The 72,089-nt window shown below is 19.4% G+C and overlaps 9 protein-coding genes and 3 pseudogenes across 9 annotated transcripts, besides 3 other annotated features; 7 read left to right on the top strand and 5 right to left on the bottom strand.

Moving 5' to 3' along the window:
- The window catches only part of PmUG01_14014300, a 1,243-nt pseudogene extending 765 nt beyond the window's left edge, over positions 1-478 (top strand).
- Positions 1-478: part of a sequence feature (PIR protein, pseudogene) that runs on past the window's edge.
- Positions 479-3,278: 2,800 nt separating this feature from the next.
- PmUG01_14014200 (uncharacterized protein) lies at positions 3,279-3,635 on the bottom strand (the record flags this gene model as incomplete). Its single annotated transcript, XM_029007691.1, has 1 exon — positions 3,279-3,635. One exon carries the CDS (start codon positions 3,633-3,635, stop codon positions 3,279-3,281), a length of 357 nt encoding a protein of 118 aa, XP_028864054.1.
- Positions 3,636-7,868: 4,233 nt separating this feature from the next.
- PmUG01_14014100 lies at positions 7,869-8,839 on the bottom strand (annotated as a pseudogene).
- Positions 7,869-8,839: a sequence feature (STP1 protein, pseudogene).
- A 2,506-nt stretch (positions 8,840-11,345) lies between these two features.
- Positions 11,346-12,487, bottom strand: PmUG01_14014000 (Plasmodium exported protein, unknown function; the record flags this gene model as incomplete). The annotated part of the gene is made up of 2 exons (XM_029007690.1): positions 11,346-12,260; positions 12,398-12,487. The coding sequence occupies 2 exons, from the start codon at positions 12,485-12,487 to the stop codon at positions 11,346-11,348; spliced, it is 1,005 nt and encodes a 334-aa protein (XP_028864053.1).
- Positions 12,488-22,319: 9,832 nt separating this feature from the next.
- PmUG01_14013900 (BEM46-like protein, putative) lies at positions 22,320-24,395 on the top strand (the record flags this gene model as incomplete). Its single annotated transcript, XM_029007687.1, has 9 exons — positions 22,320-22,347; positions 22,540-22,594; positions 22,675-22,742; positions 22,943-23,021; positions 23,177-23,287; positions 23,448-23,499; positions 23,648-23,824; positions 24,007-24,048; positions 24,228-24,395. 9 exons carry the CDS (start codon positions 22,320-22,322, stop codon positions 24,393-24,395), a joined length of 780 nt encoding a protein of 259 aa, XP_028864052.1.
- Positions 24,396-34,385: 9,990 nt separating this feature from the next.
- Positions 34,386-35,362, top strand: PmUG01_14013800 (Plasmodium exported protein, unknown function; the record flags this gene model as incomplete). The annotated part of the gene is made up of 2 exons (XM_029007686.1): positions 34,386-34,472; positions 34,607-35,362. 2 exons carry the CDS (start codon positions 34,386-34,388, stop codon positions 35,360-35,362), a joined length of 843 nt encoding a protein of 280 aa, XP_028864051.1.
- A 1,997-nt stretch (positions 35,363-37,359) lies between these two features.
- On the top strand, positions 37,360-38,319 carry PmUG01_14013700 (fam-l protein; the record flags this gene model as incomplete). The annotated part of the gene is made up of 2 exons (XM_029007685.1): positions 37,360-37,446; positions 37,579-38,319. The coding sequence occupies 2 exons, from the start codon at positions 37,360-37,362 to the stop codon at positions 38,317-38,319; spliced, it is 828 nt and encodes a 275-aa protein (XP_028864050.1).
- A 3,854-nt stretch (positions 38,320-42,173) lies between these two features.
- PmUG01_14013650 lies at positions 42,174-43,058 on the top strand (annotated as a pseudogene).
- Positions 42,174-43,058: a sequence feature (Plasmodium exported protein, unknown function, pseudogene).
- A 4,396-nt stretch (positions 43,059-47,454) lies between these two features.
- On the bottom strand, positions 47,455-48,371 carry PmUG01_14013600 (Plasmodium exported protein, unknown function; the record flags this gene model as incomplete). The annotated part of the gene is made up of 2 exons (XM_029007684.1): positions 47,455-48,150; positions 48,285-48,371. 2 exons carry the CDS (start codon positions 48,369-48,371, stop codon positions 47,455-47,457), a joined length of 783 nt encoding a protein of 260 aa, XP_028864049.1.
- Positions 48,372-52,391: 4,020 nt separating this feature from the next.
- PmUG01_14013500 (STP1 protein) lies at positions 52,392-54,980 on the bottom strand (the record flags this gene model as incomplete). Its single annotated transcript, XM_029007683.1, has 4 exons — positions 52,392-53,546; positions 53,639-53,724; positions 53,813-54,830; positions 54,960-54,980. 4 exons carry the CDS (start codon positions 54,978-54,980, stop codon positions 52,392-52,394), a joined length of 2,280 nt encoding a protein of 759 aa, XP_028864048.1.
- Positions 54,981-61,162: 6,182 nt separating this feature from the next.
- PmUG01_14013400 (fam-m protein) lies at positions 61,163-62,043 on the top strand (the record flags this gene model as incomplete). The annotated part of the gene is made up of 2 exons (XM_029007682.1): positions 61,163-61,249; positions 61,381-62,043. 2 exons carry the CDS (start codon positions 61,163-61,165, stop codon positions 62,041-62,043), a joined length of 750 nt encoding a protein of 249 aa, XP_028864047.1.
- A 2,450-nt stretch (positions 62,044-64,493) lies between these two features.
- On the top strand, positions 64,494-65,484 carry PmUG01_14013300 (fam-l protein; the record flags this gene model as incomplete). The annotated part of the gene is made up of 2 exons (XM_029007681.1): positions 64,494-64,580; positions 64,708-65,484. 2 exons carry the CDS (start codon positions 64,494-64,496, stop codon positions 65,482-65,484), a joined length of 864 nt encoding a protein of 287 aa, XP_028864046.1.
- Between the last annotated feature and the right edge of the window lie 6,605 nt (positions 65,485-72,089).

Below are 72,089 nucleotides of genomic sequence, written 5' to 3'. Positions count from 1 at the left end.
GATCTCTTGAATGAATTAAAAAATGGGCATGCTATACCAAGTGGATATTGGGAAGAGCTAATTAAAGACTTAACTATTGACAGAGATGTTATAATGAAAAGTGAAGATTTAATAAATTATTTGCGTACAAAATTATTGGAAGATCCTTTTTACAAAGCAATAACATTTGGATTTGTTGTTGTAGGTGTACTTTTCACTGTATTTTTATTTTATAAAGTAAATAAAAATTTCATTTCAGAATATATATATGTTACACATTTTTATATAATTAATCTTCATTAGAATAAAAAAATTACGAAATTAAAATCTTTTGTTTCTTATACTTTTATTTTTATGTTAGATTACTTACGGTAGAAAAAATAAAAATAAGGATAATTTTTTGGATCCAGATGGGAACCTGGGCAGATTATATCAAGAAAAACACAGAAAAACAAATTGGGATGATAATAAAATTCGTTTATCTTATTATGCTGTGTGAAATAATATGTTCTATTTTCACATGAGTTATAAAATGTTTTGGGGAAGCAGTATTGAGTTACATATAAATCATTTTCTGGAAGTAATACAATTTAGTAAAAGAAAAAATTGAATATGTTAGTAGCATAGAAATTGAAATTGTTTATTTGAACATTACAACCTTATTTATATTAATATATTTGTTTTGCTATATTTATGTACCTATATTAAAAAAATAGAACATTCTTAATTGATATAATAGTGAAATATATTTTTATTTTTGACGATTAATTCTTATTTTAATGTATCGTAAAATATAAATATATGATAGTTATATATTTTAATTTTCTCCATTAATATAGTGATTAGGGTTTAGCATAATGTACTTATAAACGCACATACTCGAAATGGTAAAAATTACAATACCTTATAAATTTTTGAATAACATATTTATATATGTTTATTTATTAATTTTAAAATTGTGTATCATTAAAGATTATTTTTAATGCATAATAATCTTATAAAGGAAATTTAAAAAAGTGTATAAAGATTTATCATAAACGAGAAAATTATTAAAATGATACATTAATTACATATTAAAAAAATATTAACATATCTTTTTTTTTAAGCTGCAATAAGGAATATAAATTATATTGATGAGATGAGAAAAGGATAAAGATTTCAATTTTGAATTTTTTGGGATAAAAGATAAATGCACATGGTTATAACATTTTTTATTATTATTTAATTGAAGTACGTTAGAATCTTTTCATTCAAACTCTTTATTTTGAATAATGAAGAATAAATAAATAAATATGTAATATTTATTATTTTAAGGTATATTGATGATCCAGTATTAAATTAATTAAACAGTAAAAAATTGAAAAAAAAAAATTTTTAAATGTAAAGATCTAAGTGAATTGAGAACCATATATTAGAACGATTGAAATAGAAATTTATTAATTCAGAATGAAAAGTAAAATGAATATGAAAATAACATATTTTTATATGATTAGCTTTAAATTCAAAATTAATTTTTTTGGTATTTTTGCTTATTATATAGGGTTACACTTTTATACATAATTAATAAATAAAAAGAGGTTATTTTATGCAAGTTGAATACATAATAATATCTTTGAAAAAAAAGAAAAAGAAAAGTAATAAACGTAGAAATAGAAAAAGGATTACTTATTAATTAGGCGTATGAAACAATTAAAATCATGAGTATTTTTCGTTCAACATGTATGAAGCATAATAATAAATATTAGACAAAGTTCTTTTTTTTCCTAATGTAACATTTTTAAATGTTTATATTGTTCACCCTATTCGCTTTGAATTGTTTGTACCTTCCGTAGAAATGATTTTAAAATAAAATTATTCACATGATTCATACATTCAAATGGTACACAATATGTCATTCAACTTTTAATTCAATGTAAAATTATATATTTTCTGTCTATATATTTATTCATTTATAGTTTAGTATATTGTTTAATCTTTATATATATACAGTACGTCAGATACATGTTTTAGATAACAATGTGGAAGATCAGTTGACATAATAGAATTATATTATGAAACGTACATTTTTAGTTTTATTATTAGATTACGAGTATTATTCATTAGTAAGTTTTTTATCTTGCTTAGTTTGTGTGTCCAAAGCAAATTAACCATTAGTTATAAGTTGTAATGGAAAAGTTACATTTTCATTTATACATATTTATTAATTTAATTGGATTGTTGTTTACATAAGTATTTAGTTAACATTTAATATTTTCTTGGCCTTTTTTTTTTATAGTAATTATTGTTATGTGGAAAACTGAGGTATAATTTTTTCATGAATATTCATTTTGAGAACTACATAACATTACCAATAATAGAAAGAATAATATGATACGTGAAATGTACATATATAACTGTATTAATTTTATTCCGCATTAATATTGTATATTTTTGTAAATTATATAGAAAAAAATGAATTTAGACAAAAATACTTAACAAAATAAATAAAATATAAAAAAACATCTGAGTAGAATAATATAAAACGCAAAAAAGACAATACTTTGTGTTCATATAAATATATGTACTTAATAAACGAAGTGTATGTAATGTTTTTTTTTTAAAATATAAAAGAAGTAATCCTAAGTTTTATTCTTTTTTCCGAAATCAAATTAAATCTTTTGAAAAAATTAAATTATTCAAATGTACACTATTTCTATATTAATCTTTATATCTAACTAAAACACTTTATTGTATATTTTGATGTTTTTCTCAACAAAATTATTCTAATTAACATATAAAATACATGTATACAAGGTCAGTACGTAAAGTAACATAATGAGGATAATTATAAAACCTAATAAAGTTTAATCTTTAAAAATTAACATATATATATTGAAATACAAATAATAGAATAAACATAAATACCATAAAAAACGGAACAATATAATTTGTAATAATAAAACTTTTAACAAATAACTAAAATAATCGTATTTAAACGATTTTTTTTAGATGTATAAATAAAAAAAAAATAAAATAAAAAAATGTATTTTTCTTATAGAAGTAATGAAATAATTATTATATATATAAACGTAAAATATATAGATGAACTATTTAAAATATGTAGTATACGAGTAACAGTTGGCGCATTTTTTTAGATAAAAACTGAAAAGAATATAATTTATGTATAAAATATATTATGGAAACATTATGTACTCAATGCAAAAATTTTCATAGGAATGATTATAAGTGTATTCAGTTCAAAGTTTTAAAAGAATCATTCTTTAGTATAAATCTAAGGTCATTTCAGAAATTTTTTTATATTAATATGAATTGTTATATCTTAACTTATTTGACTTATTATCTTTTATTGTTACATAAGGATATAAAGATAATAACGATAAAATGTAAAATGTAAACATTAAAATAATAGCTGGATACAAAGGTTTGGAGATAAGTTTAGCTGGAACATAATTTTTTGCCAAGAATGTATTAATAGACTTACGCGTATTTTTAGCGTATTCCTTAGATGTATCTTCTATGTTTATGTTCATATCATGTAAAACATCTGGTAGTGTTCGTATCTGTTTGTCACTATTTGTACCTAATTTCTTTAAAAAACTGCAATTTGAGGATGATTCATCTTCTTCAGTTGACACATATTCTTCCTTTTGATGCATTTTTTTTAAATTATCAAGATCTGTTTTATAATAATTATAATCGTCCAATAATATGTATTGCTACTGAAATTAGCATTTGAATCCTACTTTTGAAGGCGATTCAAAGCCTTCAAAATATGTTAAAGTTGGTCCGTATAATAATCTCCTTATTGTTACAACTTATGTATTACCTAAGTAGATTTTCTTAATAGATAATTTTCATAAGGTATTTTTCTAAAAATTATGGTAAATATTTAAGAAAATATAAAGGTTTCCACATAAATAAAATATTAGTTTTAAAATAAAAATGTAATATTACACAAGTATAACAATTATTGTATATAATAATTATGCAAACTCATAGGAATACTGGCATATCCATATTAGAAGGGTAAATGAAAAAATTTTAATGATGAAGAAAAATTTATTTATTTGTTCCATCATGTTAACTTTATTTTGAAGTAACAAATCTTTTGCGATAATAATAATATTAGAATTATTATTTTTTAGGAATGATTCTATAGAAGATATGAAATAATTTGTTTGTTTTGTTACCCATTTAAAATTTGAAACCATTTAGCTATCATTAGTTATTGATAATTGTGGCATGTATTATAATTTAAAAAGTGAAAGAATAAATTAAGTAAAAATATTTTAGTCAAATTTCTATGTAATTATATTATTAATTAATTTGTCATAAATAGATTAAGACTTTAAAAGACAGATAATTATTATATAATAATTACAACTAGAGATTCTATAAATAATTTACTTCAAAAAAATTATTTATTATGTGCACATATCATTGAAGAGAATCCCTAAATTATTTATTTATGCCTAATAAAATTTAGTAAAATTACATAACAAATATACATAAAATAACCTTTCAAAAATTATAATTCTAAATTTCTTTATTACGATTAAAATAATGAAAAATATATGGAAAGAGTCTAAATTATTGCACGATAAAATTTGTATTAAAGAATTTGAAATAAAAATAATTAGAACAACATTAAACTTATTTAGTAACATTAATAATAATTTAATAGGAATTAATACGCATGAGGTATATAAAATGTTAACATAATTATATATTTCAAGTACAAAATTTTAATAGATCCTTAATAATAAAATATATATTATACGAAGTTTTATTATTATATTACATAATAAATTATAGTTTTGTATTTTTAGGTAACACACAATTCTACTAATGTCCCCTCGCAATTTATTGGCTTTGGTATTAATAAAATAATTTTAATAATGCAATATATGAAATAATATTAAAAATAAATCGCTGAATATTAATTTTATTTTTTTAATTCTGGAGATAAAAACAAGAAAATATAATAAAAAAAAAAAAAAAATAATAATAATTTTATAAATATTAAAGATGTTGTGAAGTTTTATATAAGCTTAATTAAATTAAGCTTTTACAATTCTCCAAAATGAAAATTTTAGCTATATTAAATTCTTTAATAAAAAAATACTTTCAAGTATACAGAGAAATGGTTTCATTAATATAAAGCTATGAAAACAAGATTATTCTTAACTAAAAAATTCATCGTCTTTACATATAATAATGAAATGGTAAATAAAATTATGTGCATAATTTTTACAACATATTATTAAATTGTTATTATTTTTTATATTTCCTTAAATTTACAATGATATAGCTTATTTAAACAAATATATAAACATATTACAGGTTTATCAAATATTTCTGCTGTGCAATATATATATAATGAAAATATTAATGTTTGTTCTTTACAGTTAATATATTTATATTGAACCATATATTACTATTAATTACTATTTTTAGTTACCTTCATTTATAAATATATACATATTCAAGTTTGCAAAAAAAATATTATTTTTCAAAAACAATAAAATTTTTTAGTATGTAAAAACATTTTTTGTAAGATTTTACAACAGAAAATTATTAACCATTTAAAATATATTTATAATATTAACTATAACTGTGTATAATATTTATTGGGTGTTTTTACATTCCAATAATTTAAAAAGAGAACCTTTCCTTAAATTTTAATTTACAGTTTCTTGATCTAGCTCTTGTGTTATAAATAGTTAATGATGATGAAACGTAGTTTAAGAAAAAAAAGTTGTTCATGAATTTTATATATAAATTATGAATTAATGTGTTAAATCTAAAAAAAATTAATTTAAATTGATGATAATTTTTAACCGTAATGCGTTTTGAACATAATTATAAATAAGAAATTAATAAATATTAGAACAAACATAGATATGATAAACATTTATTTAGAGGGCAACTTTAAAAAAAGAAAGAAAAATACATGTATTTTTATATACAAGAAAATTATTAATAATTTATATTATATATAGCATTACTTATAGAATGCTGAGGTAAATATATACACAAAGATTCATTCATAATATTTTATTTGATGTAATACGAATGCAATGAAAAGTTACTATATGAACAAATATCTAATAACAGAAAGTTTGGTATTTCTTGACCAATGTTTTTGAGTACATTTCTAATCAATTATATTAATTATCATATATAGGAAATATAAATAAACTTCGTAATATATGAACGAGCTATGTTTATGAGGAATATATTATAGAAATAATAAAATCTCTATTATAGATTATAGTAATTTGTAAAATATATATATATATATATAAAAAAAAAGGTATATTGTACTAAATAGAAGAAACTAATGCTAAGGGAAAGTTAAAATAATAATAATAATATTGTGCTATAGTTTTCCATTATGAATGTTATATGTTAATTTGTTCTAAAAATCTTTTTATAAAAATCTCAGAGAAATTACATTTTGGTTTTATCTAATTTTTCGTTTAATGAAAATATGTAATTTAAAGAAGTTTAAATTATTTTTTCTTTCTTCGAACATAATTATATTTTATAAAATAAAATAAACCTATGCAAACATAAAAAAGTTAGTAACTTATTCTGAATATTTTGAAACTTTTTTGTCGAAAAAAAATAAGAAATTTTCATATATCCGTAACATATTCTTTATTCTTGAATGTTTTATCAATTTTCATATTATAGAAACATAATGAATAATATAATATAGATGAATAAATGTTCAATAGTTTTATTGTTTTTTATGAGTAAAAAGGTTATTATGTATATATATTTATAAATATTTAATTATCCATGTTAAAGCTATAATCATTTTTATAATGATCCTTTACAAATAAATTAATAACTGTAATTATATTTTCCAAATACACAGGAATATTTTAATCATTCATTTTAGATGTCACAAATAGATATTGGGAACAGCATATAATTGATATTATGCTACATAAGGAAGATATACAGAGAAGACATAACTGTATCAATCTATATAAATTTTTACAAATGTAAACTATATAAAGTTTGGAATTTAATGTTATTCATTAAATATATTCTAACTTTGGATAATAAAATTATATGTGATACGCATATTATTATTGTACATCTTATTAATGAAATAAAAATATATTATCAAAGAATGTAATGATTATTTTTTTCCATGGTACATTAAAAATGTGCATATTATTAAATGTACTAAAAAAAAATTCCTCTTATGATAAAATATAACATTATATAGTTATAAAATTTCCTCGATAAATTGCATAAAGGAAATTTAGGCAAATTAAATATTTAAGAAAAACAGAAAATAATTAGCATATAATATTATATAATTAAAGGAATGCTTGTGATAGTATAATAATGTTCTCTCTAATATTATTATTATAGGAATCTGGTTTTCAGTATTATATATTAACATAACATATATATATATAAGAAATTAATATACTTTTTAGTATAATGAGCTATAAATTTAACATATCTTATAGTTTTACTGAAAAATTAGTTATGGTTTCAAGCAAAAAATGTTGCTTAAAACTTCCAAAATTGACATTCTGATGATTAATAGGTAAAAATCAATTATAATTAATATGAATATATTAAAAACTCCCTATTTTTATAGAAAAAATGATTAACATAAATTTTTTATAGATATCTTTAAAGAAATAAAAAAAATTATATATATTGAGAATATCTTTTAAAAATCTGCACTTTATTCATTACATGTGGCCCTTGGTTTTTTCTTTTGTATTCCCCATTACTTAATTTGCTTCTTCTTTTTTCTTTTATGATATCAGAATATATAAGGAATATTTTTCATAGACAACAGATGTTTTCTCTTAAATATAATCAAAATATATATTAAATGTATGCCTATTAATTTAGAAAATGTCTTTTTTGCTATTTCTATGGGTTTGTCTTTTTTCCTAGCATTAACTATGAAATTTAAGTATGTGTAATCATCTCTTATCCCATCATTTATCTACTTGTTAAAATTGGCTTCCACTATATGATTAATATTTTCCTTTTTTCCACCATTTTTAATAACATGTCCGTTAAAAGCAGTTATGTCTTTTTTTATTCCTGTTTTTCTCCTAAAATATATGTTTGTCTTTTATATATTTAAGGAACTATCAAAATAAAATTCCCAATTTTCTATATTATCTTTTTTTATGATTTCTTCTACTACTTGTGTAAGGGAGCTATACACCGTTTTGTAAATTTTTTTTTAATATTTATGTAATTTTTCATAATATTATTTGTGAGTGAATTCTTGCATATTTATTAATGATGTATCATTTTTATTTTCTTCAGTTTTGTATTAATATAACATATTTTGTAATCCTTTTTACATTATCTTATACCAGCGATAATCTAAATATTGCTTTATAATAATACTTTTTTTGTACATCCACTATTTCCTTATGTCTATTTTTGTTTGTAGAAATTGAACTTTTGGAATTGTGTTTAGCAATACCCTTTTTAATTCTTGAGCTTTCTTTCGGTGGGCTTATTCTTTCTTGTGTTTATATTTTAAATAATGAAACCAGGCTACATTTCTCAATTTTAATGAATTTTTTGTAAGTTATTATCTTCATTTATTCCTTAGAATATTTTGCTTTTCATTTTCATCAGTGCTTTTAATATATTCCATTGTTAGTTTATCTTCTGTTAAATTAGGTTGTTTTTCACATGCCTTTTTTGCGAACACTTGCAGGAAAATTTCTAAAAGATCTCTTTTCTTTAATTCGAATTCTACTTTTTTGTATTTTTTGAGTATCTCCATATGTACTTTTATTATATTTTTGGTCCTATTCTTTTCTCTATGTGGAATGTTATTATATTTTTTCATGTTAAGTTTATTAATTCAGTACTACAGCACATAGTCGAGTGAACTAATATGTTACCTACGATAAATACATATTCATAATTATATATTTGTAGTCGTATTTGTACATATTTTAAATGTTATGTATTAGTATTAAAAATATTAGTATCGCAATTGGTATGGCTTAATTTACTATATAGTTATTTTTATATAAACAAAATTCATTAGTTAGTTTAATATATCTGTCAACTGTACAAAGAATATATTAAGAGATGAAAGTAATACATATATATTTTAATATTATAATAAACTCTATTTAATTTAAACATTACTTTTATAATATAAGAAAATAATTTATTACTAAGAATATGCAATATGAGGATGTTTATATATGTCCCTTCAACATGTTTTCGACAAATAAGAGGGGAATGGTGAGTTTAAATAAATTTTAAAACTAACTAAAAAAGGTAATATTTAAAAAAAAAGAGATTGATCTAAGTTTATATATTCTATATATAAAAAAAAAAAAATATATATATATTTATATTCGATTAAACTAAAAAATCGTTTTTATAACATATAGAAGGTTACAGAACTATTATGAATTAGGATAAGAACACTAACAAGAGAATATGCTATATATATATTTATACAACAACTAGGAAGTAAAATTTTATAATAAGAAAGAGAAATATCAATTTGTAACTTTTTATTATAAAAAGTAAATTGAAAACGTGTGGCTTAAGCACTGGAAAATAAGTTAAAAACATTATATATAAAAGATTATTTTTTTTTTAATAAATTATATAATTAAGAATAAAGTATTAGATGATGTCTGGAGAAATTAGAAATGACCTTGAAAGTTTTTTGAAAAACAAAATATGATACACTTAAATTTTTAAAATACAATTAAGGAGTGAAGAGGTAAAAGTATTTAACTATTAGTGATAAAAAATCTATATATAATATATTATATGTGTATAATAATATGTTGCATATTCTACATAGGCATACATTGATAAATAAAGATAAAATATTTCTTTACATAAGTTGTAAAGTTAATCATATATATATATATATATATATATATATATTACAAATTAAATTTTGCTCATTATGGGTTTTATAAAATTGGTTAATAGTTTTTTAGCTGTACTTGATTTTCATAACAAAATATTAATATGAAATATCATACTTCATTATGAATGAGGTGGAAAATTTCGACCAATTAAATATTCGGATTGTAAAAATATTTAAAATATTTTACCCTTATGAATTTTTTATTTTTTCTTTTGATAATTTACATGTGAATTAGATGAACTGTTTCATTTAAATATATTATTAATATTAACAAATATGTAGGATACCTTTTTAATGTAGAATTATTAATGTAATGTATATCTTGTAATACATTAATTTTTTTTTTTATTTTTTAATGACATATATTTTTTGGGGGGAACGTGATCAATTATTTGCAAAATACAAAAGCAAAATATTAGAAAAATCACAAATAAACAAAGGAGGAAACAATCTTTTGAATTTTTTATAAAGTTTTACAGAGGTAATTGTATGTATCGGACATTATAAAAAGAATATAAACCTCTTTTAAATTCATATTGTGATGCCCTATACATATATAATAGTATAATAATTCTACGTATTATAGAAGAAATTAATTAAAATATAATTATAAAAAATAGATAAATAATAAAATTAATGTAAAATTAATGAACAATATAAAATTGAAAATATGCGATAATTCTAAAAGAATCACAGAAAAATATATGTTTTGTGCACTGGAAAAGAGGCACACTTGTCAGTACTAAACTAGAAAAATAATAGAGAAAGCTTAATTCCATGAAAAGAATTTTTAAAAATTATATAAACTGTATATAAAACAAAAAAGAAAAATCAATGAAATATAACAAGACATGGAGTATCCATGTTTGGAAAGTTCGTATATATTATAAGGCACATGCTACATAGGAACAGAAACAAAAATGTATTTTGCTATAAATAAAAATTAATGATATATAATTTCATTTTATTTGAATAAAATAACAAGTTTTAGTTGATAATTTTATTATAATTATGATTATAATACTACAACTGAAATTTTTTTTTTCAACAAAAAATAGAAAATTTAATTTAACTGTATAATATTATATATTTTAATAAATTAAGAAAAACAAAAAATTGGATACATAATGAATAAAACTATAATTAGTTTTTATTAACATATATATATAAAATCAAACAAATATGCAAATGGTCTAAAAAGATAAAAATTTGTACATATTACACTAAAGTAAAAATCAAAGTAAACAAACTAAAAATTTTATGAAAATGTTTACTTTGTATAAGGAAAGAAAAATTTAATTAAAGATAATTTTTTAAAATTTTAATTTAAAAAAATCAAATATTTTGATTATTCATACTTATCTACGTATTTATCCCTATGGAATTGTAAAATATTAACAATATTCAAGTATATATATATAATTAAATTAATAATTCGTTATTATAATGGTTATAATGATCTCATATGTTCTTTGAAAGTGAATCTCATAGAATCTAATTTTACTAATTTATGTAAAGTATAAAATAACATTAAAAGAGTTATAGCGCAAAGAAAAGCTTGTATATAAAATTTTTGTAGGCATCCCATTATAAAAGGCAAGACAATGTTTATTACAATGGGTGAAAATACCTTATAATGATTTATAAGTTTTATAATTTTTTTTGGGGTACTCATCTTTTTGTTGTTAAAATCTTTAGTTTTATAATCGGATTCTAATGCACGGTACATTGCAAGTTCAATGTTTTTGTCTAAATTCTTTAAAAAATTAAGAAAGCCTGACTTGGATTTTTCATTTTTAAGTGCAATGTGTTCTAACTTTTCTAGTTTTTCTACTTTTTGCTCATATGGTAAATCTGAATCTTTATATACGAAATACTCGTCTTCTTCTAATTTATTTATTTCTGTATTTTTGTCTCTATTTATTTTACCATTATTATTGAACTTCTTAGAAATATTTTTTTTTTGTTCTTTTTTTTTTTTATTATTATCATCTGGTAAATAATCAATTGATACATACGGATCCAAGCTATCATTTGAATCATGCAAATAGTTTTTTGAATTAACAGTGTTAAATATTAATACATCAGATATAGATTCAAAACTATCATAATAATTTTGAGAATTTGCACTAAGTACTAACGTATTATATTTTTTTGCTAAGTTCTTACCATTTTTTGTTGAATCAAATTCTTTTCTAAAAGTATCATCATAAATGTTGTGCCTGTCTATTTCATTTAGTCTTAAATTTTTATTACTCCTTACGTCATACAGTTCGCTGTTTCCCTTTAATAATCTGAAATTTCTCGTATTCAAAGCGCTATTTTGGCGGATTACATTATTCCAAGAATTACCAAAGTTTTTTGACTAAAGATTAAGACAAATGTTTATCATTTAAGCAAATATATTTAGTTCTATTAATATTTATAAATTTTTCATTTTAAAGGGAAAAATATAAAATAATTTAACATTGCTGAAAATTTTATATTTATTTTTTATTATACCTCATGGAGGAACTCCCATGAACATATTAAAAAGGTTAATGTAGATGCATTAGTAACAAGAGACAATAATTTGTTTTTAATTTTCATCATATTGGATTTATTTAAAGTTCTTATATTAATTGTACCGCAATTAATTTTTAAGTAAATTACTCTTTTTCTACAATAATATTAATGTAATTATGTTTTTTCTTTTTTTTCTTTTTATTATTTTACAATTAAACATAATTCAATTTTTATAGGTGAATACCTTAAATTCATATTAAAATGTATAAAAAGGAATAATAAAAAAAAAATATATTTTTTTAAAAGGAAAATATTTTAAAAAATATTTTCTATGTATTATTATTAAAAAATATAACATAAAAAATTGATTCAAATATAATAATTTATATAAATCTACATGTAAGAACGTAATAGACTGTAATTTTAGGTATCTAAATTAATTTCATTTTAAAATAATGTATATATATACATATGTATATATATAAATTTGCATAATATATATGCCTTATATTAATAAATTATTTTGTTAATATGGATATATAGGAGGAGCAAATTTAAATAAAATATTGTGGGTTCGTTTTTGATATAATATAATATATTTAGCGAATTATTTTAATAATATATATATTGTTATTATGACAGTAATGCATGAATGATTTGAGAATAATTTGGAGTTGTATATATATGGCCTTTTTTTATATTTTTCTTTGTGAATATAAGTGAAAATACAAATAAACTTATGTGAGAGTATATAATTTAGAAATTGTTAATATACATAAATATTATATAATATTAGAATATCATATATATTTTTTCCAAAGCCAAAGCATGTAAATAATTAGTAATTTTAAGGAAAAGTGGGTTTAGGTAAACTTCTCTATATGTAGTTGCTTGTATTTTTATTATAATTACGACAATAAGTTAAATTTTATAATTTTAAATAATTTTACATCAAATTCTTATTTTTATATATAGGTTAATGTACATATATATATTAATTAATTATAAAAAATAATATTTTGTTATATAATAAGTCAAACTAAAAATATTAATACTATATGTTAATGTCGTATTAATATAAGTTACTAATAAAATATATATTAATATAAATTGAAGAAAAAAAAAAAATTAAAATTAATTATTAATAAAAAATATATTTATATTTAAAATTCCTATAGAGGAATTTTTTATTCCCAAAAATTTAATTGGTACTTTTAAAAGAGACTTTAATTAATATATTATTTATATTTTATGCTATATAGCAAAAAGATATATAAATATGCAAGTTGATTTCTTTAATATATATATAATACTGTATATTTTTATAGGATTATAAAAGGGAAAGAATTGTTTTGGAATTTTTAAAATTATAGAATTACAATGATATATAAAAGAAATTTTTTTTGTTAATGTTATATGTATTTTTATTTTGACAGAATTTAAAATTGGTTAAATTTTTCTGTTGTTCTTTCTTGCTATTAGTTCCTTCCTAATATTTTTTTAAATAAATATTAGTATTATTTTTGTTATACTTATTGTTTTTTATGTATAAATAAATTGTTAAGCATATTTAAAAAAAAAATTCCAATGTATTTATAAGTAAAAAAAAAATGTTAATCTGTGTTAATTATTTGTGCATATGTTTAGTTATAAATTTGCATATCTTTATAATTATTAATTTATATTTAGTTTTACATTTCGTAATTTTTTTGTTCTCGTGGTAATGAAATATTATATATTTGTTTTAAGAATAACCGGTGATTAAGCAATGGTTAAAATATATTTTGATGCACAATGTAACAAAATTTGTCCTATATATTAATGAATAAAACATTTATAAATATGACTCAATAATATATATGTATATATATATAATACAACTTTTCTGTTTTAAAAGCTAAATGATTTCATGAAATAACATATACAGTATTGTCACGAGGTTCAAATATAGATATAAAGCTGTTTTTTTTTAAAAATAATAAAATTGGTATATATAAATAAATACGTATATATATATATGAACAATTTAGAAAATCTCTTTTTAATGATGCAAATAATTTTATTTATATTTATATATGTAAATGCATTATATGTTTATTAATAAATTGTAGTGAATGATTCAAATTTGTCGTAGCTAACTTTTAAATGGAAAAGTATTTAACACACCATTATCGTGTATCCAATGTAACATCATAAGGTTAGCATGTTCGTAAATAATAAGATTAAAAGCTAAGTTAATATGATAATAATTATAAAAAGTTTAATATTTAATGCATTTAATAGTTTAGTTGTTATTTTTAAAAGTCAATAATAAATATTAAATTAATATATATCCAAAAAAACGCTATATATATAATACAAAACCATTCCGAAAATTACAAAAAAAAAAAAAAATGTGAGCATGCATATATAATAACTAAATTTGATATTAATTTATTTATTTTTTATAAGTAAATAAATCTGTACAAATTACACATATTAGTTTGAATATTAATAATATATTAATGTAAAAATAAAAAAAAGCTTTCGGTGAACACTGAACACATCATGAATTAAAATTTTAATTACGGAATTATTATTTTACTGATTATATAAATTTATATATATTTAAAACAACGAGAATTATTTTTCTTTTTTTTTTTTTTTATTATATTACATTTTAAAAAATTCATATATAACAGAATATATCTTTATTAGCTGCAAACATTTTAGTGCGTAAAATTAAGATTAATTATACATGAAACCGCATATATAATAAGAAAATATATACAGGATAAATATTAAAATGTGCAGTTATAAAATAGATGTTAAAACGTCATATTTATAGTGTTATTAAATATAAATTATATATACTGATTTATCAATGTATTAATGCGCAACAATAGTTGAAGTATATATATTAAAAGAAAAATTCTTGCAGTTTAACAGATGAAGTTAAATGTTTAAAAAGATATATTGATATAATTCCAATGAAAAGAACATTTTTTTTCAATTTAGTAAAGTAACAAAATGTACATGATGTTGATATATGTTAAGAATATATATGAAATTACCTATAAAAGTTTGAGTTAATGCAAATTGTTGTACATAACCATTTTTATGTTGTGAATGCTTGAAACTTAATAAAACTTTTTTGGTTATTTCATTTGCAATGGATAACTTTTTGGAATAAATGGGGGAACTTATAGTTGATATGTATTTACGTGTATATATATATATAGATATAGATATATAGATGTCAAATGTATGGTCGTGTTCTTTGTTCAAAAAGTGAAAAGTACATATAAATTGAATATGAAAAAATATTTAAGTATTAATATATAAAAATATATGGTGAAAAAAGATTAAAAGATTTTTAGGAAAATGCTAAAATCTAGGATAGCTAAATATATGTATTATCGTAAAAAAGGAAATTTAAGAATTATGAGATACTTGTAAAGCGCACTGTTATTACAATTTAATGATCACAGTTATGTAGTAAATTATAAAATTGAGATAATTAAGACTAATGATATGGATTAGTTTTAAAATATATACTTAATGAATAATTATGTATTATTCAATAAAAATTATAAATATATAGTAACTAAAATTCAAGTAACCTGTTAAAATGGAAAAAGGAAAATAATGATATAATTTGTAAAGGGAAAATACATTACGTAAATCAATTATTTAGTTCATAGTTTTATGTGATAATTGTAAAAAATACGCATTACTATATTTTATAAGATTACTAATACAATATAAATAAAATGGCATTGCATATAATGAACATTTTCTTAGAACTTTTAAACAAAATTTACTATTACCATAATTATTTATGAAGTAAATGGGTTATTTATATAATTCTAAATATTAAAATTTCTAATGATAATTAATAGAGGAATGAGAAAGCAGCGAATTAAAATATTCTAAATACACTAATTCTACATTCATTTTTCTTGTACATATATATATCTAAAATTACATGAAAATTACTTTTTTGGAAATTAATGATTTATATGAGTAACTTTTTGGCATGTTGATTTTGCCTGTACTCATTAAGATTATTAGAACTCGTCTAAAAATAAAATTTATATGCCACAACGTGGTTAAATTATACATGTAAGATCATCCCATTAATTGCTTTATTTTGCAAGTTATCTGAGCATGTATAAAAAGCATATGAAAAACAAGAAATTAGATGGAGTTAATAGAAATGACATTTATTGTTTTACTATATAATACAGGAATATGAGGAGAAATATTAATAATAAATATGGAGAAATTACTTCACCTCATTTAATAAAATATAACAGTTTTGTAAAATTAGTTTCATGTTTAAGAAAATAATTTTTAGTATTTCGAATAGTCTTTAAGAAACACAGTAAGTCTAATTTAATCTTTGAATCTACTTAAAGATTTTTCGAATCCTACACTTGATTTTTTCTTCTAAAGTTCGAAAATTTCTCAATAAATTTAAGATTCCTCTTTTTTTATATCATATTTTTCTATTCAAAATATTTATAATTTTTTATTCTAACATGTAATATTTAATAATCATTATCTTATTTCCAAGCGTCAAATTGTATTTCACAAACAGAATATTTTAAATCATCAAATAGTTTGTCAAAACTAACATTACATTTTTATGTGTAAACCGATTTTTCAAAATCAACACCTAATTTGAAAGAATCCGTTATTTTTTCAAAATTGGCATCAAAATTGAACTCATTAAATTGTTTCTCAAAGTTATGGCAATTACTAATGTATCAAAATATTCTTTAGAAATGTGATTTCTCAATAACATATTAGAATATTTCAGAAATACATCATTATGTATTATTATATTTAAACTTTTTCCAAAGTATTATAATCTCATTAGAATAAATATATTATCCTTTTTTTTATACTTACATATATATTTTTGTCTTATATTTTGTTTTGTCGATGAATAATAAGTAATATCTTGCATTTATATGCAAAACTGATTTTTGTTCTCATACCAAAAATTACGAAAAATAGTTGAATTAAAAATAAAATCAAAATAAATAATAAATATTTAAAAAAATATATTTATTTTTATATGAACAAAATTTTAATTTTAAAAGTAAAATATAAAATAAAATGATATAAAAATTTTTAAATTTATTTTCTATTATACATCATAAAATTATGCCCATGGGTATATAAAATTGATCAATGTACAAATATGAATTAAAAGAGAGTATAACGCGCATGTTTTTTATATTCCACTTTGTTTCTTTAACATTGGAAAGTCATTCGTGTACTAATATAATTACAAATAAATAACGTTTTATCATATTCTTTCTTTTACCATTTTATATATTTTTTTAAAACTCAAAATACTAATAGTTCTTTGAAGGAAATTTAAATATATTGTGTAATGAAGTATCGAAAAACAAAAAATAAAATAAAAAAAAGCAAAAAAACAAAGAAAATAAATAAATATGTATTAAAAAATATTTCGTTAGTTCATAATCGTGTGAAAATATTTGCAATTTAAAAGAAAAAGGATTTAATGAATATAAAAAATATATAATTATGTATTAGTAATTCATTTACATTTAAAAAGAAATTATTCCAAGAAGAGGAAAAAAGAAGGCACATTATCACTTATTCTTGTGTTCATTTTTGTAAGGATGAGTATTAAATGCTGTAATAAATGTTGTCTCGTTATTTTATACATATATTAAATTAGGAAATACAATTTTAAGTTATCTATTACATTAAGATTTGTAAAGTTTTTAAAAAATTTTCTACTGTTATATATATATATAATGTTATTTAAAATTATTTAAGTTACTAAAATCGGAAAAAGCCATAAAAGGTTTACAATGAAAATAAATAATTCATTATTGCCACAGTTTTGTACATTATGACTGGACTTTATAAAAATTGCATATTTTTTAATTTAAAAAAATTTGTAAAGTTTAATGAAGTGACATATAAATTATTTAACTTAGGTTAGCTTAATTCTTATATTGTATAATATACATTTATTTTTTAATATTTTTAAAAAAATTTAAAATAATACCTTTATAAAAGTAGTTTCATAAATGTGCTTATGGGTGAATTCAATAATTGCAAAAATATTAGTGTAAAATGAAAAAAAAAGTTAAAACCATAAATTTGTTTATTCGTAATTTTTTTTTTTTTAATAAACATTTTCGTAATCTATATAGAATATATAATTATAAAAATAATTATATATGAAGTTATAAATGAAAAAATATTGATAATTTTAACAGTCTATGTAGTTTTTTTGATGGTTTAACAGGCACAATTATATATTCCATGTAAAATAATGTACATATTAAAGATGAAAAATATTCGCAATAGTATAATAAATAAATAAATAAAATGGCTTGTCCCCATAAAATATTACATTATAAAAAAATTTGCCAAGGTTTATTCAAAATACATAATAAAAATGTCCATTACCTAGGGATATAAATGATACATATTTTGGAAATACTGTAATTTTAATGAAATTTATTGAATTATATAAAGTCAATCTTCATATTTACGTACACAAGTATCATTTCATGAAAATGATGAATTTTATTTATATGTAGTTAACTTTTCAGAAAAAAATTTTTAGTGCTAAAATTATCATTTATTCATAATATATATTTATATATTTATACAAAATTATTGCATATATAAATCAAGTGCGCTATCCAAAATTCCACATAACAAATATTAGTATGCATTAAAACATCACATAAACTATTATGGAATATATGCAGCTTAACATGTTTCTTATATTCACAAGCTTCAAATATAAAAGGGGGATTAATACTAAAATATATAAAAGAAAAAGTTTATTTATATTAATCCATTTTAAATTTTAAATAAACTGGAAATTAATCTATATTGAAAAAAACATGTATATATGAAAAATTTGCATAGAATATCTGTCCATGTACTGTATAAAACTATCTCCGTTATTATTACTGAGACGAATTTTAATTGATATAATTATTGGAGACTAAAATTTTATTTTAAAGGTTTATACAATAAATGAAAATCTATTTTAAAATAACAGATATAAAGGACATGTAATATTTATATTTTCCTAGTATTAAAAATGCGTTTAGCACACATTTATAGTGCTTTTTACCAAAATAATCCTTGTAATATATGAACATGACATACCATTAAAAAAAAAAAATATATAAATAAATATATTAATAGCACTATTAGTTATGTATACATGAATATATAAATGTTATGTACAGCGAAAAAGAAAAAATAAACAAGATAAAATGATTAAAATAATATAAATACAATGAAGATACAACAGTGACTAATATATCAAAGTTTATGTTTTAAATAGCATTATGATGTTTCACAAATTGTCTCTAAAACTATATATCAAAAAATTAGAGTAGATAATATATAATTTCCCTGAAATATTCGTTGTAATGTGGATACTAATTTACACTAAAATAGTTTTATCTTTATTTCATACCATAATTTTCAGTATATAAACTAAATAAAGGAAATATATATATACAATAAAGTTATACTCATAATACCCAAAAATATACATATGAAATATAATAAAAAACTTAAATATAATTATTTTTTTCTTCTACAAATGTTATGTATGTAAGTTTTTTTGTATAATTATATTATAAAATAATAATAAGCTTCACTTTAGAAATGAATAAATATTCGGGATATATCATAAGTACTTTTATGCATAAATAAAAAAATGTGTTCATAATTCTATCCGTAATAATCTGAATACGGAACATTAAGTTGTTTTATTTTTATAGTTTTCATTTTAAAATAATTTATCAATGTTTTTTATATTTTACAAATACTATAAATTTTTTTTAGCTTTTATTTAATGTTTTTTAAAAAGATTCCAGTAACAATTGTGAAACATGGAAAAAATATGCACAAATTGAACATGTGTATTTTCTAGTTATGCGGATATATATATTTTTCCTTTATTTATGTGAAAAAATAAATTACAAAAAGTTGTATATACTCATTTATTATACGATAATTTTATATATTTCGTGTATGAATAAATGAATTGTAATTAATTTAGTTTAATTAGGGTTTGTTTTCCGTTAATAATTAATATGTAATATGTATCAAAATATTTTTGATGTTTTTTTTTTCTATACTTTAGTTTTCTTTAGCTATTTACATGTATATCCTAGTTACTGCATTTAAACAAATAGAAGTAAATAATGAAATAATAATAACTTCAAAAACGCTGTAATCATTGAAATTTTAAGCTTATAGTTAATGATATAGTTACTGAGAATATAATATTGAAAAAATATTATAAGAGATAAAGGCGCAGATTTATTTTTTTTTTTTTAAATACACGTTTATCTTTATAATTTGGACATTTCATAAATAAAATAATATGATACAACAATGACACTTAAGAAATTTTTTTTTTCATCTCTGAAGTATTTTTAAAAAAAAATTTTCTAATCTTTTTTTTTTCTTTTCTTTTACTTATTTTGTATTCGACAATTATATTTTTTTTGAAACCCTAAAAAATAATATTTTGTATTTTAAAATTGATTAATTTAAATGTATAATATATATAAAAATTAAGTTAATATTTTACAAATAAAAAAAAAAAATGCGTTATACATTAGGGATTAATGTATTAGATTATTGATGAAAAGGGGTTAGCATGCTTTAGTATAAATTTTTAATTTTTATTACGCATTGTAACAGATTATTAATTTTCAGTTTTATTGTAGCTTACCTTATATAAAAAGATGCCTTGATATATTATTTTATTGTTATAGTTAATTTTTGATTTAATTCTTTTATATAAAAGTTATATAATATAAATACAATAAAATAAATTTCCAACAGAAAAAGGATACCCATTTGTTTACTTAAAATATTTCGGTAAATGATTATTGAATCAAGAATATTCTCATATTAGTGTATATTATACTGTAGCATTTATGCTTTATTATTTTTTTTTTTTTTAATTTTTTGAAGAATTTATGAATATGTATATTTATTGGGTAATTTTTGAGTATGTATTATATTATTAACATTTGTATAATTAAAACTTTTTTTACTTGTATCATTTACTACTTTTTTTTGCTTCCTTTTTTATTTCTCTTTTTTACTTTATTTTTTTGCTATTTTTTTTATTATTTTTTATTGCATTTTTTTACTATTTTTTTTATTATTTTTTATTTTATTTTTTTACTGCTATTTTTTTACATTATTTTTTTATTTTAGTTTTTTTCTTAAGAAAAGGAAGTGTTTTTATTTAAATAAAAAAAAAAATAATGTAAATGCATTTGTAATATATATATAATTGTAAGTATTTGAGTATGTAAGCTTTACATTTTTTTTGTTATTTTTACTTGTTGTTTTTTTTATTTATAATTATTTTAGGTATATATATGAAATGTTAAAATAAAAAAAAAAAGAATAATTAACTTTTAAAGAAATTAACTTGTGTAAATATTTTTAAGTAAATAAAAAAAGTACAATTTCAATATTTCCAATGTAACAGAGTCTCTTATTCCTACATACATCGTTGATCTGTTATAATGATTAATGTAGTATGTGCAATGACGCCTGTAAAACTTATTTTGTATTTTATAATGGGTGTATTTTTTTTTGGTGTACTCATAAACAGTAAATGAACATTAAAATTAAGAATATATAATAAACCAAAAAAATACAAAAAATGAGTGTTTCATCAAGTATCATCAATATAAATTTCATGCACTATGCACTTTGTTTTTTTAGTTTACGTGTATCTGTATCAGGATGACTTAATCTTTGACAGACAAAGTAAGATGAAAAAAGAAAAAATGAAAGAAATAAATAGTTTTGGGAGAAAGGATTGTACCATAGAAAGAAACTCCAAATCAACTGAACATATAAAAAAAAATTAAAATAAAAAATGTCATTAAGGATGACAATAAATAAGTGTAATGTACGCCAGAAAACTATTTTTTTATTATATTTATTTTTTTTTTATTTTCCTCTCTTAGAATTAGACCCTACCGTGGCACAAAAACCAGGCAATATACCAAATGCATTTTCGTAAAAGTGTTGTTAGAAGTGTTTTTTTTATAATTACCATTTTTCATAAATTTTTTTTTTCGGTTTTCTCTGTTCAGGCAGTAATTACGAAGAAGTTCTTGTGAAAACGGAGGACGGATACACCCATAAATGGTTAAAGAAAAAGAGATATTAAAAAAAAAAAAGAAAGAATGTTATAATCATTTTTTTTATCTTATTTTCTGTTCCATTAGTTGGTATGTAAAGGCTAGAAACCACAAAAATAAACCTGTAATTCTTTATTTTCCGGGGAATGGAGAATGTAAGAATTTAAAATTGTTCTGTTTCGAAGATTTTTTAAGTGTCATTTATGCGTCAATACCGTGTATATATATATATATATATTTATATATGTGAGTGTATGTGAATTTATATAAGTATTTACCATATTGTGCAATTTCCATTTACTTATTACTCAACATGAACCTTTCTATTTTTTGTATAACGAATATTTATTTTTAGACCTGGAAAAATATGTTAGAACATTTGACTATATTACTAATAGGGTTGATGCAAACATATTCTCTTGCCCAAATAGAGGGTACATAAAAGAAATAACAGTAGATAAATGAAATAAAATATTTTTTATGTTATGCTTCAGTTATTTAATGTTATGATGGTGTTCAACAATTTCCAGTTAAGAATGAGCTTCATACATATATATATAAATTTTTTTTTTATTAATGCCCCGGGAAGATGCGGTACGAATGAAGAAACGCCATCAGAAGAATACTTTTATAAAGATGCATATATTTACTTAAACCATTTAAAACAAAGTAAAAGGAATAAGATATTTATCTTCGGAAGGTAATCCTATATTCATAAATAAATGAAATAATTTGAGGAAATAACTGTGCACATGTCTTTGTTTGTTTATATGGTAGTATTATTTGTGACTGAACACTTATTTATGCGTATAACATGGTTTTATCCATATATGTGTTTATTTATTTTTTTTTTCATTTAGTTCAATGGGTGCAGCGGTAGCTCTAGAGACGGCTTCCAAATACCAGAATGACGTAATTTCATTTCAGTTATTGAAATATATTTTTAACTGTGTATTTGGCTTATTTCTTTATGTGTGCTCTTTTCATATGTTATATATATATATATATATATTTATTTATTTATTTAAATCGAACAATAAATTTCTTGATGCTTCCACAGGTATATGGACTGATTTTACAGAATCCCTTTTTAAGTATGAAAAGGATGGCACATGATAAAAAACCCTTCTTATATTTCTTTCTTTTCAATTATGATCTTCTAATTAGAACGAGAATGGACAATGAAAAAACAATCAAAAATTTACACATACCTATTTTATTTAATGTTTCTGAAAAGGTTACTTAATATAAAAGAAAAAATATCAAAATATATGGAAAAGAAAATAATAAAGTGGAATAATATCATGTATTTCATAATATATAATGTAACGGAAATACTGTATTTCGCACCAAAGCGTGACAAGGAAACATACGTATATATATATATATATTTTTTTTTTAACATTTAACCTTTTTTAGGACGAAATGGTTTCTACGGAGCATTCAAAAATTTTGTATGAGGTACTTTTATTATGGTTTTTTTTCTAAGCAGTACATGTTTTTACATATGTTTACGTGATTACATAGAAAAACCGTAAACTTGAGCACGTACATACATATATATACATATATGTATACAAATTTTGAATATTAGCAATTAATTTATGCTGCTTAACTTGCTACGTTTTTTTCTCTTGTAGACATGTCCAAGTAATAATAAGTTCATGTATATAGCTAAGAATGGGATACATGACAATATTTTGATAAATGATAAAGGAGAATATCACCAATCCATGAAAATCTTTATCGAAACTGCTATTGCCCTTAAGGATGTTAATAAAAAAAAGGAAGAAAATAAAAATAGATGATGAGACTCTTGTACAGAAGGTTGTTTAGATTAAATTAGCTATACTGAAAAACAGCTTAGCAGCAGACTCATTTTATAATACATCAAAATTGTATGTAAATTTTGATTGTTTTTATTAAAGATTTGTCCACATTTTTAGCAGGTACTTTCATCATAAGAAATGAGAAAGTGAAAACAAGAATATAAAAAATGTAAAACTATAAATCATAAATGTAAAATTAATAGTTTATTATAAACTGAAATAACTCAGTTGACATAAATAAATACGTTTATATATGCGTAAAATGGGCTTAAACATGAACACGCATATTCATAATATTCATCACACATTATTAAGAATGTACAGAACGGAACACGTATTTTAATTTTAAAATATAGACAATTAACTTACATATGAAAATTTGCATAAAAAGAATTAATTCGTATGCAACTTAAAATAAAAAGAAAAGAGATTGATTACATTATCTTAATTTTCTTGTTTTATGTTTTTATTGTGATTTTAAGTGAATAGCTGGAGAATTTTTTAAAAAAAATTATTATGTATTAATTTTATTTTAAATATATAGTGTAGTTCTTCATTTAATAAAAGTTTAAAAATATTTTTATTTTATTTTTTACATGTTTATTTTAATTAAATATGAACATAACAGATAAACGTTTAAAAAAATTATTATGAAAAATATATATTTTAAGAAAAATTTCATAAAAAATAATTTTAGTTTATTTTTTTATATTTTTCATAGCCTAAGTATAAGGAATTATCAATATATACTACTATTATTTTGCCTTAAAGAATAAATTATCAATGGCACGTGAATTTTGGAATCCAATTTTTTTTTCAATAAAATGAAGAGCTTAAATAACATTGATCAATTTATTTTTTATATTACGTAATTGTTAGTTCTGATTATATTTTATATAGCAATTACTTAAATATCCGTAATAAAGGATAATTGTATGTATTTTTTTGGACAGTATTAAGAGATTATTCTTTTTGTACTTTTTATGGTCTTATAGTAGCTAGTGTCTTGCAACAGATATATTCATATTATTCTTTCTTAAACTATAATTTCCTAATAAAAATGAATAATATGTTTTCATTGAAATTCAATTAACCGTTAAATATTATGTATATAAATTTAACAATAAACACCTTTTTTTCAATAACAGCATTATATATAAGTAATATTTTTTACGTTTCTTGTATGTTATGTTTTTGTACAGCACGTGAATTTATCTTAGTTGTAGCAGGATCCTAAATATACGAAAGAATTTTTGAATTTTATGTTTGTTACTACTATTATAATTTTTTCTTATTTGTAATCCCCAATTTAATAATATTAAGGTAAGAGAAAATGCATATTATATGTATAAGTTCATAAAAATGATATGATTCTTTTGTAAATGTCTTATGCTTTAATATATTTTAATTAAAATGTTAAACGACATTTTGCATAAAATGATTAATAATATAACGTTAAATTAAATGGATTTTAGAGCTAATTCTATTTACATTTTTTGAATTACTAAATTATAATTTATTTTAATACTCTTATATATATTAAAGTTGAACACCAAAATTATGAATGACATTTGAATTATTAATCACCTGGTAGGAACATTTGAAAATGTACCTCTTATCTTAAGAAATAGTCTAAAGATTTTATGTTTTTTCCAAAGATACCCTTACAGGTAAACAAATTAAGGATAATTTTTGGAGTAATATACATTAAGGATTGACCATCTTGTTCATAACAATTTTAATATATTTTTTAATTTTTCTTCTTGTTAATATTAAAAGTTATAACATGTTATGGAATTGTATTTGCTAAGGTACATGATATACATATGTATATAAGAGTTTTATCATAAAGCTCTTATTATTTGTTGGATACGGTAAATATTTGTTAGAATAATTTTAATTTTTAGTTGGAAAATGTGTGGGAGTATGATAAATTGTGCATTACAATGTCTTACCAGGAAATCAAATATTATACAAATTTTTTATTTTCTTATTACACTAGTGTAGTTGTTGATTTAATTATAATTTATGAAAATTACTTAAATGTTTAGGATAAAATATATTGAAAAGGAAAAAGTATATGTGTTTTAATTTTTAATAGAATTAAATAAAGATATTACTGAACAAATGTTATTGTGAAGATTTTGCATCTATAAAAGTATTACTCTAAATCTTTTTTCCTTTTTTTTTTTTTTTTTTTTCATATTTTTTATTCTGTAGATATTCATATGTATATTCTAAAAGAAAGAAAAAATGATGTTAAATTTACAAAATTTCATTTAGAAATAATATAATAAATAAAATTTAATTAAAAATTTAATTTTCAAAATTAAAGATACAAAAAACAAGAAAAATATAATTGTTTATTTATCTTTTAAATATACATTTGTTCATATATGAGGTACAATATTATTACTATTACTTCTTAAATACATTATATAATATAAAAAAGTGCGAATGTTTACATAGAATGTAGTACAAGTGCTATGAATAATTTAAAACAGAAAGTTGTAAATGATGCTGTTTCCTTCATTTATTATTACTATTAGAACAATGTTGATATAATTAATGTTTTAATAGAATAATCAGTTTTTCCAAAATATGGCGTTTATAAAATTAAAATTCTTAATAAAAAAAAATCACTGAAATTAGTTATTTTCTTAATATATAGAAGAATGCGCTTTTTATATTCTTGAAGTCTTATATCCTATATAAATTCAAGACGTCTATATATTATGAATTAATAAATTATTTTTTCTTAATTTATTTTTAAGAGAGTAATAAGAAAATTATTAAAGTTACTTTCGTACATTAAATAAATAATATAAATATTTTAAATATTTCAAAATATATTTATATAATATTGTACCTATTAATGTTTTTTATAAACAGCGTTATGATAAAAAATATTAGATTATATATTTAATGTTATTATTCATTATATCTGTTGTAAAACGCATAATACATATATACATACTATGACATTTTTATGAGATAATAGTAAATAAAAAAATTATTAAAAATTATGTATACGTTAAAAATGTTAGAAGGAATTATTTATATATACATAATTAATTAACACTTTGATGATACTTTAGCATGGTATTATTACCTGTTTTATGTTATATAATAAGAAGATACTTAAATATAGATAGAAAATAGGTTTACTAAAATACATTAGGATAGTTATATCAAGATTGGGGACCAATTAAAAAAAAATAACTAAGCACTATAAGTAATAAAGAAAATATTTAAAATTATATATAACGTTTTTACAATACGAAATTAAAAATTTATTAAATTTTTTTCGACGATAATTAATATATTTTTATTCAAAATAATACTTGAAAAAATATAAATATATTTCTTATTTGTTAAAAACTTCTCTTATATAAAGGATTAATAATGAATAATTTATACTATCATCTTTTATATATATCAAACATATAATTATATGCTTATATATGTTTATATATGAACATGTATATAAGTATCTGGTGTTAAAGAAAATTTTGTTTTTATATAATTACATAGTTATTTATGTATAATATTTAAAATGGTATTTTTAAATCATTTTTCTTATGTTATATTTATATTTATTAAATGTATAATAATTTCGTGGATACAGCGATTTACATTTTTAAGGTTAATAAATTTGAGAAAAGATGGGATGATAGATATCTAAAAATTTCAGGGGAATAACATATATATTTAGAAATCAATTATAAATTACTTCATAATAATTATATTTATGAATTTATGAGTATCTGTGTACTTTCTTCTATATAGGAAGAATATTTTTAAATTAGTAAAATATTTTAATTTATAGAAAACTCTAAAATTTGTGATTTAGATATTTGAAGTCGCTATATTTTTTATTTTTTTCTTTCTGTGAATAGAAATACTTATATTAGAAGGATTAAAGTTTCTTAATAATGTATAATGAACAGAATATCCCATAGTGATATTTTGTTACAGTACTATAGAAAAGGCGCCAGAATAATATAGTACTCTATTTGTCTATAATGTTATTTTTCTTATTAAATGCTGTATTATCCATTATACTTGTAATGGCGATATATATTATCTTATGAAATAATGAAAAATATAAAAATATGATGTCAATGACTTGTTAAAATGAATAACAAGTAACGTATATCTTTCTATAAAGAAGTATTTAATATGAAAGAATATCTGTAATCAATTTAGTAATATACTCAATAAGTGTACATATAATTTGTAAAATATTTTAGGTGAATATATGTAAAAGTAGTCTTGCTGATATAAATAAGTAAAAATATGTATTCGTTTTTATGAATTTGATAGTTTCAAGGTTTTTGTTTTTTAATTGCATTATTTAATCTTAGTTAATATAAGAAAATATAATATACGTATTTGTGTATATAAGTAGGTTTCTATGAATTATACATTTTTGTACTTTAATATGTATATATAATAGAATAATGCATATAATGTTACAGGACACGTATGATATATATATGAACTAAAAATTGTTGTCTTCTACTTTGTGTCTTGTTTTAATATAGAATGATTTCTTGTTAATATAATTAAAGAGAAGTTATTATTACGTTTATATTAACAATAAAATTGCTTTATTGCATATTTTGTATTGGGATATATGAATATTATTTTGCAATGATATTTGTATATACATATATTTATTTTTTTATTTACATTAAAACTATCTTAATATTTATTTTATAAAATATGTTTTGTTAGAAATACGTAGCAAATGATATTTAATGAAAAAATATACTTAAAAATGTTTTATATTTAATCTTACCATGTAAGGGTTAAATTATGTATACATAAAAAAATAATATTTTTTTTAATAATAATCTAATTATTGTTCTTTGCTCACTTGAGGATCTAAAAAGTTAGAGTTAAATTAAAAGATAAAATCAATTATTATAATATTACTGTTCCCAATTGTAATTCTAATTAGATTCTGCTTAAAATATTTATATATAAATTATATTGAAAATTTATAATTAAATAGAGAATACGTGATTGCTATATTTTATACGTTGAATAATAAAATTAATAAGAAAAATATAATTGGATATCTATAGATCATTTGTAAAAAAATTTTTGAGTAAAGTTTAAGTTTCTTTTTTATGCAAAGAAGGATATTAATATAAAGTAAATATTAAATTGTATTAAGGATAAGAATTAAAAAACAGAAATGAATAATATACAAGGCAAATATATTTCGATCAAATGTTAAATAAACATTTATTTAGAATATGAACTTGAGGACTTTGAGGGGTAAACAAAAAGTAAAAGATAATGGAAATTATATAATAAATAATCATAAATAATAAAATCATTAAGTCTTAAGTAGTATAAATGTAATTTTGTCTTTGAGAAAACTGAAAATTTTGGAAGGAATAAATATGAAATATATTCTATATATTGGTGTTATATTTATTTATAAAACACTATGCATTCGTTGAATGAATAATTTTCTAGAGTTTTTATTTTTATAAATATATGATAAGGAATAAAATGATGTTATTTTTTTAATATAAACCTAGATATATCTAAAGATGTATGTAAGTGTTATTCAAGTTATGCAAAAAAACCTCCAAAAAAAAAAAGAAAATGTAATATAATGAAAAATATTTTTTTCTTATTTGATTTTTTACCACTTTTGGCAATATAAATATTAAAAACCACACTTTTAGGATTTTTACAGAAATAAATTTGAAATAATGTATTTTTATTATAGTTGTGTATTCTTGAAACGGAATTATGCTCCAATTTTTATATTATACATTAGCCTTGTAAGTTTTTTAACGGAATATTATATGAAATACATTACATATTTTTTTCAAAAATTAGGGGATAATTGTCCTATTTCATCCCTTTAATTATATATGTTAAATTTAAAAATTTAATGAAAACTCGTAAAATATAATTTTTTCTAATGTTCTACTTTACGAATATTTCCCCTAGTGATAATATGTAGGTATAATGATTAATATAGTTTTACATGTAAATTAGAAAATTTAGAAGGAGCAATGCAAGATTTCTCATTTTATTTCACTTTGTTTTGCAGAAATAAATACGATGAAAATTAGTAAACAATTACTTAATAACGTGTTAGTGAACGTTTAATGCAGATGAAAGATTTATTACTATAAATTTTGTTTATATGTTAAGGAAGTGACGTAAGGGCAATATCAATTTTTGTTTTCTTTTTATTAAAATTTTTGAATTATATCTTTTAATATATACGATGCATTGTTGTACAAATTTAGGACAACAATTACGTATATAATTACATTGTCTGTACTTTTTATTCTATAATTTATAGTTGAAAAAATATTTTTTTTTTTAAAACAAAAATGAATATATATTTTCTAAATAATGAATTTTTATTTTAATTTATTTAGGCTGCTTCCAATAATAAATAAGAATCCTTGGAAAATATTATATGTGCAGTGCATTAATTTTGAGATCTGATGGATCATAGAACAAAGTAGAATATAAAAATTAAATATATTATAAATATTTATAAGGAAACGCATTATCTTTACCAGAAAGTGAGAGGATGGTGAAGAATGTAATGAATAACATAATTTATTTGGAAAACTGAAGCTATAAGAACAAAGAACTATAGTATGATAATATATAGTATTGAAGATTATAGCAATGTTTTATATCTATAAGGAAATTATTAGAACGAACTTTCGTAAATAACATAAAAATAAATTGTGACACATTAAAAACTGTACGTTTGAAAAATATAGAAGTTTATTATGGAAAATATAGAAAATATATTTTACAATAATGTATATTTCTAAAGATGAATCATAATCAAAATGAATTAGGATTATATCACCCGTTGAAGCATAAAAGTGAAATAAGTTTTTGACGTTTGAAAGATTAAAATGGGAAAATTAAAAATATTTTTACATAGAAAAAGATAATTTTTTTGTGTTGTATTATTTAATATTATTTCATTCTAATTAGCAATAACATATATATTTGAGTTTTCTGCATTTTTTGGAACGATACAATATATAATGGGTTTATGTATTGTGTTCACATTTATAAAAATCTATAATTATCTTCTAACCTAAGTAATATTTAAGAAATCCTAAAAATGGGCGAGATTAATAATATGCTAAATCATAGTGCGCTTTAGAAAATTATTTCTACAAATAGTTTAGTTTAATTAGAGGAGCTCTTAGAATAATTAATTATTATATATATTTAATAGAAAAAAAGCGTGTATGTTCCTATTATGTACATAAATTATTCATATCATATATATGGTATTTAATATAACAATATATGCTTAATAATTAATTTATTACAATTTTTTTGGAATATCATATGTGAATATAGTTTTTAGAATTTTTCAACTTAAAGCTGTATAACTTTAATTAGAAATGTAAATATATATATAGTTCTTTTTAGGGTTCATTTTATTGTTTATTTTTTTGTTGCGAGATATTGTGAGTGATGAATTATGTGCATGATAACAGGTTAATACTTATTATGTTATTGTATTTCTTTTACATTTAATTATAAAACAATATATTGAATAGGTATTTATTACTACTCAAAATAATAATTTTATAATATACGAAAGTTAAAAAAAGACCATAAATCCTTTTTTATTTTTTATATAATCAATAGTTTAAAGTTATATATATGTCACACATTAAGAGCATGTGAACAAACGAATATTATGTCTTTATAACTCGATTTGCATCTATTTGAGTATTATATAATGTTTTGTTGAAATTGTATTACATGTGTTGAATTTTTAGAAATAAATGCATATTAAATACATTATTAATACAATTAAAATATGGTATAATAAACATACATATAAAAATATTGCTCTAGTTCGTACGGAGATGAAACTATATAAAAATATATGAATAAAAAATGGATCATTTGTGTAAAATGTAATTTTATATTAGGCTTTAATAAATATATGATAATGAAGAATTACATTAATCGTTAGTGCACATTATGATATATGTGTTTGCTTCAATATAAAATGTATTCAATACATTTGAATAGTTCATTAAATAATAAATAAATTTCATTTAATTTTTGGAAATTTTTAATAAAATTTGTATGTTAAATACTTAATATAGTACAATTAGAGAAATCATAATAATGTGACAAATATTATATTTATAAATAAGAAATGTATTATATACATACATTAATTTCCTGATATTTTAACTTTTAATATTTCATTGACATAACACATTTTATTTTTGTAATGTAGTACAACAATTAACAAGTTGCTAACAAGTAAATGTATAATTTTTAGTATAAGTTCATTTTTATTGTATTTATTAAAAGAAGAGAAATATATTATTTTTATAATTTCAATTTGTGTTTGATACAGTAAGACGAAGATTTAGAAAAAATATAAACAAGATATTAAAAAATTTTCATATATAATACATAATTGTAGTTTTAGGTTTTTAAAAGATATAGTAAATAATATAAACAGTTAATAAATATGTTTGCTAATTTAAAAAATAATAAAATTGATAATAATGGATAAAGTATTAGTATCGGTTCACATAAATAATTAAATTAATAATTTAATGGGGGGATAATTCTATTTGTATCATTGGAAAATTTTATAAATTAAAAGAACATAATATAATGATTAGACAGAATTTTTAATAAAACAAAATTTCAGTAAATTCCTAAATACATTTTTTTTTTCCCTTAGTATTTAATGTTATAATACTGTACATAATTATATTCTTTACTGTAAAAAGTGCACACGTGTCTATAAATTAATTTTAGTTTGTATTTCCGAATATTTGTAAGATATATCATATATATTAGAATTATTTTAATTTTTAGTAATAATGTATGTGAGAGATCGTTAATTGTGATTAATAAGTATACCAAAATTAAATTAAATGATACCTGTATTAGTGATAGTATTTGAGAAGATATGTAATTGTTGGTTTAAATTTTCTTTATAAATATTATTCAAATATATATCATATTATAAGTTTATAACAAAAAATATGAGTTCTTTTTCATGATGGAGTTAAATAAATACAATACTCAATCAAGATTATTATGGAAATAGCACATTATATTCATTTATTACACTTGCTTATATTCCCATTTTTTCTAAATATATAGGTTTAATAAAAAAAAGGAAAAAGTAATGAATTTAAAAATATGTCATTTACAAATAATAATATAAATTAAAATTAAATAAATATAATAATTTTCAAAAATTAATGCACAAAGATAAAAAATAATTTATTATATTACATTAAAATATATATATATATTCATAAATTAGGTAGTATATAATAAATTTAATTTTTTAATTATATTATATGTTATAAAATAATGCATGTGTTATAATTACTAAAACACGGAATTTTACATAAAACATATATTTTCTGAATTTATTAATATTTTGTTTGTTTCAATGTTGTAAATATTAATATTTTTTTTAAGAATAATATTTATATTTCCCTAAATATAATATATTTAAGATTAGAATAATTAGTAACAAAAATTAAAAATAGTAATTATTCTAGAAATATCTATAATGATGACATATACCTATATTTTATACATTGTATGTTGTAAATAAATTAAATATTTCCTATTAATTAAAAATAATAAAAAAAATTTATTTAATCACTCTATTATATAATTAAATTATACGTTGTGTACATATATAAATGAATTGAAATTGTGTTATATTACTTAAAGTTAATTTATTATATATAATATTAATTATGAAATTTTAAAGAATCCTTTTTTAGGTATTTTTTTTTTTTTTTTACTATGTATTAAATTATTCTATATATGTTAATTTTTTGAGAAGTATTAAAAAAAATAAAAGAGGCATTTTGTTATTGTAGGAAGTATAGAATGTGACGTTATTTTTTATTTTATTTTATATATTACAATATTAGTGGCTATAAGATGGAACAAAAAATTAGGTTTATCTTTTTTATCAAAACTTTTAAGTATGTCCTTTTATTTTGGATGTGTCATTTTTACAGTGCCATGGTATGATAAAACTTCTTGAGAGCATTCATATTAATCACATTTTTATCATTTATTTTTATTACTTATTTTTTTTAGAATGGGAATAATTATCTATTCATATATGAAATATTTACTTTTTTTTTTTTTTTTTTTAGAGCAGATTTGACAAATTTTTGAATAATAAATATGGTTTTTGCAGAAAATTAGATACACGAAGTTATAGATTACTAGGAATTTATGTAAAGGATATTTATCCGTATGTTGGATATTTAGAATTAAAGATGCCATATAGCAAAAAAAGAAAGAGCGAAAAATCGCTTATAATTGATAATGAAAAATGGATCGAAGAAAAAAAAGAAAAATTATATAGAAGTTTATTATATAAGGAAAAATTGATTAAGCAACTTATGAAAAATAAAAACACCATGTTTCATAAGTCATATAATCATTATGAAAAAAAAATAATGAATGGACTCGGTGATAAAGATTTTTTTAAAAAAATGTTGTTGATTAATGATAAGGATTACAAAAAATTAAAACGTAAAAAATACGGTTTGCGACTTTGCTTACTTTTATTATTGTTTATATTGGTATTAGTTTTACCTATAGTAGATTTATCATTTGGGAAATTTCAAAATGCTGGCACTTTATTAGGTATATTATGTGGTTTATTAGGATCTAATACCCCAAAACCCCAAGGGGGTGGTGAATCTAGGGGATTTTTTACCAATTTAATGTCCTCTGCATGTAATGAACATAAATTTATAGGATATAAAATATTTGGTGTTCTCATATATTGTTTACCTATCATAATATTAGGTATTATAATTATACAAGGAATTTTTTATTATTATAAAAATGTTATAAAACAAAAAAAAATTAAATTCTTAGAAGAGTTCAATGAATGGTAAGGAATATGTTTATTTGTGTAAAGAAGCATTTAATGTTATGTACTACCTGTAATATCTTTAATGAAACATTAAATATATGAATAATTGCATATATTTTAAATATAAACATGCATATATGTAGTCATATATATACATAAATGCAAAAAAAAAGGATTCTTTTTTTTTTGTAAATTTGTATGTTTGGAAGTTTTTTCATTTGTAATTTAATGTATTTCTTGAATTGTATTATATATTATGGTTTAATATATGTATTTCTATATTTATGTAAATTTCAACGAAAAATATATATTTGTACGTTAAGATTAATATATAATGGAATAGTTAATGTTATTTTATTGAATTCATTTACTAATTTAAATGTTAAGTATAAATATTGCTGAATTACTTTTTTTATTATTTTCTAGTATAAAATTATTATTTTTTATGGTTATAAATAAAATGAATTATTATTCTTAAATTAACAATTAATGTGATTTATTTTTTGTATAATGAAAGGAAACTACTATATGCATTGTACATATATATATATATATTTTTTTTTTTTTTGAATTATATAATAGTATTCGAAATATCATTTTTTTTTCTCCTATGTTAATTTCTTAATTTATTCGCAGAAAAAATAATATTTTTTTAGAAGAAAAATAAAATAATATTTTATTTAGTATTTTTACAGTAATTTTTTGGGCATATAATGATTTTATAATTGTCATTATGTGGTTTACACCACAAATAGAGCAGAAATATTCGAAGAGATCATTTTTTTTGCTATATATGTTATTAAAAAAAATAATTTTTATTTATTTGTATTTTTTTTTTAATACGTATATGTAAATTATCTTTTTAACAAAATAAGTTTGTAAGAGTCTAAACAAAAACTAATATATTTTCTCTAAAATGGATAATACAAAAATTACTGAATATTATATTTTTGTAAATCATATTGTTATACTTTCTTATTTCTAATTTAGATTAAATAACCTTTATATTAATTTTGTAAGTAAATTTATATTATTTTGAATTTTTAAAATTATGGTAATTATATGAAATATTCAAATACTTATTTCACTGTGTCCTTTTGTTTTATTTTTCTAATATATTAATATTTCTTCAAATATACATATGTGGATAAGGAATAAAAATATTAGGTGGATTAATTCAAAAGATATCCATTTAGAAATAATGGTGCAATTTAAATTTTATTAGGGATTAAATTTTTTAAAAATATTACTAAAATATAAAAAATAAATCGTTATTTACATTTAATGTATATATAATTTTTCGTAAAATGAGTAGTACCTTATAAATTGAACTTTCTAAATATATTGTAAAAATTAACCTCAAGTACCTTTTTATGTGGCAAATAATAAATGTGTTATATTACACAAAACCAAAAAAGTTTTACAATCTATTAGCTACTTCATTAATTATTACAATTATTGTATTTTTTATATTAGCTAATATTTTATAAATTAAATATATGATTTTTTCGAAGTGTAATATCATAGATATTAGATTTAATAATAGGAAAACATCTTTAAAATTAGGAATTCCTATCCAAATATATAACATATGGCAATAGATCTATGTTATATACGCCTTATACTGTAAATTAAGTGAGTATTTAAAAATATTAATATATCATAAATTTTTTTTTTACAATGAAAATTTTCTACAAATAAAAGTAGTAATTACTATACTATATTGAATAATTAACTTATACCTTTTGAATATTTATGAATAAATTAAAATTATAGAATTTTATTAAAAGCTATTTCTCTGTTCATAACGTAAATATTAAAAATTTATTATATATTTATAAAGGAAATTAATTTTTGCACTTACTGTGAAATGCATTTTACATATATAAATATTACTATCTTTCTATGATGAAATAATAAACAACTGAAAAAAAATTTATAGTACTATATTAGGTTGAATATATAATACTTATTATAAATATAATTTTTCTGAATATATAATAAACATTGGAAAAATTTATGATGGAACAAAAAATTGTGTTCTTATTTATTAAAATTTCAACGTTTATACTTTTACCTTGGATATATCACTTTTACAATGACTTGGTATTATGGTGTTATTCAAAGATATTTGTGTTGTTTATATTATAATTATTTATTTATATTAAAGCCTTTTTTTTAAATGAGAATATTTTTTCATTTAAATATAAAATATTTACTTTTTTCTTTTTTTTTTAGAGCACTTTAAATGATAATTTGGAAGAAAAATGCAATATTTGTAGAAAATTATACAATAGAAATGATCGATTATTAGCAAAATGTAAACAGGGTAAGGATTCAAGTAATGCAAATTTTAAAGAAGAAATGCCAAATAATGAAGTGAAAGAAAAAATATATATATCTAATAATAAAAAAGGAACAGAAGGAAAACACAAACAATCTTGTAGAAGTTCATTGTATATTGAGGAATATGGAAAAAATATTGAAAAAAATAAATGTGGTTTAACTAAAACAAAAAAGTATTTCGATTTTGAGAAAAAAATATTTAAAGAACTTGATAATGAAGATTATGTTAAAAATATCAAGAATATTGACTATAAGGTATATAAAAAGTTAGCACGTAAAAAACGAAGAATACGAATTGCTTTACTTTTGTTATTTATCTTGATATTGATACTACCCATATTAGATCTTTCATTAGAGAAATTTAAAGCTGGTGGATTGCTAGGTTTATTAAGATTGTTATACCCAACGGGAAATGGAGGCGATGATGTGTTGGGAGTAGGAGGACATTTGACTTCATTGTTAGGCGAAGTTTCATCGGGCAATATTAATAAAGTATGTGTATTATCTATTTTCTTTTATGGAGTACTTCTTCTTATATTTGTTTTAACATTTATATTAGGAATGATTTACTACTATAAAAAAGTTATAAAATATGAAAATGTAAAGTTTAGAAAAAGATTAAATAAGAAGTAATATGTGTTCTCCTGTAAAGATGAATTTAACATATATAAACATATCATTAATGATACACTACGTAACTATAACAATAATTATTTATATTTTATAAATACATCTAAGCATACTGGCTTTTTTATAGAAAACAGTAAAAATATATGTTTTCTATTTTTTTGATAATTTGAGTTCTTGTCTGTTTGTATATTTTTCAATTTGTATTTAAGAAATGACTTTAATTTAAGTAAATATTTTTTCTTCATATATGCATCTGCATCTAAAAGTTGATTTTATGCATAATGTATATATATATATAGATAGATACATACATACATGAGTTAAAATTAATATATAATGGAATAATTCATATAATTGCATTGGATGCTGTTAATTTCTACTTTACTAAAGTTTTTTGTTTTACAATTTTTATATGGATCTACTCTTAAATGATTATTTACTCATGTAACTAAGAAAATGCGTTGTTATTGTTTAACTAACGATAAATAAGTCGTTATTAATTTCAGAGACTGTATATTAATAAACTAGGTGACAATGGTACCTATAAAAATTTTGTTTTAACCAAAAAATATTGTTAATATTTATTTTATAAAATATGTTTTATGAGAAATATTTTATAAAAGGTACTGGTTGTAAAAAGCTTTTTAACAGATTTAGTTTTTTACATATTCAAAGTGTGAAATTATAAATATATAATAAAATAATGTACTTTTATTTATGGATTGTAAACAACTACTTACAAACTTGGGTTTTCTAAATAATTTCAATTAAATGATACTTTTAAGCCAACTGTTATATTATTTTTGTATTTATGGTAGTGCTTAATCTTTCACTAATTACTTGAATATATATTATACTGAAAATTTATATTTTAGCAATCTATATATTTTATTTAATATATCATTAAAAGATTAAATTATTGGACAAAAATTAAGAAAAACTGAAAGATAATTTGTTGGACTCCTTTCTAAATATCATTTATTTTGGATTAAGTAATAGAACATTTATAAATAATATCTTAATGATATATGTACTTTTATTTTTGTATATCACTAAAATTTACATTAGATAGAATGAATAATTTAATTCATGAGTAATAGATCAATTATCGAATTTACAGTAATAAAAGAATTATATTATTAATAATATATATTACTAATTTTTTTTTTTTTTTTAAATAGTATTACTTAGAACGTACAAAAATAATATGCATCATACGAAGAAAATTAAATGTTTGATGATTACCAATAATTTGGGGTTCTAAAATATAATGAGAATTAAAACTATAGTGGACAATCCATTTTATTTATTATCGTTATACTCACAACATTGTATAATTACTACATTTTATGCTTTTTTAAAACCTTGAATATAAGATATATATTATATTTCTATTTAACATAAAAATATGTCTGAATTTTTGAATCCATTAAATCTATCTATAACGAGAAAAATAGCGCGTAAATTAATAGCCTTATAAATTCCTCAATAGATAATCATTATCTGAATCATAAATTATAATTCAGAATAATTATTTTTATAATAAATTATATATGTTAATTATTGATTAAAGAATATATTATCATCTATAAAAAAGTTTTTTTATTTACAAAGAAAAAGACATGTATATTCTTTTTTTATATTATATCTTGAATAAAACAGAATTTCGTAACTCTAGCGCTGCTTATGAGTATAACAAAAAATTCATGGATATTGCAATCATTGTATCAAATAATACATTTATTAAATACACAAATAACGCAACATTCATATTAAATATGTTATTGAAAATTTTATTATTATAATATGTTATAACTGTAAGGAATACAATGAATTAAAAAGAGTTCTTAATTAAAAAATTTAATATAATTATTTGTATGAAAAAAAAAAATTCAACAGGAAAAAGTATATATGATATATGAAAATAAAATTCAGCGTCCTTAAATTATAAAATTTTGTTTTTTTACAAAAATATAAATATAGCTTTAACTGAAGCCCAAATATAAATTATTTTATATATACTTATTTGTTATTGAATCTTTAAATATACAAAAAAAAAAGAAAAATTTTGAGAAATATAAATATTCACTAAAATGTTTGAGTATATGATCAAATTAACATATTGACTTTATTATATAATATAAAACTTAATGATTTTTTTTATTTATTTCGTAATAAATATTGCTTTTTGGAATTTTTACGAAATATTAAGTATAATCCTTTTTCTAGGTAAAAAATTCTGTTTAATCTTTAAAAAGTGTATGGATGTAAGGATGAAAGTGTTTAAAGTATACTAAAGAAGGGTCATGTATAGTGCTATAATATGTACCTAAAATGTAATGAAGTGACAATATAATATATCAATTTTTACATTGTCATACAGTAATTCAAAAATAATTATTTTAATTTTAATAATAATATATTTTTTTTTTTTTATTATAAATTTATTAATTTTTTTCATTTATTTATTAACGTACTGGAATAAATTTGGTATAATTTTTTTTTTTTTAATTAGTTATAATATATTTTGGAATACTATAATTTTACAATAATAGTCCCCTATATAAAATATTCATAAAGAGTAAAAACGATAGGACGTAATATACATTCCTTGTTATAAGAATTTTTTATATTATTTGAAAATAATAACTATTTATATATCATCTTAATTGTACGTTTTTAACAGTTTATATTTTTATAAAATAGTGTATTATGAATATTTTGTAAAGTTTTTAATAAGAAAAATTAGTAAATCTTACATATTTTAAAATTTTTTTTTATCATCCTTGTATATTTTTTATATATATATTCCGTTCTATCTTTCATTTGTAATATTATATGGCTATAAATACTTCTAATATTGTTGGATTAAATACAACGGTTTTGTACTTAATTTATTTTTGTTTTTCAATTTTTAGTTATATTAATGTTTTTTCCCAAAATATGCATTTTTGGAGCTAATTAGAAGCATGTAATTTATGGATTACTAAAATTTTTTATTAAATTACTATAAATTTTATTCTGTATTAGATATAAATAATAATGTTTTAAAAATATTATAAAGTAATATAATACTTAATATTTTACTGCTTTATAATATATGCCTATAATTCATAGATATTTTAGTTATATATATTTTATTTTATTAATGTATAATAGTTTACAAAAGAACATGTATATTTTGTTAGATCAATACTGTGGTATATTTTTTTATAATATAAAATATTTTTCTTGACTTTATGTTTTTTTATTTTATTTGTGTTGTTATTATAAGTAATATTATCAGGTTATGCCTTATAATTTTTTAAAAAAATGTGCATAAAATTAGAATTATTACTTGAGTATAGTAATAAAGTTCATAATTTGCTCTTGTATATGTGTTTGTACACATTTTTTATATATTATACTGTCTTTTAAATGAATGAATAATTTTTATGGACTATTTATTAATATTTAATTTTATTTTATCTTATCTATAATTTTTTATTATTTCTTTATGTCATTTTTATATTTTGAAAACGATTGACAAAAACAAATTTTACGTTCCTTTACTATTAAATAATTAAATTAAATAGTTTAAAGTTTTATCATTTGGTTTCATTTTTATTTTTCATTTAATTTTATGGTTTTTGTTATATGTCTATATAGGATTTCTTCTAAATCTATTTTTAAGTCTCTCCGTATTTGTTATATTTTATATGATATATTTCAACATATATTAAATTTATTGCATTTAATATAAAATCATTAAATCTATAATAATAATATAAATAGTTTTGTATATCATTTTTAGTACTTAGAATATATTTAATATTTCTATTAGTCAATATATAATAGAATTAAAGATATTTAAAATGATGTAACATTTTAAGTTCCTCATTTTTATTAAGACCCTTATATTTACGGCTTTTTTTTGGATATGTCATTATAAGAACAATTTGATATTCTTATATTTTTTAAATTATTATTTTTTTTTTAAATATTTTATTAGTGAGGAAATGAATATCTTTATATGTAATAAATTTTACGTTTTTACTTGTTAGAGTAACTATGGTAAATCACACAATAACAATTACAATATGGATCGTCATTTATCTCTAAGTTATAATCGACAATTGGGAGAGTACACAATGGCTGCAAAATTAACTAAAGATGAGTCAGATAATGGTATAGGTAATAATTCATTATATGAGAGCAGATATATATCTAAATGTAAAAAGGACAGTTCATCAGAAGGACATATATTAAAATAAAAATCATTTAATAATAAGAAGTGGAATAAAGTAGCTAAGAAAGAGGGGTTTTCTCTGCTTGATATTGTGGATTTATTTTTTGAAAAAAAAATATTTAATTTATTAGATTCCTTTGGTAAAAATAGAAATAACATGGTAATTAATAAAAGAAATACAAACATAATGATGTATACAAAAATAGGTTTAGCAGTTGCTCTTCCGTTTTTAGTTTTATTGATAGGATTAGTGTGTTCAATATTTTTTGCTGTAATAGGAAAAATTGCATCATGGGAATCCTATAAAGAGATATTAATACGGCTTGCTAAAGTAAATTCTGTATTTTTACTACTTTCAGCCGTCTTAATTATATCGGATGTTTTATATACTTTTATAAAAATATTTAAATATATAATAGATACAGAAAATAGCCGTAAAATTCGTTATAATGAGTTAATTTCCTATGAAATAAGAATTTTTAATTTGGAAAAAAAATATAAGTCGTATCCTTAAAAATATTGAATAATAATAAAAGTATATGGAATTACTTATCTTTCATAATACCACTTACATACATTTAACTAATTTTGTACAAAACATAAAAGTATGAATTATTATTCTTTAATAAATATGACTGTTTTAATTTATAAATTTTATTTAAAAGAAATGATTGTATGTAATTTAATAGTTTATCATAATATACACATGTATACTTAAGAATATTTGTAAAATATATGGACATTTCATAGAGGTAATATAAAAAAGTGTAGTATATATTATTTTGTTATATGCGTAGGTATATTCTAGTTTCCTAAATGTAAGAACATATTTTGTTATCATATTTTTTAATTTTTGTGTGTTCAAAATTATTATTGCGTGATGTTATTAGATAAAATACACAATTTGTTTTATAATAATTTCAAATGTCTTCTTTTTTATACATAATATAAAAATAAGTGCGTATTTTTTTGTTGGTTTTTGTAAAATAGAAATTAACTAACATTTATATTAAATGATATTATGATAAATGCATTATAATACGTATCTGATACAAAAACGTTTGTAATATTTGTTCAAGTTTTCTAACGATTTATAAATGAATTTATAAGTGTGTCATAAAATTATATACTTTTTACAAATGAAACATATATTATTATTAATTTGAGGTTTATAAATATTAGAGATTAATTTATGGATGAATATATTTAATATTTTAGTTACTTAAAATGTGGTTTTAATTCGTTTTTATAGGAATTACTTAAGAGTACATTATAATGAGATGTAATAAATATTTATTATACTTTTATATTTATTTTTTTTTATTTGAAAAAGAGACTGTACAAATAAAAAAACATTCCTAGTTTATAGTTGTTCTTTACATAAATATCCTTCTTTTTATTTTATAATAACAATAATTATCTGAAAATAAATTATACATAATTAAATGTTAATTTATATATAAGAGGAACAAAGGTATATATATATATATTTTGTATAATAAAATAAATATTTATTTTTATGATTGCGTTATTAAGAGTATTTTTCTATATTTGTGCTAAAAATAGAAATTATAGTGTATTAGAGATATTTTAAAACATGCAAAATATAAGTTACTAACTACCAATATTGTGGTACTAATAATGCTAATTTTTTTAATAAAATAAAAATTAATAAATGTAAATTGATATAAAGTACGCTTTATTTAATATAATCTCATTTAGCTATTGTTAATTTGATATCTTATAATAGAAATGTATAAGCATATAGTTTATACCCATAAATTGTTCAGTTATAAAAGATATAAATATAATATTTTGTATAAAGTGTATATATATATATAAGTTCATTAAGTGATTGAATGTAATATAACTATATATTTTTGCTCTGTAAATTCAAATAGAATTAAACGTTACATATAGAATTTGTTGGAGATATGGGAATTATGAATATTTATAGTCTAATTTCTTGGGTATTATAATTTATATATTTTTTAATCATTAATGAACGGGTATATGTGCTATAAAAGGTGAAACAAAAAAATGTGTGTAAGTACTAATTGGAAAATTTATGTTCATAATAATAAAGTTTTAAATAAAATAAAATTAATATTATTTCTCCTTTTAGTTAATATTATATGTCACAGTATGCTATTAGGATTTTTAATATTATATATATAATATATGTATTTTATATGGAGATATATTATAAATAAAAATTGTTGTTTGCAACAGAACTAATTTACTTATCACATTTTTAACAAAAAATAGGATAAACGTTTAAAGTTCCTATGTATATCATTTTTAATAGGACATTATATGATAGTAGATAAATGTACATATGTAAAAATATATATGATTTTAATGTCATTTATATGTTTATTTTTATAAAAGATATTTAAATACATTTATAAAAATTTAAGAAATTTAAACGTATAATATATTTATACATGGCAACATGGTAGTTACTTATATTAAATTGTATAATATATATTTTAGTACCATATATATGTATAAATGAACGTAAATTATTAGAGAAATTAAATAACTATTTAAATTCTATTTAGGATTTAGGAATATTATTCATAAAACCTCGGAAGAAAATGGTCTAACTGAATATTCTTATATAAAGAAATTTTCTTCCTTATACATTTTATGAATTCGAGGCAAAATTACGAAACCTATAACATGTACATTGCACTAATATATTTTTTTACATCCTAATAATAATTATGTAATGTAATACTATTTATAATTATACTGATTATGCAATTATTATAATATATTAATATGAGATGTAAAATGCTTTTTTTAATTATTTTATTAAGAATACAGTAAAAATAATTTACACATTATACTCATTTGTTAATAACTTAGATCTATGGAAATGATCTGTGAAAATCATATACTAATTTAAAGCGTTTTAAATTTAGGATAATATTATATTTTATATTTTCAAAAAAACATATTACATGAAAAATAAAAAAAAAATGTTTACTTTATATAGTACATCAAAATTATAGTAAATAAATAACATAAAAACAAATAAATAAATAGCTATGTTTCCTAACATAGAAAATTATATATTTTATAAAAAAAAAAAATTCATAATAATAAAACAAATATATAATGTTAATATTATTAACAAATTATTACATATATAATTTGCATGTATTAAATTTTATAAGATAAAGGTAACATCCTATATTACTTTATATTTAATTAAATATTTATACAAAGGATACTAATGACTTCTTTAATGTAATGTATTTTAAATTAAGAATGTGTAATTTTCATATTTTACAAAAAAATTCACTATTATGCATTATAATAAAATAATTATTTCATTTATAGTAACCTTTTAACGTTAAAATTATTATTTAATTTAATTGTATTATATAAATTATATTTTTAGAATTGTCTTTCGCAAATTAAGGATTTTCTATAGTAAAACTGTTCTTTTAAATTGCAAACTTTGTTATAATATATGTTACGCACATATTTTAAGGAATTATAGTTAATTATTATAATATTTTAAATTCATAGTTACTTATACGTTATTATTATACCTGGTTATAATGTATATTTTTTTTTTTTTTTTTCTTTTACTATTAGAAAGAACTTTAGGAAAATTTATGTTTGCATTTTTTATATATAAAATTTGAAGATGGTATTCATATAGATGATAAATTATGTTTTTGCTGTGAAAATTTTTTTTTTTTGCAGACTGTTGTTGTGCTAATATATGCACCATATGTGAAAATAGTGAAAGTTATTTTTTATGTATTATTTAAACTTGAACATAATTATTTAAGTAATGTAGTATGCTATAGATTTTTCATATGTTGTTTGACGGAAAAAAATAACAAATATCAATATAATTAGAATGACATATTCAAGAAAAGAAAGTTATTATTATTATAAATAAAATGTAATGTATGAAACTCAAAAAAAATATGCATGTCATGCTATTAATTTTATTATATATTAATATTATATATTTAAGGTAACACACGAAAATGTAAGAAAATAGATTTTAAGATTTAACAAAATAACCAAAATAAAAAATTACTATTTTAATATAATAATAAACTACGTAAAAAAGGAAAAGAAAAAAAAAATTAGGTCAACTAACAATGGTTAATATATAAAAGTGAAATAATATTCTAGTTTACAATAAAATGGATATAATTCCCTCTTATATTATTTGTTCTTTTTTCCTTATAAAACATCAGAAAACATTAAAATTTTCACATAGCTAATGTTTCTCTTGAGTAATAAGTAATATGAATTTAGTATTCATATTTAATTAAAACGTTTTATTGTCTGGTATACTACGTTTATCAATAAAATTATTCTAGTTCATATTTAGCATGAAATTATACATGTTCACAAAATATAATCATTTAAAGAGTACCATTATAAGAATTAATGCCTTTATATATTTAAAAATTTACATAATGCACTTAAATAGATATGAAATTTTGAGAGTCAATAAAATAAATTACAAAATGAATAAAATATATAATGAAATCTTAACTTTCGAGAAATAAAGAATACACAGATTATTAGCTATTTTTCTAAATATACATATACAGATATATATTAAAATAATTAATCATTTTAAAATTTACATTTTATTACATCAGATATACTAAATTAATTATAAAAATATAAAATAAAAACATAAATGTCCTCCTTATATTAGGGGGACTATGAGAAATAATATAGAAACATTTTATAAAAAAGTTTAAATATAATTTATATATAACACACATAATAGAGGATACTATATATATTCTTAAATACATAATATTTGATGTATACATAATAAAATAATTCTTTTTTAAGTATTATAAGGATCATTCTTTAATATTATCAAATCGTTGTTCAGAAAATATTTTATAATTATTTTATTTGTTAATATGAAATATCTTCACATTTTTTATTACTTTATAGCTAACATAAAATATTGTTAAAACAAATATAAAATAAAATGGTGGATTAGTATATGAATAATTAAAGAATGTAAAAATTAGAGTAAGTAAAACGCTGGATATTATAAGCGGACTAAGGACATTAATGACATTTTTATAACTTATCTTTTTTCTATAACCATATTTGTTTGGTCTTTTAAATAAAGCATCCGATAATTTTACTATTTCCCTTTCATATTTTTTATCTAATTTCTTCAAAAAATTATATATTTTTGGTAATATATATGTATTTTCTGAGTTATATTTTTTCATTCGAAGAGATTCTTTTAATCCCTTATGAACCGTTTCATGATAGTCATCATATATTAATGAATCAAGAGTATATTCAGAATTATCCTTAAATTTTATTGAATTAGATGGCTTTTTAACTTTTTTATTATACGCGTTATATTTAAAATGTTCTTTTAATTCATCTTTTTGTGATAATGTATTTAATCTATTTTCAAAGTCATAATCATTTTCATCTACAATTTTAATTGCTTTTTCTTTCAAGGCATCGTATCTTTTTTGAGAGAACACATCTGTATCTCCGTGTAACAATCTACCTACCTTTACATTTGATGTATTATTTAAGATGATTTTCACACTGCATGATTTTACTGAGGTAGATATCTAAAAATTTGTGTAATAATTTATTATTTAAAAAAGAAATAAGTATTTCAATATAAATAAAACATTATTTTTTAAGTGAAAATGTAAAATTATACATGATGTATAAAAATTATTGAATAAAATAATAATGGTACCTTATAGGATTTCTGGCAAGTCCATATTAAAGCGGTAATTGACAAAATTTTTGTGAATAAAAACAATTTATTTGGTTGAACCATCATGTTGAATATACTTATGGATGCTAAAACCTTTGTTTTAATATAATGTTAGAAATACAGTTTTTTCGATAATATAAAATAGAAACGATATTATAAATTTTCCTTATTAATTTATGTCAGTTAAAAATTTTTAAATTCGTACTCACATATTTTTAATTATAAATATAATATATATTAAAATGTAAAATAGGAAAAAATTGATTAAATAAAAATTTATAATAATTTTTGTATGTTAATTTTATTAATTAAAATAATTATAAAGAATATGTTTCAAGAAAACATTAAAAAATATTTAATTATTGTATAACAATTTTAATAGTTCATTCTGTAAAAAAATTAACGAAATTCACATTTTTTTATGTATATTTTCTACCCATAATAATTAAATAATTTTGTTTTTTTGGATATAAAATAGAATGAAAATCAATAAAAATATACTATACAGAATATATGAAACTTGGATTTTGAAAAAAATAATTCAAATTTTACTGTTACTTTTAAAATAGTTAAAAATTCTTTGAACGTACAAAACTTTTTAAAAGAATTTAAGTAAATATAATAATTTGAAGAACATATTTTTCTATAAAATAATTTAATGATAAAGTAGAATATGATAAAAATATTCAATTAACATATACGATATTAACATAATTATATATTTTATGCCAAAATATTCTTACAAACCTATGATTAATATGATATATTGTATTTTTAATTGAGATACCTATTATTATATTATGATAAAATAAATTGTTACATTTATTTAAGTAAATTTTAAAGAAAATTTACCAATGTAAATGTGCCATTATTTGCGTTCAATATTAAAAAATTTAGTAAATATAATGTATGAAAATTAATGGAATAATTTAAATGATGCACTATTTAAAAATTTATTCAAAATTTTATTTAATAAAATAAATGAAAATTAATTCAAAAATAAAAAATTTAATGAACTATAAAATTTAAAAAAAAAAAAATAATAATAAATTAAAAATTTATATATGTTAAAAATGATATAAATAATTACATATAATCAAATAATTGTAACTTTTACTTTATTTTAACAATATATTTTTATCTATTTACATTTAATTATTAAAAAAATAATTATAACATTATAATAAAGGGGTTTTTTAAAATATATTGGAATAATTCTATAACCACGAAGAATTAAAAATGTGTCGTAGTATTAAATATAAGAAAGAAGATAAATGTTAAAATTATACACATTATTATTACAATATACAATTAAAATTTAAATTCTTTTTGACGATTATACCATGTATTGCGATTTAATTGTATTTCAAATTTATTAAATATTTTTGTAATATAAAAGAATCAATTATGAATAAATTAAATTTACTTATACATCATTATTGAGTCCATGGGAATCATACATTACTATGCTTATGTTTTTCGTTTTATATATATGTAAAATTGCATAGTAAAAAAAATTTTATTTTTATATAGTTGGACGTGTAATTTTGTATAATTTGATATTTATAAAGTTAATTCCTTATTTTATTATTTTTATTTATTAAATATATAAAAGATTTTAACTTTAGAATAAATGTAATTTCTTGTGCATTAAAATATAATGGCATTCATAAAAAAATTTAATGTAAATATCACATATATATATATAAAATTTAATAATAAAGGCTTTATAACATTTGTATTTAAAAATCTATAAATATTTTGAAACTTTTTTAACAAGAACTAGTACATTTTGATTTATGAATAAAGTTTTTTTATTTTTTGAAAACATTAAAAATGAATGATACTTAAAAAATTTTAATGAAATTTTCTCACAATAAAGTTTTTAATTTTTTAAAATATATTTATATTTTTATATCTGTACAATATTTGTTAGAAGTTTACAGCACAATGAACTGATGCTAAATAATGAGCCTAAACTTACGTTGTGATTCACGGGTTATAAACTGGTGTCTTATATAATAAATAGTTGATGTGAACGAAACATGGAATAATAAAGTTAGCATATTCATGATTTTTATATATAAAATATGAATTACTATATTAAATTGAATTCACTAAAATTTTTTATCTTAATTCTTATTTCTATTCGTTATATATTTTGAATATAAAAAAAAGAAATTAGTAAACATAGAAGGTATCTGCAATGTGGTAAAAATTTTTTATGAATCATTATTAAAAAAAAATGTCAAATAAATTAATAATTAGCAACAATAATAAGAATGCGTTATATTTATATATTATTACTCAAGTGGTGTTGAAATGAATATCATCAGAACACTTTATATTCAAAAGTTTTTATAAAGGGCTATAAGATATTTTTTATTTAATATATGAAGATGTAAGACATATAGTTATAACTTTACAAATGTTAGTTAATTTATAAGGAATATATTAGTTATCGCATATTAATATAAGTAACATTTATATATGAAGAGGCTATATTTATTATAAATATATTACATATAAAATTATTCAACATTTTGAATTCAAGTTATTTATAAAATGTGTATCAAAAAAAAAAAAAAAAATGAATAAAACAAAAATAATGAAAAGGAAAAGGAAAAAATTTAATTATAAATTTCATAGCTTTAATAATAATTTATAAGAAAAATAAAAAATAAAATAATAATTGTCCATATATCTATTTTTTCTTTTCTAATTGTTTATTTTTTACCTCTTTTAATATTACACTACAGATAAATAGTAGTGTATTATGCAAGAATAAATAATCTACTATTATTTTATCGACTGTTGCGACTAATTAAATCATTATATATATATTTATATATGTACATATATTATTCTATAAGTATATAATTATTCACATTATATATATAACATTTTGTATAAGTGTCTGTTAAAATTAATATTACAGTAACGCTTACGTTCTCCAAATACACCAAAATATTTTACTCTTTCGTTTTAGAAAATATAATTTATTAGTTACAGAACCTAATAAGGAGTTGCAAAGAGGACACAACTATGTTTTATTTTTTGTTTATATGAATATAAAATTCCTAGAATAAGAGATGTAATACTGTGATATTATCTATGAGTATTATATATATATTCAATATGTATTTATTTATTATATGTTTATTACTCCAATATAACATATTAATTGAAGAATAATTTATATCATATATGTTATACTGCATTTTATGTTACTACCTAATTCATTAATATTTTCTCCAGATATACTTAGTAATTGCTTTTCTACTTAAGATGTAACTTTATATATTAATATGAAAGAAGAATAAACTATAAAAAAGCGTAAAAATTTTTTTTTTCCATGGCGAATTAAAATCGTTATTATTTAACATAAGAAAAATGAAGTTGTCTTTAGAACAATATTATATTCTTATAAAAAAATAACATTTGAATATTATGTTAAATAGAAGATGTTTAAGCAAAATAATTGTTTAAATAAGGTAAAAAGAACATTAACAAATAATACATATATAAATAAAATGAAAAATAATTTTATGATGAATAAAAATTCAAGATATATTATTAACAATTGTGAAATGCTAGCGCATAATATTATATTATATAATAATCTAATATATATATACAGTAATAATATATATTTTAAAAATGTAAGTCATAAATTCAACTTTTCATATAATTTCACAGAACAAAATTAGTTATTAAGTAATAAAACAAGAAAAAGTCCTTAAATTTTCTTGATTATATTAATATTTATTATATAAAAATTAATTTTTTTTTATATATATGCCTTCACTTTTGGCTATTTTTATTAAACCAATTATTAACATAACTTTCTTATAGATTTTTTAACAGGAAAAAATAATCATATCTATTTGGAAAAATTTTTAAATAAATGTATTTTATTCCTCATATTACACTCTTATTATCCTTTATGTTATTAGTTACTTCACATTCTTGTTTTTATTATTTCGATTTCTAGGTCACACAATTTAAAAAGTATTTTTCATAGTCATAAACTAATTTCAACTGAATATTATCAGAATACATTTTTTTCAGTGTAAACTTATGGATTTATAAAAAATATTTTTCTGCTATTTCATTGTATTTATCTATTATTGCATCTTTACCTATAGAATTTACGTATGTATCGTCTTCTCTTATCCATTCTTCCATACGCCTTTTAAAGTCGTCCTCCTCCGTATAATGGTGAATTTTATTACTTAATCTATTTTCTGGGAAATCGTCGCTAACTTTAATTAGGTTTTCTGTAATTTCTGGTTTTTTATCTGCGTTTTCTTCTATCTTCCATTCATTAATGCAACTATCCAAATATGATTCTCTATTTTCAAAGTTCACTTCTTTTTTACATTCTTCTAATATAGTCAAAAGCACGAAAATACACAGCTTTGCTAATAATTTTTTTTTTATATATTTATATAATTCTTCATAATTTTCTTTTTTTTGGAGTTCTTCTATATTTATTAGAGTTACATAATTTTTAGTATCTTCATTAACATATTCATCTGATATATTGTGAAAATCCTCTTCGAATCGTTGAAAAAAGTCCTGTTCCAAATATTGTTCTATAAGAATACCCTTTTTTGATATCCACTGTTTCCATGGATCTTTTTCCCTTTCTATAACTGAGATTTCGTATTTTTCATTAGAAGATTTCTTTTTTATTTCTTCTATTTCTTGCATGCAGGCTAGTTCTTTTTTCCATTCATTTTTTAAATTATTAAACCAATACTGTTTTTTCAATTTTTCAGAAATATATCTATGTCTTTCTATCCATTTATTCCATAGAATATTTTGTTTTGTAATATCATTGCCACTTTTAATATTTTCTGTTATTAAATCATCATTTGTTAAATTAGGATAGGCATTATGTTCATTTTTTGTGAACTTATCTATGAATATTTTTAAGAATTCTTCTTTATTTTTTTCCCATCCTGCATTTCTGCATTCTTCGAGTACTTCCATATGTACTTCTATTATGGTTTTGGATCTGTCTTTTTTTTGCTTCGACAAGTTTACTTTTTTTTTACGTTCATTTATTTTAATTTTTTTTATGATTTCTTCATCATCATATATTGTGTGTTCTAGATGATCATCTGTGAAAAACTTACTTTTTCTATCAAATCGTGAAGGTACTTTTATTCTAAGGAATTTCATTTGTTTTCTTTTTATCTTTTTTTTTTTTTTAAACATCCCTATTAATACGTACTACAAAGAAAAAATGAACGAACCGTTTGTAAAATAAATTATTAGAATTATCAAATTCTTATTATATATTTACGATTATATTTTTATTTTACTTTAATAAAAAAAGAAAATATAATAATAGTAAGTATACTTATTAAAATAGATGATATATAATTGTTAGATTTTTTTAGTACTTGACCTGCAATATCTTTTTGAATACATATATATATGTAAATTAATTTATGTAGTTATTTTTAACGTAACAAAATAAATAGCATTAATGTTACCTGAAGATATATGGGGTAAAGAAGGAGTAGGTGAAAGTGGGGCAGGAATAGATGCAGGAATAGATGCAGTTGTTTCGATCCTAAGGGGATCTACCGATGCTTCTGGTTTTGAAGGAAATGTAGAATCATATGATGATTTTTTTTCTTCGTGCTCGGAAGCTCCTGATGTTTGTTCGTTTTTAGTTTGAGAATCCTGAATTTTCTTGGTGTCACCTTGAGTACCTGAAGCTTCTGTTGACGATAGTGTCTCAGTTTGAGGTTGAAGATCCTGTTGAACAAGTTGTTCTTGTTTCCCATGTGGAATGTTCGAACCTTGTTCCTTTGTAACTTGAAGTTCAGATGGAATGCTATCTATTGTTTGACCACCTTCTGAGATACTTGTTTTTTTTTCTGGGGAATCCTGTTGAGAAGTTGTAAGTGCATGCTTAACAGTGCATATAGGAAGTTCATTAAATGTTTTAGGATTATGTATATTGCATTTATTTGTTGGAAATTTGGGTAATATCTTTTTGCAATTACTTTCAATGAGCGTTTTCTTTTTATTAAACTTCATCTTTTCATTTTGAATCCATGCATTATATTCATAAATTTTATTTGAACATGTCTCATCACAACTATCTGAAATTGCATGTTCTCCTGTAAGACATTGTATTCCTGCCTTTTTTTTTTTCATTTCATCGCAGAAATTTAATGCTTCATAGTTTAATTCTAAAAGATTTTTATCCTTTTCTTCTAAAATCGGAAAGCATCCGCCAAATTCGTTATATAGCGGCTTATAGAAAGATTTTACCCAATCCTTTAATGCCCCTTCCCACCTCTCTTTTTGTTTCATATAGTATCTGGATGGAGTCTTATTCTTAATTAGATAACTAGCCAATTCTAGGCATGTATTCCTAAACGTTTCTTTATTGTCCTCATTATATAAGCTACGAGTTACTTTTTGTACATGTGATCGAATCGTTGTAAATTCTGGTTGAAAATAGAACTCAAATGCCCCAAAACCTTTAACACTTAAATCCTAGATTGCAAAGAATTATTAAGAATTATTTAATCATTAATTTTTGCATTAGTTATGTTATCCATTTTTTTATCATAAATAAATAATTTATGAATATATATAATCATAATTAAAAACAACTAATATTACCAGGGATAAGCATTTTTCCATAATGGATATATATATGTTATTACTTTATCTCGTTATATATAATAATATGAATGAAAAATACAAATTTGTAACTTTTATGAATAACATAATTATAAAATTAATATATATTATTTAACACGAATTTTAATATAGCCAAGTACTTGGGAATTTACATAAGGTCTACCAAAATAAATTAATACATTAATATTTATTTTATATGTTTCCTATATTATTTTGTATTATGTAAATATATCACAAAAGTATATATGCTCTTTTTATATTTTACTATTAAATAAATGATAAATATATAATTCTATGAAAAATTTACATTCATCTTATAAAGTAAAATCTAAATATATAACATTATATAATTATATATAAGTAACATTAATTAACAAAATAGAAATTATTGTATAAAACACCGATTAATATATGGAGAACATTTTTTTTCTTTTTTTTTTATTATAAACATATATTTTTAATTATACTATTACCTGTATTAATGTAAAGGACTCATTTTAAACTCTTTATCTACATAACATACATAATATATAAAAAATGTCATTAATAGTAATGAAAATATGTATACCTTTTATAGTTTAATTATTTTGCTTTATTTTAGATATAAGCAATTATACTGATATATTTATTTTTTTAATATTTTTTTAAATTTACTATGTTGTATCATGAGAATTGATATAATAATATAAAAATTGTGCTCCATAGTTATAGTTGTGCAAATTACATGCCATTATAATATTATTATTCCTCTTAATGTTTTATACATATCATTTACGTAAAAAATCATTATTTATGGTATATATTATACCAATAAATATCTTTTTAATAGAATAATTAATTATATATGCATATACTTATATATAATCATATGACTACTTTTATGTAATAATGATTTAATATGAAGTAAATTTTAATTAAAAAGTATATTTATGTTTATTAATTAATATATGAATATTTGTTCACTTATTCAAAAAATTCAAAATTATTAAAATATTCTTAGAAAATGTATGATTATAATATATTGTCTATGAAAAGTTAAATAAAGTAAAACATAATTATAAAAAATAATAATAATATAATTTAATGTAAATAGAATAATATATTACATTAAATAATAGAAAAAATATTGAAGCCTCAGGATTATTTTTTGTATATATATAGGGATAGAGTGTAATGAATAGTTTAAAAGATGCTCTTTATTATTTATTTTTTTTTATGCATTTGATAACTATGTGAAAATACCCTTTAACAATATTAGTAGTTATTATTTTATGATTTAAAATAAAAATATGAATTTTTTATTTTATAACAGTTTATAACGTGTAAATCAATAAAGAAAGTGACAGAACCATTTAAAGGTATGTATAGCAGATTAGGTTAATCTATTATAATTTAAATTTATTCTTGATAATTTTAATTGTTCTTCTGAAAGAAATACATAAGAGATACGAAACAGTTATTAAATTAAAAAAATATATATATTAATGAAACATTTTTGTAACTGATTACTTCACCTAAATAATTAAGTTCTTTTAGCTAGGATTAAACAATGCAATGCATAAAAAAGAAATTTGTTTCTTTTATTTCAAAATTTTGAATTTGAAATTATCCAAATTTTTTGTTGTTCACTTTCTTTTTATTTTAATTTCTTACATTATATATAATTTGTTTTAAAAAATATTTTTATTCATAACTATATACATTGGTATATACATAAAATATTATTATTATTTTTAAGATATTTCATATTTAAATTGTTGCATTTGAATATGTATAAAATATGGAGAACATAATTCATAAAGAACATATAAAAGTGGGTTTATATGTGGCAGTATAAAAGAAAAGTATATTTTCTTAAATACATAAAAGCATATTAAAAGTACAGGGAAATATATGTTTTAAAATATACATGTAACAATATTTAATTATTATATTTTCCTTAGGGTTTTATAACTATATAAAAATATTTTATTTATTTTGTTGTTTTATTTTTCATTGTTTTGCTTTAATATATATTGAAATATATTGTATGATGCTGAAGTTTATTTATCACATATAATTTGAAGTAATGAAAAATTAATTAATATCAACATGATATATTATATATTTTTTCATAGTTCTATGAATGTATAATTTTTTTATTTAAAAAAATAATATTTAACTTTAAAATATAATATTTCACGTATAAATTTTTTTCAAATTAAATGCAATAATATAATTGCAATATATATATGAATTAGAACAACAAAAAAATTGAAATATACGTAAAATTAATCATATTTAATCTTATTCAATTACGATATATAATATATTATAATTTTTTCATGTTTAATATATAAGGATACACAATATAAGATCTCTTATACATATTATTATAAAAAATCAGTTACATATGTAAATTTAAAGTACACATTATTTAACATTATGGCTCATAATTATACATATATTATAACAGTGAAAACAGCCTTAAATTATAATATACGTGAAAAATAAAATGAAAATATTTTTTTGATAAATATGATTTAATTTTATGAATACTGTTTTATTTCTATAAATAAATATAGATTAGCATCATATTATATAAGGAACTCCTCCTCATATGTCACATTATTCAAGATATCATAAATTATATTTATCCAGTTTTTCTGAATTTAGGGTATGCGCTATTTTTGTTGAGTTTTAGTTAATATTATTTAATCCTATTTGATTTTATATTATAATTCCATTTATAATTATTTTAATACCAAATTGTGTAAGTATAACCATGACAATACATAATTTGAATTAGAGGTTTTATTATATATGACAATTTAATTATCCTATTATAAAAGTGAAAATTCACGAATTACTCTTGCATGAATATAAATAATATCATTATTATTAGCAGTTTTTTATTGATTCAATGAAAATTTTATTTTCCCATTTTATCTAGTGATAAAGTTATGCATGTTTATTCGTTGAAATGCCCTTTTATACATATATTATATTGATTAATTTCTGATAAATACTGTATATCTTAACAATGTTAATCTTGCATAATAATATTAATATTGTCTACATATTTTATATGTATATGCTTTTACGTTTTTTCTATCCCCTCTTCACAATACGTAAATTTCAATAAAATATTTATGCATTAATTTCATTTTGTCTTTTTTTATCAACTTAAAAATTTTTATTAGCTTCTTTTTATAAGAATACACTAGAGTTCTCTCTGAATTATAGTCATATATATAATATTTTCTTCGTAATATTATAACTAAAAAATTTATTCTCATATTTTTTCGTTTCTGTATATTTTTAAAATACACTAGAATTAACTTGTTGAAAACTATTTATGAAGAAATATATTTATTAATGAAATTGAACAAATTGAAATTTTGTGTATGATTATACATTATATAATACCTGCTATCAGAGGAACATATCAGATCATGTTCAGAATAATTTATTTGTATTTATTCATTTTTCTTATTATGTTATTTCAAAATATTTACTTTTTTTTTATTGAATACAACAGAAAAGTCTATATAAAGTAAACTACCTTTAATAATATTATATATAAGTAAATTCAACACTGCTATAACGGTGATTTTATGTAATTAAATTAGAAAGACAAAGAAGTGCTTCCTCTTTTTAGTTAGATTAATTTATAATTTTAGAAGAATGAAAATATAGAATAACACTGCAATAAAGGTTAACGTAATAATTGAACATAATGATGTAAATTTATGTCCTAAGTTATTATAGGGTGCCTTTTTTTGTGATAATATACACGTAATTCAGAAATTTATAGTAGATTAATTTAGCCAAATAGGATATTTTAAAAACAATGTAATTTTTCAATTAGCCATATGAGTTTTATTAATGCCATATTTATTTTTAATGTTTTGGAACTGAGCATGAAAATTATTGTCTTTTTTATAATACAATTTTATATATGGTAATATAATTAATATCATATTTAAAAATAGACGCAATGATTTTTATATGATTATAAGAATAAATATTTTTTAGAAATAATAAGCATGTAAATTTTATTAAAAATATAAAAAAGGGAAATATTCTAAGCAGTTTTTCATTTTTGAAATGGAAAATATATTGTTATATATAAATATATTATAGTTATAACCATATAAACGATATATTATATTCATTATAAATTTATCATTTATATGAATACATTATTCTTTGCGCGTATTTTACTATATAGATAACTTAAGTATAAAGTAATATTTTGAAATTTAATATTACTTTACATTTAAGTAATTTTATGAGAATGTAATAAATATTAATAATATTTTTTATTGTAAATAAAAAATATAATATAAAAAATATGTAAAATTCATTGATATATATAATAACATAATTCACTTGTTGAATATATATTTAAGGAGACAATTAGATGTTCAAAAAGAAAGTGAATATATTTGTATATGATTTTTAAATCTAAAAAAAATAAGTAATTTAGCGAATGCAAATATACTTTTTAGAATAAAAGATTAAATATATGTTTAATGAAAATGAATGTTGTTCAAATATAAAAGATTCATAAGTAAATTTTTCGTAACATTCTAATATAAAATACCCTTATATTACATAATTTATTTTATAAGTTATATGTATATTATTATGAATACTTAAATTCTTTTAAAATATATTTCATAGAGAAATATTAGCTGTATGTATAAATGTAAGGCAACCAAATTATGAGAAAACGCCAAAAATACTTTATAAGTACCTTCATATATACTGTCACTGATGTTTTATATATATTATAACAATGCAAATGAAATAATGTTATTTTTTGTAAGTATAGTTTTTTGGTCTGTAATTTAATAAAGTATATTAAAGTTAGCAATAGTTTTTTATTATTTTAGCTATTTCTGTAGACATTATAACTATTTAAGAATAATAATACAATGTTATATCCAAGACGATTAAAATAATTGTATGCATATATTATTTTTATAATTTTCATTTTATCAGATATGAAATTCAAAAATAGAAATATTGGTGTATAATATATATTTGTTATTAAAAGTATTCTTTATAATATATTATTAATATAATTATGTCGATTTATTATATTTCATCCATGAAACTTACTCCAACTGCAGTATTTTTAGGATAATAAATAAAAAATAATATATTGTTTCTAGTATTATAAATAGAAAAATTGTTAAATCACCTACTCTAGTATATTATATTGTCATTCTTTGTAATATTCTATGTATATATTGTGTGCTGCTTATTAATTGTGAATTTATGTAATTTGATATATTTTTAAATTAGTGATATTTTACATAATATTTCTACAAAATTATTATTTTTAATCTCTTCGTCTGTTTTATTAATATATTAATATTTTTTTTAAATACATATAATTAATTAAAAATAAAGTTAAGTAATCAAGTAGATAAATCCATTGATTTTTTATTCTGAAATAATAGAATGAATTTAACTTAATTAAAATATATAAGTTTCCAAAATTATGATACTAGAATAAAACGTAAATCTTTATTTGCTTTTATAATGCGTATTTCTTTATATATTTTGTATTTCCGTGTAAATTTGCCTTTTTTTTAAAAATTATACTCATTAAAATATTATATGTACTTACAGACGAAATAATATATTTGTTATAATTAACATAACGTATTTTTTTATTACTATAATTATTATATTATAATAATTAATATTTTTTATTAAATTACACGTTTTAACAAAGTAAAATGTTTACAAAATTACAATTATTAATATGATAATAATCATAACATTTGTAATAATTATATTAATGTATAGAAGTATATATAATATATATATTCTCTACAAACTGTATTGTAGATAAACTTAACATTTATATATAATAAAAAATAACATATTTATTTCTTAGTTTATTTTGAAAATTATTAATAAAATAATCATTTAATTAATAACTTAGTTTAAATAAGGAAATTATAATTTTTACATAATAATGAAACAATTAAAATTATTTTATTTTAATGAAAGTAATTTTACATTTTATATCTGATAAAATAAAAATAGTTTTATACATTTTACTATGTATTTACTGAGTAATAACAAAAATATAACTTTAACTAAATGTAACATCATTTATCTTCATAAGCATATCATTTTAATTTTAGCAACTTGATTACATAATTTAAAAAGTTTAAATGATGAAACAAAAAATAAAATTACATATTATTATTAAAATTTCTATGTTTCTCTTTCTAACTTGGATATGTCATTTTGGCAATAATCTGGTACTGTTATTTAATTTAATGTCATTTGTTTAAATTACATTTATAGTTCCTGTTATTTTTTAATAATACTGTTATTTTAGCATTATACTATTTATTATTCTGAATAATAAATAATAATTTTTCTCCTTTAGAGTACATTTAGTAAGACCTTGGATAAAAATTTCTATCTTGATAGAAAATTAGCTACAAGAAATTACCGATCACTAGTAAAATATAAGCAAGATTATTCAAATAATGAATGTTTAAAAGAAAATTTTCCGAATAATGGAGTGAATGAAAAAAATGATATATATAGTAATAAAAAGGGGACCAAAATAAAAAGCAAACAATCAAATAGAAGTTTGTTAAATAAGGCACAATACTATACAGAAGTTGTTGATTATAATAATGGAATGTTTGATGGAAAACATTTCCATTTTGAAAAAAAGTTAATAAAAAAAAAAGATTACGATAATATTATTGAAAGAAAAAGGAGGATTAGAAATATAAGTTTAAAGAAAATAAAATTTAGAAGTTATAGTTTCGGAGTTGCTATATTATTTCTTTTTTTCTTGCTAGGATTTGGATACCCCGCATTGCATCATTATAGTGTGTTGGAAGGAGTAGGAGAAAAACTCATAGAATTACTATCAGTTTTTTATGATAAACTTAATAAGGCATTAAAAGCCTCCGAAATGTGTATAATATTATATAGCATAGTTATTGTTATATTATCTGTCATAATTATAGTAGCAATATATAAAATCTTAAGAAATAATGAAAAATATAAAATAATAAAGCTGATGACTGAATAAAACAAATTATAACGAATATCTATTTCTCATTAAGTAAATTATTAGTATGAACCAATATGTGAAATATCCTTAGTTATATATTCTTAATAAACATTACTATAATTTCCATAATGTTATAAATGTACGTTTGTATACCATATTTTTTAATGAAAAACAGCAAAAAATTATGCTCTTCATTTTTTTATGAACTTGAATTTTCTAAGGTTTTTCAAATTGTATTTCAAAGTGTTATTTATGTAGAATTAATTATCTATAAACTAATGTTCATATTTATGCTTTTAAATATATTTCTCTTAAAAATATATATTAATCCTTTAGAAAGAATAAAAAGTGTCACAATTCATATATATTTATAGAACGATGATAGCTTGCATCAGTAATGAAAGGTGCTGATTTATATTTTGAATTTTCCTTTGAGACCAAAATTATTTGTTCAGTTTATTAGTCAATATGTGTTATATATTAAAATTAAAAGTAACTGCTTCTTCTTTTGTATTTAATAAAGAGAACTGTATGTATTTTGTTGTACTGATATATATGTACACGTATACATATTTTTTTCTTTAAAACGTAATAATTATTCTATAAAATACTTATGAATAATATAGAAAAAAAAATTTAATATAAAAATTGATACATCAGACTTCATTTTTTAGAGTAGTGTGAATGTAAGATTATACTATTTAACAAAGCATTTTTGTTTATTTATAAATTACTAATAATCATGTTTTAATTTGTGTATTCTAGTTTTTTACTAATATATGAAAAGTTATATTAAATTGCGCTGTTATTATTGTGCTTAATTGTGGTGCTAATTGATCTTTACACAATTATCAATATATATATAATATTTTAAATTTACAATTTAATATAATATGTATTAATATTATGTTTTATGGGGTTATAAGATTAAATTATTAAATTATAATAAATAAGGCATTAATTAGTAACATATACGAATTATTTTTATTTTCCTTTACATAATTGTAAATATCTAAAAATGTTATATATACCTAAACTTTTAAATTGTAATCAATAGTTAAAGCAAATATATATTTTCTACAATCTTTTCTTTGTGTGCTATTATTTTTTTATGTATTTGATTTATATTTTATGGACGTCTATATATATGTTAAGGATATAATATTATATTAAAGATATTTAAAAATACATAGAGATTATATTGATAATTCCTAACACATTCACAATATTAATATTAATTTTTAAAATAAATTCTAATAAATTATAATTTTATTTTTATTTACAAACATTATGAATACAGGTTTATTTTTCATTTTACTGCTAAGAAATACTCAAAATATAGTATTGTAATTTTAATTTGAGTAGTTTCTCTAAGTAAGGTATTACTATGTTTGTGTATTTTTATTCTGTTCTATTAATGGAATAGTTATATTTATTATGAGTATTGGGTAATTTTGGACATGTTTTTATTTATATGTGTATCTTAAATATGCATGATAAAATGTGCTGATAATAAAAGTGAAATCTTATTCATTCTTGTCAAAATTAAGAAAATGTTTTATTGAACTAAGATTATTATAATAATCATACTTTGAATACACGACTTACCATTTTTTTTTATTACATTATAATATTTTAGTGTATAAATATATATAAGTAAAAATAAAATAATAAATTAATTAAAATAATTTTAAAACATCTTATTTGCACATGATAATATAAATTCTTCTTAAATAGATATTATAATATTATAAAATGATTATACAAAAATAAAAAACTACAATTTATTTAAATTCTAAATTTATATTGTTTTATATATTTAGTATTATGATATAAATTCGATCTTTTATAAATATTACATATCAATAAAAAATGAAAGTGTTATAATTAAAATATCATAAAATATTCTACAAAATATCTTTTACAGCACTAGTTATTAATAATATGTAACTATAGTAACTAGTTTTTACAAAATGTTATGTTAATTCGTAGAAGAAAAAAATCGCTAAAATAAGTTATTACAGTCTCAATAAACAGAATAATAAATTATCTACATTCTCTACACTCTATATAATCCATGATCTATATAAATTCAATATATAAAATTATTAAGAAAATTTATATGTTTTTTTATTTTATTCTTAGAAGGATAAAAAAAAATTATTTAAATAATGATATATATTAAATAATTAGTCTTTGTATTTTTAATATTCATAAATAAACATATATTATTTCATTTTAATGATAATTTGATTATATAAAATAAAGATAAAAATTATATATTAAGAAGATGTATATCCTTGTCTTTGTTGTAGGAGGATTTGCATTTATATAAATTTTATTATGATTTTTCAAAATATATTTAAAAAAAAATTAAAAGGATAAGTATAACTTCTTTTATCATTAGAAGTATATTATATTATTATTAATAATTTACGTAGTATATTACAATAATACAAATATACATTATGGAAAAAAATTTTACGTCACTCTTATTAATTAATGTTACTTTTTTTATATTTTTAACTTGTATATTCTATTTCAGAAATGATGTGGTATGATAATAACATTCAAACGTTTATGAACTATTCATATTCTACTTATTTTATTTTTATTAATACAGCTTTTTACATTTATAATATTTATTTCTATAAATAATAAACATTTGCATTGATTTTATAGAGTATATTTAACAAATCATTAGATGGAAAACACAATGTAAATAGAAAATTAGGTTTAAGAACTAATAGATTATTAGAAAGATATAAGCATCATAAAAATTCAAGTATGATAGGGTTAAAAAATATTCCATATAATGAAGGAACAAAAAAAAAGGATACATTTATTGAGGAATGGTCAAAAACAGGGAAAAAAAATTCAAATATAGGTTTATCCAATTATGAAAATCACCATAAACAAGCTGAAAAAAATAAATCTATTATATTTGAAACAAAAAAATACTCTCATCTTGAAAAAAAAATATTCAAAGAATTGGATTATTTAAGTTTTCTTAAAAACAACAGGACAATCAATGATAAAGTCTACCAAAAAATAATGCGTAGAAAATTCCGATTACGAATTTTTATACCTCTAATATTGTTAATGTTGTTTTCAATATTTATCTTAGATATTTTTTGCAATTGTGGGCTTAAATGGGGATTGATTAGATTAGTGACTTTGTGTCATGGAAAGGGTTGGTATGGCCCTTTACACAAATTTTTGGAAAAATCCGAGTTAAATTGGTTATTCAAATCTACGAAGGAAATAGAAAAAATGATGTTAAAGTGTGAGAAAGGTAAATCAATTCCAGTAAAAGGACATGTTTATGTAGAGAGTTTTTTTGGTTATATTGTTTATATAGTACCATTATTAATATTAGGTATCACAATTATATTAGGGCTTTTTTACTACCATAAAAAAGTTAAGAAATATCAAAAAATAAAATTTAGGAAAAGATAAAATTAATAACAAGATATATTTTTACTTATGTAATGAAGTCAATAATATGAAGTAAAACCTGTAATATCTTTAGCACTATTCTGAATAAATATGAGCATAATTGCTTAAAGTTTATAAATGCTACTACTTATCGTTTATGATATGAAATGGCAAAAATATATGTTCTTAGTTTTGTTGTGAATTTGAGGATTTTAATGTTTTTTTAATTTGTATTATAAAATAGAGTTTCGTTTTGAATAAATATGGTGTGTTCATATATACATTTTTGTTTTTAAATATATTTTCGTAAAAAATATGTATGCATATCAAAATGAATATACAATATCATAATTTATAAAATTTAATAGAGCGCTAATTTATATTTGATATAGAAATAGTTGATTTGTTTTAGATCTTTTTCTAGTTTAAAAGTTTAATTTTTTTATTGTTTATTAAGAAAATATATTATTACTTTATATTAGAAGTATAAGTGTCCTCTCTGTAATGAATAGAATGTCATTATATTTTGTTCCATTGATATATATATATATACTTTACAAAAGAAGAACTTAATATATGTACTATGACATATATTTTTAATGTGAAGTACGTTATAAATCATAACTACCGTAAAAAATATTTTATTATAAATTTAGTTATTTTTTTTTTTAGGGCATTAATGTGAAGTTATAAACACAAAACAAAATAATGTCTTTTTTATATTAGGATTATGCATTATAATTTACTAAGAATTGAATTATAAATACATACAATTAAATGAATAGGTAAAACCATTTAGTTTATTATAATAGTATTTAATTGTGGTATTTGTTATATTTTGGGAAGAATATTTAAAAGTATAATTATTGAAATATATAAATAAATAAATGAACTAAATATTTTTTTAACTTTTGTTTTTTAAATTATTAAAGGATAAATTTAATGAAATAATGCAATTATATATTAACAGATAATATGTATAATTTTTTGATATATTTTGCTTTTTTATTATAGTTAAAATTTAAAATATATGTAAAAAGATATATAATATTTAGTGATAATTGAATTAAACATATATTTTCTACAATCATGCAATATAGCGAATGTCTTTTTTATGTATTTTTCCTATATCTGTGTATAAATACATTAAGAAGAAAGGTAAATAATTTTAAATGTATATAAAAATATATGTATTTTATAATTAATTACAATTTCATGTTTATTACGCCTAATTTTTAAATAAAACTATATTAATAGAAAAAGTATCATATTTTTTATAAGCATCTAATCAATACAAGAGATCTATTTTTTGGTTAGATTAGTTATAATTAAAACTATTTAATAAATAAAATTTATTTTATTTGTACAATTTTAAGTTAAATAATCTCACATAATTTTACATTAAACATCTGTTCTAGTAAATTTCATGATTATATTATATTTGTTAAATTTAATTTACTATAGATTCAAATGAAATTATAATATTAATATATGCCTTAATTATTTCACTTATATATGCATTGCAAATTATTATTTTGTGAATTAAAGAAAAAATATACTTTTTTTTTGGTAAAAACTTACTTAGTACTTGGGGAAGTCTAGTTGACATATATGATGAATCCTGTGTAGAGAATGTGAATAGATTGATAATAATTTTTATAATAAAAAATATTTTTATATATTTGCTTTTGTTAATATTTAGTATTTATTTATTTTATTAATATATTTTCTCCTATGTTTATAATATTTATGTATATATATATATATATGTATATGTAAAATAATTTTATTATGATAATATATATTTTTTTTATTTTTTCAAATATAATAAATAAATAAGACGATTTTCTAGAAGATCGAATTCTATTTCATCTTGTACCTGCAGATATGGAAACTATTTATGCATTAAATGCATCTATATATATTATCTGAAATTTGTAATGAACTATAATAAAGATTAGTACAATTTTTTGTATTTCTTTGTTTTTTATTAGAACCTAAGTTGAATTAATTTTTATGTTGTTCTTAGTATGATAAAATATAAAGTTATAAGTACATATTTATATGAATGTTTATTTTAGCTATCTATTATTATAAATAATACTTGAAAAATATATATGAATTGTTAAAGAATCTCTACGTGTAGTATGTCTGTATTTTATAAAATTGTAATCTGATTAATATAATTAAACTTTAATTATTAAATGAATTCTTATGTGTTAACTACAAGTGAGAATGACATATTAATCAAGTAATATACAGCATGGAATTTAAACTATTCTTTGTTTTTATTAATAATTATTACTAAATCCATTATGGAAATTTTATTCCGGAGCTATCATATAAAAATCAATTTTTATTTTTTCTTCATTATATTTACGCTAAACGTTAATTAACACACAATTTTTTTCGAATATTAATTGTAATATTATTAAATGTTTAATAATTATTTATGTAATACAATATTAATTTTCGTTATTATAATAATGCATATATTATTTTGGAATTATATTTGACCTTAAAAAATAATCATTTTATATTGTACGCATAATGAAATAACATAATAAATCAATTTAGTGAACTTTTATTGAATAATTTATATTAATATGATACATGATTATTGTATATTTATTTAAATTATATCTCAGTTGATGTAATATTATATTTCATATATTAATAAGTAATATAACTTTTAAAAGGAAATTAACTAAAATTTTCTTTATTTAATTAGTAAAATAATATAATTTACAAAGAAATAAATATAAACACAATTATATATATATGATAATGTTTTATATAGTTATTTGTTTGTTATCTAATAATTAATTTATCATGTGTGTAATATTTTGTTTTACAAGTTATAATAAGCTAACTCACATATGAAATATAGTAATATAATCTTTAAATAATTATTAATATTTTTAAATAATATAATATTTATACATAATAATTAAATATTTTTAGATATAGTAAATTAGGGAAATAATTTTGTGGACTACTATAATTTGATTGTTATTAGTTTATTTTCTTATATATAACAGTATATTTGAGACAAGTTATCTTCTATAAGTTCAAAAATAAAAACATATTAGCATCAATATTTTTGTCATTTACAGTATATATATCTTTCGTTAGTATTGAATGCATTCTCGTTCTTTTATGTTTCTTTCAAACTTTTCTTGCGTTTTTCTTTGCTTTTATTCTATTAGTTTTTAATGAGGTTCTATATATATTGTTACATATTTGCATGCCTCTATTCATTTTCGTAGTTATATTTTCTTTTTTTCTTTAACTTTTTCTAAATTGTTTTTAAATATTTACACGTATACATGAGAAACTAATATATATTGCATATATACATTTATACGTAAAGCATTATTTAGGTCCCACTTTTATTTATCATTTTTACCTAAATATTTTTCTTCCTTCTTTTACCTCGGATTTATACCTTTACTTTTGATATATTTTTTTTTTATTTTTTGCCTTTCTGTTTTTTCTTGAAATTAATACTTGAAATATTATAAATAATTAAATTTAATTATTAATTTTTAAGTAAAATGACTTGTACGAGAATTAAAAAAAAAAAAAAATTAGCATCCTTATTTAAGTGTTGTAAAAAATTCACTAAAGATTGAATGGAGTGCTGACTTGTTATTATATATGTTGTAAAATGCGTAATTATAATTGTAAATGTTGACATGATCATAATTAATTGTATACTATTAGCTGTTCCCTTAAAAATTAAGGGATAATGCAAGCAAAAATTTTAGTTAAAAAGGAAGTAGAGAATAGAGAGTATAATAATATGTACATTGTAAGAATAACAATGTGCACATAATGAAGAACACAACTTATTTTTGTTTGTTTATATTTTTCTATATAAGTAGTATCTAAATTTATTAACAGAAAGTTAATCTAAAAAAGGGAAGAATCTAGAAGATGGAAAAGGATAGTTGAAGCACCATGCCAAATTAAAACTAGAGCTAATGATAACAGGAAACATAAAAAAAAGAACAATAACATAAAGTATAATTAATTATGATAATAAATGTATAAATGTAAGGTAAATTTAAAGTTTTTCTTTCTTTTTAGTTTGTTTTGCATGTTAGGTGGACAACTAGAAAGATGTTCTTCTAATAAAGGAAGAAGGATATATATATAAACGGTTAATACAAAAAAGATACAAAAAAAAACTTGTAAATGTAACTATTTACCACATTTTTTCATTTTTTATTTTCTTCTCTTAGTTTGCTTTTGATCTTCAGGAGCTGCGAAAATAAATTTATAAATATGTATTCCATTGGAATTTAGGATTCTAAAAAATAAAATCTACTTTGTTCGGAAAATTTTTGTGTTACATATATTGCTATATTGTATCCATATGTGTGCATACGTGTGTCTTTATGTGTGGGTATATATGTATAAATTCCTAGGATAATGAGTGCACTTACTTTTTTCCACATAAGTACCATTCTATGTTTCATAAAATAAATATTTATTTTTATACCTAGTAAAACAATTTGAATAATTTGATCATATTTTTAAAGGGGTTCATATAAATTTTGTCTCCTGCACAGATTGCACATGATAAAACTAGAACAAATACACGAAATAATATGCATAATGTATGACATGCTTTATCTTTTTCCCCTTAAGACATCAGAAATTTCTTTTTATGACTGAGTTTCATATGTATATGTGTAAATTTTTTTTTGTTATTTTCCTCATTGCAAAAATATTTTTATAAATGCGTTAACGTGTGTGTAATTAATTTAAAACAAAATAAATGGACTAATATATTTATGGTCTGGAACTAATTTCATGTAGATAAATAATTTAAATACTTTAAGGATACAATTACGTGAATGTCTGTATACGTAAAATAGGATTATTAATGAGTGAATGATTATGTAAGAATATGGAACGCACTTAGATGCATATAATTTTTTTCTTTTCCTGAACTATCTTTTTATGCACGTATCAGAATTTTTACTTTGAGACGTCGCACATGAGTACACATGAATACAAATTTTTTATACGAATTTTTGCATGTTGGATTTTTTTTTACAAGTACTTGAACACATTACAACCTTGTGTGCCTACATTGTAAATGATTCTTTATAAAAGTTTATGTAAATAAGATAGAATAAGAAAATTAATGAAAATTTGATATGTGACAAGGCGTAATATCACCATTGAACAAAGTTCATTGAAATATATATTTCACTTAAAAATATTAAAAACGAAAAGGAATATGAAAAACAGTGTAAGCTCCCTTAAGAGGGAAGAGTTTAAATTTATTTGTTGCACAGAAATATCGTTTTACACCAATCTCATTGAATATTTCATCAAAAATGAGAACGAACATTTTATTACGTGTATTATAGATTCCTATACAGGGTGTAATTAGTGAATTTATCGTAAGTATTATGAAAACCAATGCTCTATCTTAATATAAATATGTAATGTCTAAAGGTATAAAAAAAAAACGTAAAAGTTTTTTGTTGTAGAATTATGGAACAAAGTTTATATGTACATAGATATATATGAATAAGATGTACTTCCGTGTACATGCACATGTTTATAATATTCACCATACATAAACGAACATCTAAAAAAGTATGAACATGTAACAAAAAAAAATGTGCAAAAACATATTTCGTATGCAAGTTTGCATATAATGTACTAATTCATTTGGAACTTAAAAAAAAAAAAAAATTATACCATATTTTTTGTAATTTTTTTTTTGTAAAAATAATATTAGATAAATATATATAAACATATTTATAATATGGAAAGTTTATATGCATTTTTAAAAAGTAAATAAATTAGAAAAGATAAATATCCGTACAGTGCTGGAGTACAACAAATACATGTAGATAAAAATAGGAATGGTCCTTATTCTAGAGATCATTTTAACATATATGTGTTTGTGTTAGTATACTTCAATATCACTCATGGTAGTAATAGTGTTGCAGAAAAGATTTATTAATCCTATAATAATAATGATTGTAAAAATATCACTTAATGAAACAATAGAAAAATATTAATTTCACTGGATATATGTATAACTCATATTAATTAATTTTTAAACGAAAAATTAAAATAAAAAAAGTAATATACCTTATATTATTATTATCATTATAACAGTAAGGACAAATTAAAAGGGACATAATCTATTATTGCAAAAGATATATTTGTAAGAAATGAATATTACGAGCGATTTTGTATCTACAATATTTTAAGAGATATAAAGGGATTACTACACATATATATGTATGAATTAACAGGTATGAATATATAAAATAAATATATATATTTAATAATACTATTTGCTGATGTTGCATTCACTAATTTAGGGCTTAGTTAAATATTTCAAGAAAAATGAAAATTACATATAGTTCATTTTTTCATTTTACTGAATATGCATAATTAATTTAAATTTGCATGAACATTTTTAAAAATTATAACATGAATAAAAAAATATAGGAAAAAGTTAATTCTCTAAATATTACCAGCTAAATTAATTATGCAGAATTTTAGAAAATAATATATAATTATAATCTAGTATGTTTATATAATTTTTATCATTATGTGTTCTTAATAATATAGGATATCATTTCCTA

The sequence above is a fragment of the Plasmodium malariae genome (genome assembly GCF_900090045.1).
Source record: "Plasmodium malariae genome assembly, chromosome: 14".
Lineage (NCBI taxonomy): Eukaryota > Apicomplexa > Aconoidasida > Haemosporida > Plasmodiidae > Plasmodium > Plasmodium malariae.
This window is presented reverse-complemented; position numbering and strand designations above follow the sequence as displayed.